Here is a 61,453-nt window from a genome sequence, read left to right as displayed (position 1 = left end):
ACATTTGAGAATCAGTGCTTTATCCCAACTGAGATTTTTATGGTTTTTAAATGCTTTCATTTGTTGAATATTTTAGGTTTCACCTGTTCAACTGTCAACTATACCAAATGGTACATTTAGTATGAACTCTAAGAAGATTTACATGTTTATAGGCAGAGGAGAAACATCTGAAGAAAGAGCAGTGTCTGTGCAGTAGGAATAAGAATGGTTTTTTTTCCCCTTTGTTCTTCTACTTTATTTCTCTTCTTCCTCATTTTCTTTCTTTCTATATTTAAAAAAGACTCTTCCTCTTTCTGAGTTTAGTTTCCCCATCTAAAAGACAGAGTGTTGTAACCAGGTGAACCTCAAGGCCAAGCTCTACTCTGGCGCTCAGTGACTCCATATTACCCTTGTCCTTTTAATGGTGTGAACTACATGGACAACAGTGTTTGGAGAATAATCATGTATTTTTTTTTTAGGTATGACGTTTCGATGCCTAGCAACCGTCTTTACTCCAGCAAAAGTATTGCTTTCTTTCTCTGGGAGTCGGAACTGAAATAATCTCTACCATCTGCAGCCCCCGAAAGTTCATCCCCTCTCCTTAACCTTAGAAAAGGCCGTCCGCGCACTTCTCTTAGGAGCGTAAGAATGAGTGTGAACCAAAAAGCCAGGGCGTGGTCGCCCCGCCCACCGGGCACCGCATCACCACCCCTCTGGCCCCCTTCACGTGCGGAGATTGGCTGAAGGCAAGAAAGAGCCCCGCCCCTGGTCTTATGACCCGCTCTGAAGAGCCGACGAGTCCTCGCTTTTGCAGCGTTGTGGTCGGTGGTCAGCGGCGCTCTTGCCCGGGTTCTGGGAGCCTTTTCCCTGGTGTTGCTGCTCTTGCCGCCGCCGCCGCCTGCTCTGCGGGATCATGGTGTGCTTCCGCCTCTCCCCGGTTCCGGGCTCCGGGCTCCTTATGCTCTGCCTCGTCCTGGGTGAGTTGTCGGGCCCTCCTGCTTAGTCCCTGAGCCTGGGCCGGGGGCGCCTAGTTCAAAGGCCACAGCCTGCAAGACTGGTCCAGGAGGAGCGGTTTGAGAGGCTAGACGACTGACACTGGGCGTTGGCGCTTGGCCCGAGGTGACGAGCAGTGACCTAGAGAAGGCCCGACCGAGGGATGGCGGGGGAGAAGGGCCCACAAGAGTAAGAAGGGGCAAGTAAGGTGGACGCCGAGGTAGTAGGTAGGGAAGAGGGAGGAGTGGAGCAGATCGGGGTGGAACGAGTAACTTGGGGAAGATAACTAAGGAGTGAGGAGCGGAGGAGGGCGGTACTTGCAGATTCTGGGGGTGGCACATACAATTAGGAGAGCCCTGGTTCTAGAATTGGCGAAGAGTTTTGAAGATGGTGGAAAACTATGGGGCGCGAGAGAAAACTGCAGAGGGAAGAGACTGCCTGCGTGGAGGAGATTGGGGGGAGGGCGAGGGCAGACAGGAGCAGATTCTGAGGATAGTGAGAGGTTGGGTTGGAGCGGGTGGGGGTAGGAATTTGAGGCCGTGGAGCAAGGGTAATTAAAGAGATGAGGGATGATGCTGGATTGGCGTCTGGTACTTGGAGTTTTGAGGTGGAAGGAGTCTAAGGTGGCTGGGGCAAATTCCAAGCGAGAAAACTAGGACCCAATAGTCTGGAGTCTAAAGGGATGAGTAGGAACTTGGGTGGGGAGTGAATGTCTGACTTGGAGGTGCTGAGGTCGTTGGTTTTCTACCAGTTTTGTTACTTCCTCCCAGCTAGACTCTGACAAAGAAGTACCCAGATGTTGAGGTTTTAGGGGTGGTGTGGCTGAGTCTTGTATGTACTGCTTTTTTTGCCTTTAGAAGCTCCCTTTCTTCCCCCTCACACAGCTGGTCTCTTACCACATTTTGAGAGGAGGAGGGTAGGTACCTTCCTAGGGGTTGGGTTGTTATCAGGTCCTAAGAATGGTTGGCTGAATGTTGGCTGACGGTGCTGTGCACACCCCACCCCCGCCGGCCCCAAGCATTGGGTCCCCTGAGGCCTTTTATGCCTGAAAGGTGAACTTTGACCAGAATGTCTCTTCCTGTGACCTGATAAATCCAGTGCTGATTGCTACCACTGATTCTTGCTGTTTGTGGCCTAATAAAAGGAGGAACAGACCCAGATGGGAGTGGAGATATATTAGGGGCCTGAGAAGGCAGCGAAAGGTACATGTTTTGGAATTTACATTTCAGTAGAATAAAATGAACACCCTGGAAGAATGGTGGATTCTCAACCAGGGGACTTTTGGCAATATCTGGGTACATTTTTGGTTGTCACAGCTGGGGATTGCTTCTGGCATCTATCTAGTGGGAAGAGGCCAGGAGTGCTTCTAAACATCCCGCAATGCACAGGACAGCACTCCTCCCCCAACAAGAGAATTATCCACCTTAAAATGTCAATAGTGCCAAAGATGGAAAATCTGGCTCCAGAGCTTATAGCTTTGGAAGGGGTCTTGATGATCTAATCTAGTGATTCTCAAGGATCTTTTTGGAGGTTGGGAGAGGGAGGCTCTCTGTCAGCTCAAAACTGTTTCCAGAATAATACTAAAACATCCGTCTTTCTCACTCTCGTCCTCTCATTGGTACAGTGGAGTATTCCAGAGGCTATACAATGTGTGATGACATCACCACTGTGATGGCTCTGGTGTGTTTTACTCACTTCCCGGTTTTAATTTCTAGTACGGCAAATACCAGTAGATGTAACCCACACAAACCAAAGTTCTTTCGAGGTCGTCAGTGGATAGAAAGTAAAGGGGTCCCGATGCCAAAACACTGGGGAGTCCACCTTGGCACACGGTGCTTGCAGGAAACGTCCGTGGCCCTTCTGACCGCCCCCCTCCCGGCCCCCCCAGACCTTGCTGAAACACTCCCCTGTGAAGCACTTACTGAGGGCCAGGCGCCCCTAAGAGAGGATTGTTGACAACGAAAAGCACCTTATCAGTGCCTAGAACACGTCTGACCAAGGCATCTGGTAGTCAGTAGTTCACTGCCAATTGGATCTGCACAAACAACACTGTAATTGTTTAGAGAAAGTGAAAAAAATAATCATTGTCTTGCTGGCTTTCATGTCATTAATTTTTTTAAATGAAAGCTTTTTTTGTTTTGTTTTTACAAAAGCAGTGCTGGCTCATTGCAGAAAATAAACAGGCAAAAAAGAAGCACATGAAAGAACCCATCAGCTCATCTGCTAGTTTGCCATTTATTGATTGGGGACTAACTAGATTCCTTCTCTTGGAAGATTTCCAAGATAGATTCCCTCCTCTTTCAAGTTCAGGATAGGATTTGGAGAAGTAAAAGTTAATAACGTACGCAGGTCAGGTTTTTTCAAAAGTACCAGGATGAAATAGAAAGTACTTTTTCTCTGCAGCTGCTTTTGCTGTCATCTTTTGGTTCAGTGTGGAGCTCAAACTCCTTCCGTATGTGTTTTTTTTTTTTTTTTTCCCTTAAGAATTTAGCAGTTCTTCAGTTCCTTGGTGGGTTTTGCACATTACTTTTATATATCCAAATGAATACCAGGAATAGTTTTTTTTTTGAAAACTCAATAAGTATTTGTGAAGTACCTGCTATGAATTTCATGCAGTTCCTGAGTACTGCAGAGGGTACTGCAGAGGGTACCGAGGGAGGAAGGGGGATCTGTTCCTGAATTTATGGTGTTATTAGCATTAATGCTCCAGCTGGGCAGGTTTCACTTGGTAATTTTATAACTCTCTCCCAGTTCCATCACGTAACTTTAAAAATAGCTGCTTTAAAGTAAGCAAAGAAAAAAAATTCATGGAGACAATGTATTGCTCTATTTCACAGAGATTAAGGTATCTGGTATTTATTTGAATAAATTATACCTGACTAGAAACCTTTCTGAAGAAGAGCTATATAGAGGCTTTATAAGGAGAATAGGGGGTGAAAAACTTTTCCTACCATCATTGCTTATGTTCTGTTTGTGACATCGTAGATTTCAGGATTCTTCTGTGGTTATTGATTCCTGTAAGTAGTCTGACTTCTAGTTTTTTTTAGGGTTGAGGCTTTTCTGGGTGGGAAAAACCAGATATAAGTGTCCTGAGTGTGTCCGTCCCTGGTAGGAGTCCCTCCTTGCCACCGTTGTTTGTGGGATGACTGTTGTGTACCAGGCACTGGGTGGAAGGCGTAGGTAGGGCAGCGGAGCAGGTGAGACGAATAAGGTTTCCAGGTTTCTGCCTCTTGGGGAGCTTACCTTTTAGCGGGGGAAGACAGCCCGATAGCTGCGTGCTGGAATCGGAATTTCAGCTCGTGAAAAGTGCCGAAGAAGATGAAGCAGGTAAAGAGGAAGAAGTTAGAGCCGGTCTTAGCAGTGCTCGGTTGGGGGGATGACCTTCCTTTAGGTTTTGTGGTCAGAGGCCTTCATTGTTGGGTGACATTTGAGCAGAGGCCTGAGTGTTGGAAGGTGGCCAGCCAGGTGACTGACTTGGAGAGGAATAGGAGTAAACCTTGTCTTTCTCAGACTCTGAGGTTATTAGGCTAGCCTGTTTTCCACTCCCCCCCATTAGTCAAGTCTCCCCTGTGGTGTTAGTCTCTGTGAGTGGAGACTGTCTTTTCTGCAGTGTTATTTCCCATTGCCTCCCTAGCACAGGGCCTGGTGCTGCATGGTTAACTCTGTAAATTTTTTTTTTTTTTGTCTTGTTTTGGGCCGCTTCCATGGCATATGGAGGTTCCCAGGCTAGGGGTCTAATCGGAGCTGTAGCCGCCGGCCTGGCCTACACCAGAGCCACAGCAACGCGGGATCCGAGCCCCATCTTTGACCTACATCACAGCTCACGGCAACGCCGGATCCACTGAGCGAGGCCAGGGATCGAACCCGCAACCTTATGGCTCCTAGTCGGATTCGTTTCCACTGAGCCACGACGGGAACTCCATTCAGTAAATTTCTGTTGAGGGTCTTCATTCGTGGGTGCTGGAGATAGGTCGGTGAACTAGACCACCTTGGACTCCTTTTTCTTCTGTGAACCTTAAATTAGGTCTTGCAAGAAGTTTTTTTGTGCTTTCGGATTGAGAACCTTAAGATCAGTGTTAAGCAGTATAGATAAGTATAAACCAATGCATTAAAAGGATAATGCCATGTACTAATGCTAGTATCTTACCTGTACCCCTTCGCATACACTTTACACTGTAGCGAAGGCTCACATGTGGAGCTAGGGAAAGTCCTAGGGGAGAACGTTTTTACAAAGAACCAACCTCTCTCCTTTTGGAGGTGACAGAGAAGCGAGAATAATAAGCACTGAGATTTTTCTGTAGCCTTACCACTGATAACTTTGATTTCAAGAGTCTGCTGAAATTATTCTGGCTTTGAGATACTTGAAAGGACAGGCTTATCATTCATCCATTAGTCTTTTCATTACATCTGCTAGGATTTATAGATATTCCAATATTTCCCATGAGTGCAGCTTTCTTCCCCTATATCCTTGGGTGGAATTTGTGGTCAAGGATTACTTCCCAGCATTCCAGCTGACTTCAGCGGTCTTTGGTGCAGGAAGACCGCTCTTCCTCCTGTAGTGACAAAAGCATTCCAATCATAATTTCAGAGTAAAGTGATCAGAGATCCCCTCAGATCTAAAAGCATACTCTATAAGTCCTTGTTGGTATCCTGCTGTGCCTTGCAAAAGAATTCTGGAGATCTGCCAGACACTATTCAGCAATAAGCACTTTCCATTAGTTGAATGGTGTTGAATCTTATTTCCTTCTCAACTCTCTGACCTTAAAAAAATTTATTTTGTAGTCATTATTACTCTCCTTTTTTAAGAGATTTATTAGAAATCAAGACTATCAGCAACTGAAGGGGTAATTATGCTTATTATATTAGGAGTTGTAAATGAGGAACAATGGTCAATCTGACCTAACAGACCTGTGAGTTGAAAAGAAAGAGTAAATAGATGTGGGATGCCTGTGTCCAGTTTTGTTTCGTTTTGTTTTTTAATGGCCACACCCGCGGCATGTGGAGGTTCCCAGGCTAGGGGTCAGATTGGAGCTGCAGCTGCTGGCCTACACCACAGCCACAGCAACGCCAGTTCCAAGCCTCTCCTGTGACCTACGCCACAGCCACATGGATCGGAGCCACATCTGTGATCTATCCCACAGCTTGTGGCAATGCTGGATCCTTCTTAACCCACTGAGCGAGGCCAGGGATGGAACCTGTATCCTGACAGACACTATGTCGGGTTCTTAACCAAATGAGCTACAATGGGAACTGGTTTTTTGTTGTTTTTTTTTTTTTTAAAGACCTTCTGCTCAACCTCATCCAGAATTGGTGAGTTTGAGGACAAAAATCCATAACTTCATATGATGAAATTAGACATACCTAATATTTGGGAAGGATCCTTTTAGGTCCTGTATTTGCTAGAAGGAAAGAATTTTTTTTTTTTTTTTGGAAGGAAAACTTTTAACCTGGAATCTCTAACTTGCTTGGCAAAGTTCTCTTAGCTCTGAAGGACTTCCATATTTTTGAAGAATGTTTTGGAGAAATACACACCACAATTCTTAGCAAGGTTAACTTGTCCAGAGTCTCACAGCCAGTTAACTGGACTGCCTGATTTGAATTCTAACTCCAGTGATAGGGTTCTTTAATCACCTCATAGTGCCTCTTAGATCAGTGTTTTTTCTTGGATTTATATTACCACTAGTATTATGTTCCCATTCCACCCCCATCTTGTTTCCAAATATATATTTTTCTCTTTTTTTTCCTACAAATGTATATTTTTCAACTCCACTTTGGGTCAAATAGACTTCTAAAAACCTAGCCACTTTTTGCAGTGTGTCTTGCTTAGAGAATAGATTTCGGAGTTCTAAAAGAAACAAGAAATGATCTCTTTGGAAATAAGATTAAGAGGATATTTGAATTTGAGAAAGTTGATTTTGCCTTTTTCTTTTCTTTGGAGAATAAACTCTCAGCTCTATAATTATACACTCTAGGATATATTTAGCTGTGGTTTTTTTTTTTTTTTTAATGCCACAAAGCCCTTTAAACAAAAATGGCTTGGCTATTCTAAAATGAAACACAGCACTAAGATGGAAATGGCTTACTGAAGATATTTTTACCAAAGTCTAAATGTTTCAACTAGAAATTTACCTTCCGGGAAAAGCATAATTCCTTGCTTGAAATCCATGGCAAAATTTATTGAGGAGAAAAAACCGACATGGGAGTTGAGGGAGTATCCAGAAGACTGATAGGTTGGGTTCATGATTTGGAAGAGCTAAAAGCTGGGACTTCCTGTAATTAGATTAAGCTGTGTTCCAAGTCCTTATTGCATGGTGTCTCACCTTGATGTAATCAGTCAAGACTTATTGAGAATCTAATATGTATTCAGCACTACTAGGAACGGCAGGAGATAGAAGGAAGTAATAGACATGGTCTCCCTCACCTTGACACCCGTGATGGATGGCATTCATACAAAAAACACGCTCCTAGGGGCTGTGGCACAGATAAGATCATCTGTCTAAGGGAGCATTTTGGAATTCAAATGAGACCTTATCAAAAGAATCTTGACTCTCTCTATGTATATCATTCATTCATGGACTTTGGTACGTTTTTTATTAGTTCACAAATTACTTGCTGTGGACCATAATTTACGGTGGCATGACAGCGAAGTGATAGTCGAAAGCTTGTTTTTTGGAGTTTATGACAATGAGGGGTACAGAATTTACAGGTGTAAAACAGCTGAATAATTCAGGATCGTATAAAATATACTGAAATGTGGAGATATGCACTGTCGACTGCTCCCCGAGAGCTTTTATATAGTCAGGGAAATGTTTATGAAGAAAATGGCTGCTGAAAAATGAACAGCATATCTAGGTTCTTAATAGTAAGCAACAGAAGTAAAATCTGATTTTTAAGCAGGAAAGGATTTTTATTAAAAAGATACTCGGACATGGCGTGTGTATACCTTTTGACCCTTATAATTACATTCCTAGACATATACCCAATAGGCACACATACATGTGTGTTCACCGAAGTGTTCGTTTGCAATAGAACCAAGCTGGAAACTATCCAAGTGCCCATCAGTAGTAGCGTAGACAAGTAGTGGGGTTATTCACTCAATGATAGAAAGCTATACTTACAGAGCGAGAAATGACAAATTCCAGTTACACACAACAGCGTGGGTGACTCACAGACATAATAGTGAGTGAAAGAAACCAGATACAAAAGAGAGCATAGAGGAGAGTTCCTGCTGTGGCGTAGCGGGCTAAGGATCTGGCGTGGCCGCAGCTGTGGTGGAGGTCGCAGCTGTGGCTTGGATGAGATCCCTGGCCAAGGAACAACATATGCCGTGGGTGCGGCCAAAAAAAATAGAAAAAGCATAGTGAATGATTTCATTTATATCAAGTTGAAAACACAGGCAAAACTAATCCATACTGTTAAAAGTCAGGATGGTGGCTGCCCCAGGAGGAAACTGGTAATTGGAAGGGGGAACAAGGGAATTTGGGGGAATACTTGGAATATTGTTTCCTAACACAAGTGGGTTCAGTTTGTGAAAATTCTTTAAGCAGTATACTTTGTGCACGTTAAATCCTTTCCATATGTATGCTGTGTCCTTTTTCTTTTTTTTTTTTTTTTTTGGTTTTTATGGCTGCACCCCTGGCATATGGAGGTTCCCAGGCCTAGGGGTTGAATCAGAGCTACAGCTGCCAGCCACAGCAACTCGGGATCCGAGCCACACTGGCGACCTACACCACAGCTCACAGCAAAGCTGGATCCTTAACCCACTGAGCAAGGCCGGGGATCAAACCCGAAACCTCATGTTTCCTAGTCGGATTCGTTGCCGCTGTGCCACGATGGGAACTCCCGCTGTGTACTTTTGTGTGTATATGTTACACATCCATAAAATTTTACTTCATAAAAAAATGTACATTAGGTAATTAAGAAGTACTAGACTTCTTGACTGTATATCCCAGAGCCTAGTTCAATACCTAATTCAATACTTGGGATGATGCCTCTGAATTGCACTGCCACTGCCAAGCATTAGACTGCAGCTTGCTCCTCTGGCTGCTGCCACTAGCTCTGGCCTTGTTGCCTGGGAGCCTGATCCTGCTGTAACTACTTCCACCTGAGAGTAACAAGTTCCATTCCTAGCTCCATTTTGCTGCCCTCCTATTCAAAATCTGGAGTGGATGCTGTAGTTAGATGGAGCCTAGTGCAAGTGCCTGTTCTTGCTGCAAGGGAGGCTGGGAAAGCAAGCAACCAACATTTTCAGCTCTTATAGTGGGTGGGGATATCCGCCAGAAATTGTTTAAAAAAAAAAAAAAAGGAGTTCCCATCGTGGCTCAGTGGTTAATGAACCCGACTAGTATCCATGAGGATGTGGGTTTAATCCCTGGCCTCACTTGGTGGGTTAAGGATCTGGCGTTGCCATGAGCTGTGATGTAGGTTGAAGATGCGGCTGGGATCTGGTGTTGCTGTGGTTGTGGTGTAGGCCAGCAGCTACAGCTCCGATTCAGCCGCTAGCCTGGGAACCTCCATGTGCCTCAGGTGCAGCCCTAAAAAGACCAAAAAAAAAAGGCAGGGCGAGGGGTGTTTTAGATTTTGGTGCAGCCAAAAAAGAGTGAATCCCTCCTGAGGTGGTAAACCAGTCGATTTCAAATGTTAGGAACAGTAGAAGTCTGGGGTAGAGGTTGTCTAAGGCATGGCGAGTGGGTTCAGTAGAACAAGTTTAACTGGATTAAAGGGTGTGTTCTGGGAATGTGGCTGAGAGAAGTTGAAGGAATAGGGTGGGACAAGATTAAGGATGACTTTGAACCACCCGCAGAGGACTGAAATATCATATGGGAAATGTGGAGCTGGGTGCGAGGTTGTCAAGTGTCCTGAGAGAAGAAGAGGTAGTTAAGGACTGTTGATCTGGACAGCACTTGTAGGGGCAGTTAGGAGGCATCTGTAAATTGGTGTGGAGGTGAATTGGAAATAGAAATAAAAGGCAAAGATTGGATTTCAGAGGGAATTTGAAGGAAAAAAAATCAATAGATGTTCACACGAAGAGCATGAAGTAGAAGCTAATTCCCAAAAGCTTTTGAACCTGAGTGGCTGTGCCAGGTGCTGCCTCTCCTTTCTCCTAAAAGCCAGTGAGGTTGAGACGGGGATCCGTTTAGAGGACGTGGAGAATGGATTTTTGTTTTGAAATTGTTGAGTTTGAGGTGCTGGGCGCTGAGTCAAAGTGGCCCCTGCGCAGTTGGAGTTGGAGCCCTGGGTGGCCGAGGAAGCTCTGTGTAGAAGTGTAGCTCTCACAGGGAGAAGGGCTGGAAAGGCACAAGAACCCAATGTGCTGGACCCTCGGGCCACTTCTCATTTTTTGAGCTTGGCTGGTGGGCTCTTTTGGCGTTAGTGTGGTGAGTGGTAAATGTGAATCCCAGCCTGTGCCTTCTGTGCCTTCACAGAGCTTGCTCCTCCCAGCCGGGCACATGTTGACACTGTCACTGCTTTACACTGTCCTCTTCCTGTTGCTCTAACATGTTTGGAAAGGAAATGATTATTCCATGTCAGGCTTTTCTTGGTTCTTTCTAATAGTTTTATTTTGTTTGGTTTTGTTTTTTGCTTTTTAGGGCCATGCTTATGGCATATGGAGGTTCCCAGGCTAGGGGTCGAATTTAACTATTCCTATTAGAATAGTTTTGAATACTTTGAATACAAAGAGAGTATATTAAGACTAGGGACTTTATTACCTTTTTTTTTTTTTTGCTTTTTAGGGCCGCATGTGAGGCATGTGGAAGTTCCCAGGCTAGGGGTCCAATCAGAGCTGTGTCTGCGACCTACGCCACAGCCACGCCGGGTCCTTAACCCACTGAGCGGCCAGGGATGGAACCCGCAACCTCATGGTTCCTAGTTGGATTCGATTCTGCTGTGCCACGACGGGAACTCCTCCTGTGGAGCCACAGGGGGAACTCAGTTACTGTTGAGCCACAGCGGGAACTCCTCCTTTTTTTTAACTTTAATTTTTATTTTGTATTGGAGTATAATTGGTTGACAGTGTTGTTTAGTTTCAGGTGTACAGCAAAGTGACTCAGTAAAACTAGGGACTTTAAACAAGACTGAGAAAAGCACTTGGGGAAGAATGGCTGGAAAACTTCTTCAGGCCTCACAAGGTCTTTTGGCGTCTCAGCCGATGCATTTAGGCGCTGTCTGTAACCACCAGCTTTAGCATATCAGATGCAGGCTTGGCCTCTGGCTCCAGAGCGTGACTGGAGTTTTTGTGTATGACTTGAAAGCTGTTGCTGAGGCACGCCTTCTTGGTACTCCTCTTAGGACTAGTCTGTAGCGTGTCCCTGCTTGTAGGTGACGCCAGAGTGCTCAGGTATCCTTCGAGGCTATGCAGCTACCTTAACAGGAAATGGATCACCTTTGGGTATTGCGAGAGACAGAGAGGAAAATCCTTAGATGGTTGCCCATCATTTATGCTGTTGTTGTGTTTGTTTGCTGGCGTTGTCGTGTTTGGAGTCCTTAGGGTCTTCAGTGTGACGGGTGATGTCTCCCTGTTTAACCTAGGGTAGAAGATCAGAGTTGGGTTGGCTGAAGAGTCTCAAGGCTTTTCTGTTCCTGAAATGTTCCTCTGCTGAAAGAGAGGTAGCAGGTTGAGAAGGTGGAAGAGGCTTTGAGTTCATATCAAAAGACTAATGAGCCTTTCTTTCTTCTTTTTTTTTTTTTTTGTCTTTTTTGTTGTTGTTGTTGCTATTTCTTGGGCCGCTCCCATGGCATATGGAGGTTCCCAGGCTAGGGGTCTAATCGGAGCTGCAGCCACCGGCCTACGCCAGAGCCACAGCAATGCGGGATCCGAGCCGCGTCTGCAACCTACATCACAGCTCACGGCAACGCCGGATCGTTAACCCGCTGAGCAAGGGCAGGGACCGAACCCACAACCTCATGGTTCCTAGTCGGATTCGTTAACCACTGCGCCACGACGGGAACTCCTAATGAGCCTTTCTAATCAATGGGATTTTAAAACAAAGGAGCATGAATGTTGCATTTATAAAAACCTTTTGCTTATGGATCGAGCAGCCTTTGCAATACTGTCCCTTTGGTCATATGGTACAGGTGCTTAGACCTATTACATCTTCACATGAGAGTAAAAGAGTTTTGCCAAGACTTCTGAGTGTCCTAGGTCGTGTAGCTTGTGACAGTATTTAAAGCTGTAAGACTTTCCATGCTTCCCCTTAACCTCATTTATCTTAAAAAAAAGTCCTAACAGGTAAACTGGAATTGCCTAAAACAAAACTAGCAAGGCACAGAGTATGTAGAAACAATTATTAGGAGGTAAAAGGCAAATGTCGCCAGTCTGTGCCATTACCTAAGCGTCCTAGGTTGAGTAACCCTTTGGGGAAGTCATCGTGCTAACTTGATCAACAAGATTTTAATGAAAAGATACAAACAATCAAGATACCACATATTTTAAAAGTGTTTTGTTTCATTTTAGAGCTGGTTGAACTTTGGTGGATAGAGCCTGTTTTTATTTAATATATGTTTTTATAGTCCAATTTAAAAATCTTACTCTTTTTAATACATCTAGGAGCTGTCTCGTCTTATGCATTGGAACTTAATTTGACAAATTCAGAAAAAGCCACTTGCCTTTATGCAAAGTGGCAGATGAATTTCACAATACGCTATGAGACTACAAACAACAGTCATGTAAGTATTTTTATTTTCATTTGAGCTTTATAGTAGGATTTTTTTTTTTTTTTAGGGGCTGCACCTGTGGCATAGGGTGTGGGTCCCAGTTCCCAGGCTGGGGGTCAGATCAGAGCTGTAGCTGCCAGCCTGCGCCATAGCCACAACAATATGGGATCCAAGCCAAGTCTTCGACCTACACTGCAGCTCGTGTCAACGCTGGATCCCTGACCCACTGAGCGAAGCCAGGGATCAAACCGCATCCTCATGGATACTAGATGGGTTCTTAACCTGCTGAACCACATTGGGAACTCCCATATAGTAGGGATTTATTTCTACTTTGGGAACTCCTGAGCTATTTTTTTTAATGGTTGCTCCCATGGCATATGGAAGTTCCTGGGCCAGTGATTGAATCCGAGCCGCAGCTGTGGCAACACTGGATCCTTTAACTCGCTGCACAGGCCAGGCCAGGGATTGAGCCTCTATAGTTGGATTCTTAACCCACTGTGCTATGGTGGGAACTCCCTATGGAGCTATTTTAAGATGTACACTTGAAGGTATTCTGTTTAGTGTTGGAATGGATATTTTAATTCATCAGTTCTTCAGAGTTTTTGGATTTTTTTTTTTTTTTTGTCTTTTTAGGGCCGCACCTGTGGCATATGGAAGTTGCCAGGCTAGGGGTCAAATTGGAGCTGTAGCCGCCAGCCTATACCACAGTCACAGCTATACCAGATCCAAGCCACATCTGCGACCTACACCACAGCTCACAGCAACACCGGATTCTTAACCCACTGAGCAAGGCCAGGGATGGAACCCAAGTCCTCATGGATGCTAGTCAGATTCGTTTCTGCTGAGCCACGATGGGAACTCTGGTTCTTCAGTTTTTCTCAGAGTTGGTTAAGGGCAGATTGTTTGATGACTATATGGTGTTTCAGGTCTAACTACTTATGTAGTGTTTTTAACATCACCAACGTCAAAGCTTGCTGTTTCTTTAATAACTTGCTATTAAAATCTCCTTTGAGGGGGTATCCTCTCAATCATTTTTGCTGAATTATTTCTTTTGATTAAGGTCTTGATGGAGTTCCCGTCGTGGCTCAGTGGTTAACAAATCCAACTAAGAACCATGAGGTTTCGGGTTCGATCCCTGGCCTCGCTCAGTGGGTTAAGGATCTGGTGTTGCCGTGAGCTGTGGTGTAGGTTGCAGACGTGGCTCGGATCCCACGTTGCTGTGGCGTAGGCCGGCAGCTTCAGCTCTGATTCGACCCCTAGCCTGGGAACCTCCATATGCTGCGAGTACGACCCCTAGAAAATTAAAAAAGAAAGAAAAAAAAAAAAGATGATCTTGCCTGATTATAACCTGATTTAAAAAAAATCAACTTAATGGAAGTTCAGGCCAGTTTTCCTTTTACTTTTAGATATACATGTTTGTCCAGAGTGACTGGTGTGTAGCTGGAGTCTGACAGGACAAGCTGGCCGTGGGGGGGTGCGAAGGCATCTGAAGCGTCACCCCCTGCAGAAATGCCTGTGTTCATTGCTGCCTGTTTGTGTTTTACCCCCAATTCCTTTTTCTTTTAGAAAACTGTATCCATTTCAGACTTTGGTGCTGCAACGTACAATGGAAGCTTTTGTGGGGATGACCATAACGATCCCCAAATTGTGATGCAGTTTGGATCGGGTTTTTCCTGGATTGTGAATTTTGCAAAGGAATCGTCTAGTTATTTAATCAACAGCATCTCATTTTCCTACAACACTAGTGATACCACAACATTTCCTGATGCTAAAAAAAAAGGTAACCCGAAGAATTGGCTTGTGTTGTGTTCTCTCGCTTTTTATTAATAATAAAAAATGTAAATCATTAAGAAAATTCATCCTTATGCACTCTAAGGGAAATGTCTTCCTAACTAGAAGGGAAATGGCATGGTTTTGTATCCCCTTGCCCAGCATAGTGTTCAACACAGGGTATTTGCTGTCATCACTTAGTGCGCAGTAACTCTGTACCAGGTAGTACCCGGAGTGTGTTGCCAGCAGCATCTCACTTAATCCTTAACCCTGGGAAGTAGATGTTATCAGAAGTTTACTGGTAAAGGGAATAGGCTTGATGAGATTAGATGTCTTTCTCAGAGGTCACACATGTTGGTAAGTGGGTGAGCTACTGGTGTTTGAGCCAAAGTTTGTTGAGCTTAGAGTCCATGCATTTAACTATTATTTTTTTTTTTTTTGTCTTTTTGTCTTTTTGTTGTTGTTGTTGTTGTTGTTGCTATTTCTTGGGCCGCTCCCACGGCATATGGAGGTTCCCAGGCTAGGGGTCGAATCGGAGCTGTAGCTGCTGGCCTACACCAGAGTCACAGCAACGTGGGATCCGAGCCGTGTCTGCAACCTACACCACAGCTCACGGCAACGCCGGATCCTTAACCCACTGAGCAAGGGCAGGGACCGAACCCGCAACCTCATGGTTCCTAGTCGGATTCGTTAACCACTGCGCCACGACGGGAACTCCCTAACTATTATTTTTTTATTTCATTCAATAGAGAGCACCCAAGTGTTGAAGGGATGAGAAAATCCTTACCTATAACTATTTTATTCATTTATTTTTTGTCTTTTTTTTTTTTTTTTTAGTGCTGCACCTGCGGCATATGGAGGTTCTTGGGAGCTGTAACCTCAGGCCTACACCACAGCCACAGCAATGCAGGATCTGAGCCATGTCTATGACCTACAGCACAGCCACAGCCACAGCAATGCGGGATCTGAGCCATGTCCGGCTCGCAGCAACACCGGATCCTTAACCCACTGAGCAAGGCCAGGGATCAAACCCACAACCTCACGGTTACTAGTTGGGTTCGTTAACCACTGAACCACAATGGGAACTCCAATAACTGTTTTATTTTAATTTTTCAATTATTTATTTATCTTATGGCCACACCTGCAGCATATGGAAGTCTTTGGGCTAGGGATTGAATCTGAGCCACAGCCTTTAACACCAGATCCTTTAACCCACTGCACTACAGCGGGAACTCCTAATGACTGTTTTAAATATGGACAAGTTTAGTAACCCTAAGACCAGCAGAAATGCTTCATCTCTGAATCTTTTTACCATTTAGATGGGATTTTTGACTGAAAAGTAAAAAAAAGCAAGTTTAAAAAAAAAAGGTAAAATTAAGTCAACACTTGCTGCTATTCTGAGACAATTTTAGGTCAAAATGAACTTGGGAAAAGCCAAGTTCAGGCCATTCCTGTAACTACTAGAACTGAAATGTGTATTAAAATGTTTTGAAGGCCTGAATTAATGGAGATTTCAGTCTTGTTAGGAATATAATTCCCTGCATCCCACTCCATCAAGACTGGGTTGTTAACTTTGGGGTTGTAGTAGTTTAGCATTTCTCACAGATAATATCTCATTCTGACCCAGAAGCACAGGCAGACGGGCTTTTGTTGCCTGGACTTGGGATGAGTGACTCATTTGCATTTATGGGATATCAAAAGATCATATTAAAGACCCACGAGTGAATGAGCTCATGTAAAACTTGGGAGGTATAATTAACAGACTTGGAAAGGAAATCCTAGTTTTCTTTTTACTGATCTCTTAGTTTGAAAGGATAACTAAGGCAAAGTTGTTATTGGATATCTTGAGTATTTAGCTTTCTGCCCTACATTGTCTTTCAGAACTAGTATTAAGGTCTGTCCCTACTAACTTTCTTTCTTTCTTTCTTTTTTTTTTTTTGGTCTTTTTAGGACCACACCGGCAGCATACGGAGGTTCACAGGCTAGGGATCGAATCAGAGCTACAGCTGCCAGCCTGCGCCACAGCCACGGCAACGCCAGGTCCAAGCCGAGTCTGCAACCTACAACCACAGCTCACAGGAACGCCGGATCCTTAACCCACTGAGCAAGGCCAGGGATGGAACCCAAGTCCTCATGGATACTAGTCAGATTCGTTTCTGCTGAGCCAGGACGGGAACTCCCCTACTAACTTTCAGGGAGCTTAAGAACTAGTTGGAGAGACAAAGCAAAGTTGTTTCCCACAAATTATATGGAAAACATTGGAAAGCAGTGAGATCTGTGTGAATTTGCTGTTTGTGTTTGGGGGCTGGCAGGTTCATAAATCTTTCCTGACAATGTGAGGAGGGCTCTAGATCCTCCCTCGCAGGGTACAGAGTCAACTTTGCATTTGGTTTTAAGTCCCTGAGCCCATCTGTGGAGGCCTGGGGATAAGTGGTCCTAATGAGGAGCAGAGGTCAGCATGCTTTGGAGGAACGAGAAAGCTTGTTGTGGAGAAGGAGGACTCGATCCGCATCTCGGCCTGATGATAGCATTTGAATAAGCGAAGAGTTCTGAGCAGGATATTTACAGCAGGGGGAAGCATAGTATGTGGAGCAGTAATTGGAGAGCTTTCTGCCTAAGGTAGAGGCTGTGTGCGTAGTAGGAGGAAAATCAAGCTGGCGAGGTGCTGCGGGTCTGAATTACAGGGGGCCTTAGACGCCAAGGAAAGGCATTTAGCTTGAGGGGATAGGCACTGGGGAACAATTTTAAGTTTTTAAGCAGGAGAATGATGTAACAAAAGCAGAGACAGTAGTTTATAAAGAGTGTTCTGCAGAATTAATTGGAAGTGAGGAGACTACAGGCAGAGATGCCAGCTTAAGAGGCTTGTTATAGGAATCGGGATGATGTAATGAGCACTGGACCAAGGGGGGTGGTGGTAAAAACATATGGGGTTCAATTCGATAGATTTGATGGAAAAACCGTGGACTCTAAAATGTTAACACCTATCTCGGCCCCTTTTACTTAAGGAAAGAGGCAATTTTTTCTTACTAGCTTCTGTGTAATATTGAAAACTGTTTAAGATTTTAAATGGCTTCCTTGTATGGACTGTTGATGCTAGGTTGTTTTGGTTTTTTGCCGCACCCGAGGCATGTAGAAGTCCTAGGCCAGGGATTAAACCGGTTCCATAGCAGCTACCCGAGCCTGTGCAGTGACAATGCCAGATCCTTAAACCTGCTGCACCACAAGAGAACTTGTGATGATGTTTTTTGCAGTAATTTAGTGCTGTAGTTTTAGGCATCTGAGAATTAAAGTGACTTTGAAGCTGCCATTTCCTTTTTAAAAATTTTTTCATGGTTAAAATAGAGAAAAGTATTGGAGTCCCCTTGAAGCGCAGCAGGTTGAGGATCTGGTGTTGTCACTGCAGGAGCTCGGGTTATTGCTGTGGTGCAGGTTCAGTCCCTGGCCTGGGAACTTCCACATGCCGAGTGTGTGGGGCAAAAAACAAATACAGGAAAGTATAGAGAATAATATAATAGACCTCACATATACCCTTTACCCATGACTATTAAGTGTCATTTTCCCCATATTTGCCTTATCTTTTAATTTAAAGAAATAAAACCTCACGTGTACACTTGAGGATTCCTCTGAACCCACTCCCCAGAGCCATTTTCCTCCCTGCCTCCAGAGAGGCAACCACTCTTGGGAATTTTGGGTGTAGCCTTCCTATCTGTGTCTTTATATTAGACTAATATATATATGTCATTATATTTCATAAACAATACATCATTTTAAAAACATGACAGTTTTATAGTGTAACTCCAGTATATTTATATCTCATTTTTGCACCTTTTTTTTTTTTCTTTTTTTAGGGCCGCTCCCGCGGCATATGGAAGTTCTCAGGTTGTGGGTCAAATAGGATCTGTAGCTACCGGCCTACACACCACAGCTACAGCCACAACCACGCAGGATCTGAGCCGTGTCTGTGACCTACACTGCAGCTCGTGGTAACACCAGCTCCTTAACCCAAGGAACAAGGCCAGGGATGGAACCTGAGTCCTCATGGATCTTAGGTTGGTTAACCAGTGAGCCACATTGGGAACTCCTGCACTCGTTTTTGAGGTCTGTCTCTAAATAGTCAGTTCGCACATCTATGCACTTATGTTAATGGTGAGGAACAGCTTTGGAGAAAAATGTTCTGGTTCATTGGTTAAAATTCTTTTTTTTTCTTTGGCCGTTAGGGGGTGCCAAGGCAGCGTAAGTTTTCTGCATTGCTTAGATGATGGAGAGGCACAGAAGGCAGCCTGTGTTAAGGACCTTAAATACCTTCTTCCTTGTTGCTTTTCCAAAGAAGCTAAGCCATTTGGGTGGACATGTGTGGTCCTAGTCTTTTGCAGTTTCACTGTAGGCATTAAAACAACTCTGCAGAATGGCAGTAACTTACTGCTTTCACAATCTGAAGCTTTCCTGAAATAGAAGTCTTTAAATTCTAACCAGGAAGAAGTTCCAAAAACTCATTTTAATTGCTTTAACTTAACTTTGGGATAGTAGCACAAAAATAAGTATTCGCTATAAAATCCCGGATTATTCCATCTCTCTTCATTGTTTTGTCACTAAGTCCTATTGCTTCTATGATAGTTATGTATCTTCGATTTGGCCTCTTTGCTGTCTTCCTTAAAATGAATGATATGTGTGTCATTTACAGCTTTAAATTTGTTAACAAAATCCAACCTGTCCTTAGATGGTAGATGATGCTTCAAAGCGCGAACACCTGCAACTTTCCTTGCTAATCCCTGTCACATCTTTCCTCATATGCTCTGTGTTTCAGCCCCAGTGAATTTGTCAGTCCTTATGTCACTTCAGGGATGGTGTGGGGCGCACAGACAGAAGAGATAAAAGTATAATGTATCTTTATATGGTCACTCCTGCCTTCTTGGAAACAGCTGTTGTTAATCTTGTTTTATAGGAGTTTTAACTGTGAATGACTCTGTGGGATTCCAAGTTCCATTGAATGACATCTTTAGATGCAATAGTTTATCAACTTTAGAAAAGGATAATGTTGTCCAGCATTATTGGGATGTTCATGTACAAGCTTTTGTTCAAAACGGCACAGTGAGCACAAAAGGTGAGTACTTAAGTATATATTTCTATACTTGGATCCTAATTTAAGATTAGAGTATATATACCAGGTAGCTTTAGTTGAAGTCTTTATGGGAAAGTATTTATATGTTAAGACTCACAGCTTATAGTGGACTGTAAAGTTTTTATAAATGGCAGCAATTCTTACTTTTTTTTGGGGGGGAGGGGGGGCTGCACCCTTGGCATATGGAGGTTCTCAGACTAGGGTGTCAAATCGGAGCTGCAGCTGCCAACCTACACCACAGCCACAGCAATGCCAGACCTGAGCCACGTCTGTGACCTACACCACAGCTCATGGCAACGCCAGATCCTTAACCCACTGAGCGAGGCCAGGGATCGAACCTGCGTCCTCATGGATACTAGTCAGATTCATTAACTGCTGAGCCATGATGGGAACTCTAAATGATAACAATTCTTATTCTTGTGGAACTTGGCAGTTTTAAAGTTTCTGCTGTAAGTGTCGTGCAATGGTCTTTTAAAATGCTCTACCTGTAGTGTTTTTTGCTGATAAAACCTAGTCTTTGAACAAATCCTCAAATAGCATTTGATCCTCAGCCCTTTGGCTTTTGAAGATCCAAAACAAAGACTGAAAAATTGGATTTCTGGGTTCTAATTTTTTTGTTGTTGTTTTTTTGTCTTTTGAAGGCCACACCTTCGTCATATGGAGATTCCCAGGCTAGGGGTCTAACCGGAGCTGTTGCTGCCGGCCTACGCCAGAGCCACAGCAACGCCAGATCCGAGCCGCATCTGTGACCTACACCACAGCTCACAGCAATGGATCCTTAACACTCTGAGCGAGGCCAGAGATCAAACCCGCAACCTCATGGTTCCTAGTCAGATTCATCTCCACTGAGCCATGACGGGATTTCTGGGTTCTAATCTTGATTTTCATAAATTGATTTTGTAACTTTATATTACTTTTTTGGAAATACAGTAATTTCTCATTCATCAGTTCTGGAAAACTACCAATACTTCCTAAGAAGAGGTTGAAATGCCTATGATTTATTGTAGGGATAATACAAATTAAAAGTTCATTTGTATTTAAGTCCTTCAATGACTTTAAAACTTTTTTCAGTTACAGGATTTTTTTTTTTTTTTGGCCACATGTACAGCATGCAGAAGTTCCCTGGCCAGGATTGAACTTGAGCCATAGCAGTGACAATGCCAGGTCTTTAACCCACTGAGCCACCAGGAAACTCCCACTATTCTTCCTTATAGTGATTGTATGTGGGGAAGAAGAGGTCAGGCCTAGGTAGGGGTGAACTGTTCTAAAACTTTTTTTTTTCCCTTTTCTTTTTGGCCGCCCTGAAGCCCATGGAGTTCCTAGGCCAGGGATCAGACCCAAGCCACAGTTGCCTATACCACAGCTGTGGCAACACCAGATCCTTTAACCTGCTGTGCCGGGCCAGGGGATCAAACCTGTGTCCTGATGCTGCAGACACAGAGGGAACTCCTGTTTTCCAACTTAAATCTCTGATTTTTACGTCAGAGACAGGTTAAGTTTTTAGGATCTGAAAAGATGAGTATGTGGCCACCTGTGAGTAAATAAAGCGTGTGTGTGTATCTGGAGCCTGTCTGCCGTGTCATAACTCTTAACACTGTCTGCATATGAAGTAGCAGTTTGAGAACCTCTGCTTCATTTAGTTCAAAATAATACTATCAAGATATTTCCTACCCTGAATAGAACCTTTTTGGACTTTTGTTTTAAAAATCTGACTTTTGTTTTAGAGTTTTTGTGTGATAAAGATAAGACTTTAACTACAACGGTGCCCGTCATTCCCACCTCTGTGCCATCTCCTACTACAACACCCACTCCAAAGGAAAAACCGGAGACTGGATCCTATTCAGTTACAAGTAGCAATGGTACATGTCTTCTGGCAAACATGGGGCTGCAACTGAACATTACTCAAGATAAGGTATAGTTGCCTGTTTTAATTTAATTTATTTATTTACTGTCTTTTTAGGGCCGCACCTGCGGCATATGGAGGTTCCCAGGCTAGGGGTCAAACAGGAGCTGTAGCCGCCGGCCTACACCACAGCCACAGCAATGAGGGATCCAAGCCGCGTCTGTGACCTACACCACAGCGCACGGCAACACCAGATCCTTAACCCACTGAGCAAGGCCAGGGACCGAACCCGCAACCTCATGGTTCTTAGTCGGATTCGTTAACCACTGCGCCATGACGGGAACTCCAGGATGATGCAGTTTTGAATAGAGATTAGATGTTGACTTTGTACCTGTGTCCTCATGGATGCTAGTCAGATTCTTTTCCGCTGAGCCATGACGGGAACTCCTTGGCCATCAGTTTAAAGGACTCTTTGGAGTTTAGATTCTGTTTGCCATCAGTAGGTCAGAATGCGAACAGTTGTTCTTTATTTCAGTTAGTGTAAGATATAACTCCTTCACACTTTTGTCTGAACCACACTGTAGGTGTGGAACAGTGCAGCTGTTTCTCCAGCTATTTGATGACTGGTGTAGGTAGACAGGTAAAGAGTACTTGACAGAGGGAGTTCCCGTCCTGGCACAGCGGAAACAAATCCGACTAGGAACCATGAGGCTGTGGGTTCGATCCCTGGCCTTGCTCAGTAGATTAAGGATCCGGCGTTGCTGTGTCTGTGGCTTAGGCCGGCAGCTGTAGCCCCGATTCGACCCCCAGCCTGGGAATCTCCATATGCTGTGGGTGCGGCCCTAAAAAGACAAAAAGACCCCCAAAAAAAAAAAGAGTACAGGAGGGCACCTCTGGTTGCAATGCTCCACTGAGGCTACAGAGGGCATTCCAGCAAACATATCCCATTTCCATAAAACTGCAACTTCAGCTAGACAGATAGCTTTTGTGCTCCATAAAAAATGTGTTTTCATTTGGCTCATTATTTGAGGAAGCTTCCTTCTTGTTTTCCTTTTTTTTTAAAAAAAAAAGTCTTCTGAGTCATAGCTTGAGAGCCTGTGCCAACTTTGCTTGAAAGTAAGATGTCATAAACTTAAGTACCCACATCCAGAAAAGGATTTTTTTGTTCACCATAACTTGGTCTTATTAGAGTATAAGGTTTTGCTACAGATTTTTATGGTTCATCCATACCTTTCCTCCTCTTCCCCTAAAGGTTGCTTCAGTTATTAATATCAATCCCAACACAACCAACGCCACTGGCAACTGCCATAGTAAAACTGCTCTACTCAGGCTGAGCGGCAGCAACATCAAATATCTTGACTTCGTCTTTGCTGTGGTGAGTAACAGATTTCTCTAAAATTAGGTTCATTCTCTTAGAAACACATCTGAAGGTCTGGAGAGGTATGTGCTGTGTGTTTGTGTTGAGGGGGCTATTTACCTCTATTTTCCATTTCAACACCACTATAAAGTGTAGTCCATTGATTTCTGTTGATCCCTCAGGATGATCTTGATGTTCTGTGGGCTGGACTCTTATATTCATATTCACCAAAAGCAGTTACTCTGCTTAGGGTAGGAGCAAGAATTTACCTACCTCCAAAAAATAATCCAATCTATCCATATAGATGTAGGTAATAATAAAGTCTATTTATAAGAATACAAGGTATTCTTCTCTATTATTGGTTAGAAAACTCTCATGTTTGTCTGTTTTAGGCATTTTTGAGGCTATACGATTTTTTTTTGAGGCTATACGATTTGTAATAGTACCAGCAATAGTGATAGCTAACATTTATTGAGTGCTTGCTATGTACAAGGCTCTGTGTAAGTACTTGACATGCATTAAGTCAGGATAGTTTATAATGGCAGCATTTGGGGTTTTGTTTTTCATGCTCGTTTTAAGGACTGAACCCCAAAGAGAAATTTCCAGGTTAAGCATGAATGTTCTACTTCTAGCTAGCATGAATTAATCTTTTTTTCCTTTCTTTTTTTTTTATTTTATGGTTGCATTCATGGTTTATGGAAGTTTCCAGGCCAGGGACTGAATCTGAGTTGTAGCTGACCTACACCTCAGCTGTGGCAATACTGGATCCTTAACCTGCTGTACCACAGCGGAAGCTCCAGTCATTGGGAAATCTTGATTTCCACCTGCAAGACTTTTTTTTTGCCTTTTTGTGGCCCTACATGTGGCATATGGTTCCCAGGCTAGGGGTTGAATCAGAGCTGCAGTCACTGGCCTACGCCACAGCCACAGCCACAGCAACACCAGATCCTTAACCCACTGAGCAAGGCCATGGATCAAATCTGGGTCCTCATGCATGCTAGTCTGATTAGTTTCTGCATAGCCATGACAGGAACTCCAGAAGCAAGACTTTTTTTTGTCTTTTTTTTTGGGGGGGTGGGCTGCACTCGTGGTATATGGAGGTTCCCAGGCTAGGGGTTGAATCGGAGCTACAGCTGCTGGCCTACACCACAGCCACAGCAACGCCAGATCTGAGCCACGTCTGCAACCTCCCCCACAGCTCACGACAACACCGGATCCTTAACCCACTGAGCAAGGCCAGGGATCGAACCCACAACCTCATGGTTCCTAGTCAGATTCGTTTCCGTTGCATTGCAACGGGAACTCCAGCAAGACTTTTTTTGAAGAGTGAGTGTGAGAGTGTGTGTGTGTGTGTAACACATGTTACAGTAAATGGGAATGGGGAAGAGGGGCTAGCTAGCAATGAGGGAAAATGTTGAACTAGGAATAGTTCTCAAACTTAAGAGTTATTATATGAGGGGATAAAAAGCAGTTTTGCTTTTAAATATTACTCTCTCTAGGAATGGGGAAACATTCTCAACATTTGATATATAAAAAGTTAGGTATGTCTTTGTTTCATGTCTAAACTTAATATCTTGAGTCTGAAGCCTTTTTTCTCTCTGGAGTATATGTCAAGATTATATATATTGAGGATTATACTTTTGAAAAGTTATAAAAATCTTCCTTTTCCCCAGCATGGAGATAATTCTTCTGTTATAGTACATGTGTGACCAGTGAATTACTATTAAAAGTGTCTGGGAGTTCCCTCAGTGGGTTAAGGATCCAGTGTTGTCACTCCTGTGGCTCGGGTCGCTGCTATGGCTTAAGTTTGATCCCTGGCCTGGGAACTTCTGCATGCCGAGGATGTGGCCCAAAAACCCCCCCAAAACAAACAAAAAGGTTGTTGTGATCTAGGCTAGAGGTGGTGAGGGCTCAGAAAGTGACAGGAGGAGCAGAATGGAGAGTGAATTGTTAAGTGTCTACGAGCCATATGAGTGCACCTCTGGTGCAAAAATTGGAAGCAAAATGCAGAGGAAAAGGGTTAGGGTCACATTTTGATCTCCCTTTACCTAGTTGCAGTTTATTCTACTAGCCCTGGTCTAATCCATGGTTTTTATCTTCTGGGTAATAGTATTAGCTCGCTTTCCTTTGGTAGATATTAACCATACTGTAGACAGCTGTGCTGTGTTGATTTTAACTGGAAGCTCTTTTTCACACAGAAAAACGACAACCGATTCTATCTGAAGGAGGTGAATGTCAGCGTGTATTTGGTTAATGGTTCTGGTAAGCAAAACGTTGGCCTTGGGGAAAAGAGTATGGGTTGCACTGAAGGAATAGAAACTGTAATCTCTTGTGACCAAATAGTGCCTTATTTAATGGAGAGAAGATTCTATGTGAAAATTGTACTTAAAAACAGTAACTTAGAACTATCGTGTTCAATATTTGCAGTATCCCGTATTGTCAAAGCACGGTAGATAATAGGGATGTGACTGAGTTTTGGGCTATAGAAACATCCATAGAAAGATAGGGAACCAGTGATCTTAACAAGGGCTTTTTTTGTGGGTACAGCCTATACCCCAAGCTCCCATATTTCACAGAAAAATCCTGAGGACTGTCCCATTTTTTATGTTGACAGGATAAGAATGTACTAACCTTTTTTTTCCCTTTAAAGTTTTCAGCATTGCGAATAACAATCTCAGCTACTGGGATGCCCCCCTGGGAAGTTCTTATATGTGTAACAAAGAGCAGACTGTTTCAGTGTCTGGAGCATTTCAGATAAATACCTTTAATCTAAGAGTTCAGCCCTTCAGTGTGATGGAAGGAAAGTATTCAACAGGTAAGAATCAAGCAAGTTTTGTTAATAATTTATGTTCTTAGGTTGACTAGCTAGGTAGCTTATCCTTTGAGTCATAGAAACTTGAGAAGTGAAATGGAGAAATATGACTTCACCTCTCGACTCTGTTGTAGAGTCTTGAGCAAGTTGTGTATCTGGCTCATCATTTTGCTCAGACTTTTTTTTGTGTGTGGTCTGAAAACCATTTGCAACAAAGTTCTTAAAGCCAAAAACTGATAGGAGGAGTTCCTGTTGTGGTGCAGGGGAAATGAGTCCGACTAGTATCCATGAGGACGCAGGTTCGATCCCTGGCCTCACTCAGTAGATTAAGGATCCGGCATTGCTGTGAGCTGTGGAGTAGGCTGGCGGCTGCAGCTCCAATTTGACCCCTAGCCTGAAAACCTCCATATGCTGTGAGTGCAGCCCTAAAAAGCAAAAAAATAAAAATAAAAAAATAAAAACTGGTAGAAGCTTTAACTGAGCTTTACTTAAGATGTAGAGACTCCTCCACAGGTTTTAGTTTGTGGGAAGGATGGCACTTGAGGGCAGCAGTTTTTGAACATCTGCCTCTGCCTTCTTGGGGCCATCTTCTCGCTGAAGACATTTTCCTACCCAAATTAGAGCAGTTTGGTCTCACTTTGTTAAGACCAAAAGTGGCGGTAGGAAAGCCTCCGCTATCGTGACCTGTGTTTTGGCCAGCCAGAATGATCTGGAGAGGTTTAAAAGCATGTGCCAGTGTGAGTGAGGCTTTTTAGAAGGTCTACTCAGGGCTAATGGTGGTATTTATCAGATTTTTAGTGGAACCTTTGTGAAGAGCTCATTACAGTGTGTTTATACCAATATGAGAGATGCATTGGACATTACAAGATTAAAATTTACATGAAGAGGAAAAAAAGTACATAAAATTCCTTAATTGACTTGTCCTTTAAAACTGGTTACTTAACAATTGAGCGGAGGCATTCTAGTCATCCACATCCTTTTTAACAGTCAATTCCTTCTAGGGTTTAGAAAGAAATGTGGAAGATGTGTTTAAAAGTGAATATGCTGTGAGCTGTTCAGTGGTTTTGCATTAGGGCTGAATACCTAGCCTGACTTGGCTAGGCCAAAATAAATTGAGCTCGTCACCCTACCATTCTTGTGATTAAAGAGGTTAATCACAATTTAAAAATACTTGCAAGAATTCATTTTCCCTTTTGTCAGTTTCGCTTGTGTACTTCAATTATTTTGGTGCCGTAATGATTTGACTTTTAAGTCTTTATCTAGCTCCCCTACATTATTGCCCTCATTTTGGGTCCAGATTTGTGTTTAGAATTTGAAATCATTTTCCCTGTAAAATCAGCTCAAGCCTGTTTATCTAGTCAGCTGTAATAGAGACGAGCTGTGTTTTTTCTCTAATTTGAAACTTTGGCTTTTATGTACGTAGAATTTAAAAATGTCTCTCAAAGGCGTATGTATACAACATTTAGAACTGATAATGAATGCATAATCTATTTGTGGAGCTAGGTTCTTGACTGTGGGTACCTATAAATGCAACACACTGGTACTACTTCACTGTATAGGAGGAGGAAATAGACTTTCAGTAAGGTAAGAGTGTTGATTGGATTTTGCTGAATCAGACTACGCTCTAGAAATCGAAAAAAAGAGCCCCTGTGGGCTGCCAGCCCTGACCAGATTGATAAGTGTAGTAAACACACTGGAATTAGTAAGAGGTCCCAGTTTCTTGACTTTTGCAGCCACTAAAAGCATATACGCAGAGTCAGGCATCTCCACTTTTTTCCTGTAAAGGCTTACACGGTAAATGTTTCAAGTTTGGAGGCCATATGGTCTCTGTCACAACAGCTCTGCTGTTGTAGCATGAAAACAGCCATAGGCAATAAACGAATGTGGCTATGTTCCAATAAGATTTTATTTGTGGATGCTGAAACTTGAATTTCATGTAATTCTCCTGAGTCACAAAATCATCTTCTTTTGTTTTTTTCCAATCATTTAAAATTATTTGGCCAGATTTGGCTCACAGGCTGTATAATTTGCCCGATCTCCACTCTAAATTAGAGGAATCCAGAGCCAGCAGAGCTATTCTAATCCCATGATAAACCCTCCTGATCTGCTCCGTTTCCCAAAAGACATTCATTCTACCACTGAGAGTCTAATCTGACTGTGCAGAAATCTGGCTAGATTAGCTCTCTTCCTTTCTGATAACACAAGTACTCCTATTTTGGAGAAGCACTTGAGATGTAAACAAAGAAACAGATACACATGTATGTGGTTTACTCATGAATGTAAATAAGTATATATTCATATATACGACTGTCTCTTTACAAAGACATACACGTGTGAAGGGACAAATAAGATTTAGGATTTTAATTCTAGAACAACTCATAATTTTATTAAAATTTTTTTATTATAGTTGATTTACAGTGTTGTGTCAAACAACAATCCATAATTTTATGTAGCTTTATCGTTGAAATATACGTGTCTTAATTACTTAAAGTTGATCTTATAAGCATTTCTGACTTTTTAATCAACATCTTTTACTTTTGGACACCATTTAAAAGTTATACTCATTATTTGTTACACACTTTTTCTCACCCACAGCCCAAGAGTGTTCGCTGGATGATGACACCATTCTAATACCAATTATAGTTGGTGCTGGTCTTTCAGGCTTGATTATCGTTATAGTGATTGCTTACCTAATTGGCAGAAGAAAAAGTTATGCTGGATATCAGACTCTGTAACACTCATCCACACGTGACTCTGTTACAAAACAATAAAGCAAGTACAAGTTCCAACATGTAATACCCTTCAATTTAAGGTATATAGAGTTGCAGTTCTGATCTTAGAAGAGGTTGTATGGGGGATTTCAAACTTAAATAGATAAAAAAATACCCCTGAAACTATAAACTTCCAATTAGTCACATGATTTTGGTTTTCCCAACTAAGGAATTTAAAACTGTTATTTCTATACCAAGAAACACATGCAAAATCATGTTGATTTTAGATTCTATTTTATTGTCTTGAATTAGTATTGCAGTGTTCTCACTTTAGATCTTCTGATTACAAATAAACAGTTTAGGAGAAAGAGTTTTTAAAAATGAGACTTTTTTCCCTCTGCACGTGTGTTGTCAAATTGAGACAACACATCCTACAGTGGATTTGTACTTGCTCCCTTTGCATTTTTTGGTGATTTTGTTTGCAGGTTAACTTAGCTGCTTTGGCATTGCTGCATATTTGACTATGAGAGATATGCCAGTAGTTTTGAACAGGGTCTCGTAGTACTATGTTCTTAGCAATGAATGCTTTTCTGATGCCTTTTGAATACATTTGTATTTAACGTGGCTGTAGTGACAAAAGCTTTTTCAATTTTAGAATAGGTGTTAATCTTTTTTTAAAAGAAACCCTGGATATTTCAATCTTTTAAATTGCAAGCCACAAGACTATTACAACTGGGCATTTCAATCCATTTTCTAGATGCTTTAGAGCTAATTGCTAGGCAGTGCCAATTTGGGGCATTATTAGTCCTTTGTACCTGTAAACTGGCCTCTACATGCAGTGCTAAAATTAGCCTTCTAGCATTCTTGCTGGTAGTGGATTGTTTTATTCTTTTCCTTAAAGAAGAAATGCCAGTATGTCCTAGAACCTAGATAAAGAAGTGCACTTAAACTTATAATTTGCATCTAATCCAAAAGTCTTGGTCTTTTCTTGGTTCATGAAAAAGCTGTTCTTCGTTTCCAGCTTGCATTGATTGCTGTAACATTTACTAATTTGGCTTTCACATTTATATAGTTCTATACTAATCAAAACTTACATTATTGTTCGTTATAGTAGAGTCTTTAATTCATGTGCTTTGTGTTCAGTCTTGTGCTTTAGGGAGATGCACCAATTGTCCATTTACCCTGCCTGCATCACCTAATGTTTATGTGAGAAAGCAAAACATTTCGGCTTGATAGTTAACACATCAAGTATTTCTTGCTGCTTCTAGGATGTCTTTTTTGTTTTTGTTTTTTTGTATTGGGATGGCTGAGTAAATATTAATTTTCAGCCATATATGGGAGAAAATTGTTAATTTGCAGCCATAGATGGAAGAATCCTTGTTTCACGGGGGTGGGCACCCCTCTTTCACTAGAAAATGAGATATCTGTGTTCCAAAATATTATTTATGTTGTATTAATTTGGTAGTCTAGCAATACACGGAGGCAATTGCATGTTAGCTTGTGTATGTCTATAACTACCTTTCGAGTTACATTGGCATGATAAATACTTTGTCCCGCTTGAATTTGCTCTCTGTTTAGAGTAGCCTGAAAAATCTTACTGGCTCAGAATCAGATTCCTGACTAGCCCCTCTCTTAAAGCTACGTCGAGCTGCATTGCCAGCTTAAGGCACTTTGTAAAGGCTAAAGATAAATCTGACTTTAAGAAATTATTTTTTATTTAAATAATGTTTTAGTGTAAGGTTATTAACCTTATAAGAATGCTTACAAGAATGTGAGCCTTAGATATTTCTCATGAGTCAAAGCAGCTTTTTAAAAAAATAAGAATTGGAAGCACAAATGGGTGGCACTGGCTTAACGCTGTTAATGTTTCTAAAAGTTTCTACATTTAGATTATATACCTTATCCATATTAAAATACCTCTAATGAGCACTGTTTTATAGAAAATCTGACTTAATCGAATATTTTTGTATTTTACATGGGCCAGTTTATATCCTATTATGTACGCTATTATTTCCTATAGCCACGTATTCTTTGTACCTTTTGTAGTTTTGTTTTACTGTGTTTACACCTTAATGGTCTAACACTCTATTTGGTTCTGAGTGTTTTTCATGTATTACCATTTGTATAAGGAAACTGGTCCATGAGTTTCCTGGTGGCTCAGCAGGTTAAGGATCCAGCATTTGTCACTGCTGTGGCCTGGGTTTGATTCCTGGCCTGGGAATTTCTGCATGCCTCAGGTGTGCCCACCTCCCCAAAAAAAATTAACAAAAAAAAAAAATTAAAAGAAACTGGTCCATGTAAATACTTTCCATGTTTTTTCTTCAAATGTTTAAACCACTAGTCGATGTATGGTATTTCTTTTTAGATATTTGCCTGTCCATTTGCTCAACATATTGCTTCTAAAACAAACAATAAAGATTCTTTTATTTCTTAAGGGAATTTGCTCACATTTTTTTCCTATTGGTTAAAGTCTAGATTTTATATACTACATAATGGCAATTTCTTCCAAAAGGAAAAACTTAAAGAAATACTTAGAAATAGAACTAAATTATTTCCACAATGCTCTATGTATTACTATTGGAAGAGCAATCCAATTATAGAGTAAGAATCAGGTCTTGGATGAGGTGTGGGTGTGTGTGTGTGTGTGTGTGTGTGTGTGTGTGTGTGTGTGTGAGAGAGAGAGAGAGAGAGAGAATCTGATGTGTAGCCAATTAGGGGACCAATAATCTAGAATATTTATTTCATAGTAAAAGTAACCAGGTGTGTTTGCACACATTTCTTTCTCTCAGAGCACCTTAAAAGGTTTGAGCCTTCCAATTCCCAGATAGCTTCCCAGTCCACTTTATACTATCACACACAAAAAATGAGCAGCCTGGCTAGTAACTTTCCTCTGGATTACTTAGTTAAGCCATGCAACTGCCAGTTACTTAATTATCACAGCTCCCAACTCTGTTAGCTACCATATGACTTTGGTCAAGCTACTACTCAACTGAGGTCTCTCAATTTATCTGGGGCCTGAGGGCTTTCAAGTCTTGTTACACATATTTCTTTGAGTGAGAGTTTTCATTTCAATGAAGAAAAATATACATTTGAGTACTTATAGAAGGAATCTGATAAGAAGCTACTTAGGAATTCTTATAGATTCACTTTTTTTCTCTTAAAATTATTGAAGCATTGTTGAGTTACACTGTTGTGTCAATTTCTGCTGTACATCAAAGTGATTCAGTTATATATTCTTTCTCATATTCTTTTCCATTATGGTTTATCACAAGATAATGAATATAGTTTCCTGTTCTATAGAGTAGGACCTCATCATTTATCCCTTCTGTATGTAATAGTTTGCATCTACTCACCCCAGACTCCCAGTCCTTTCCTCCCCATCCCCTCTTGGCAACCACAGGTCTGTGAAGGCTCAGATATCTTTAAGATTATAGCATTTTATTTCTGTTTATTTAGGTAGATAATGTTAAATTGTCTTGGGCTCTTGTGTCTCTCTCCTACCTTTCTCCTGATCTTTTACCCCAGGAGCTAACTTTCTGCATCAATAATTACCATATCTTCTTTTTGAAACTAGTATAGACATGTTTGAAAAATAGCATAGAGTAGCTTCAGTTATCTTTTCAGATTCATATAATATACTTCAAACAGTTTGACTATAGATCTTAAAAAGTATATGATAAATAAGATGTCATATATAAGAATGTGCTTTTTTTTTTTAATGGCCACACCCATGGCATATGGAAGTTCTTGGGCCAGGGTTCAAATCTAAGCTGCAGCTACGACCTGCGCCTCAGCTGCAGCAACAATGGATCCTTAACCCAGTGTGCCAGCCAGCGATGGAACCCCATGCCTCTGCCGCAACCCAAGCCACTGCAGTAAGATTTGTCACCCATATCGCCACAGTGGGAATTCCCAAAAATGAGCTTCCTTTTCTTTTTTAAATCGGAGGGTGTTTTTTTCTTTATTTTTTGATCACACCCATGGCATATGGAGCTCCTGGGACAGGGATCAGATCCCAGCTGCAGTTGTGACCTATGTCACAGCTGCAGCAATGCCAGATTCTTAACCCACTGTGCTGGGCTGGGGATCGAACCTGCATCCCAGTGCTCTAGAGACGCTGCTGATCTCGTGCCACAGCAGGAACTCTGAATGTGCTTCTTAAGGCTAATTCTTCCAAGGAGAAATTTTGACAAGTTGATTTTGTAGAGTTCCTTTTGTGGCTCAGTGGTAAGGAACCTGACTAGTATCCATGAAGATATGGGTTCAATCCCTGGTCCCGCTCAGTGGGTTAAAGATCCAGTGTTGCTGTAAGCTGCGGTGTAGGTCGCAGATGCGGCTCGGGTCTGGCATTGTGGCTGTGTTGTAGGCCAGCAGCTATAGCTCTGCTTCAGCCCCTAGCCTGGGAACTTCCATGTGCCTCGGGTGTGGCCCTAAAAAGACAAAAAAAAAAAAAGATGTTTGATGTATATTTCATTATAAATGTATATCTTGGCTTTTCAAACTTCACACTTAAAATTATAGTTGGAAAATTTCTGAGCTAACAGAAAAATGACGATTAAGTGTTTTTTTTAAATCTACATGAACCTTTTTATTGAAATTTCAGTGGCTGTGAAAGTTTATCTTTAAAACTCTTCACTGGTTCTGTGACTGTTAAATTCTTCCACAAATAGACTTTTCCTTTTCCCAGAATTATTTTCAGTGTGGTCTCAAGTATACATTAGGCAAATAGATCAGGTCAAAATGACTTACAGAATGAAGTTTTCTTTTCTTCAGGATGTGGTCCTGTTAAAATGACTGTTTTTATCAAAATTTATTTCCGTTACCTAAAAATTTTTTTTTTTTTTGGTCTTTTTGCCTTTTCTAGGGCCGCTCCCTCGGCATATGGAGGTCCCCAGGCTAGGGGTTGTATCAAAGCTGCAGCTGCCAGCCTACGCCAGAGCCACAGCAACATGGGATCCAAGCTGTGTCTGCGACCTACACCACAGCTCACAGCAACACCGGATCCTTAATCCACTGAGCAAGGCCAGGGATCGAACCTGCAACCTCATGGTTCCTAGTCAGATTTGTTAACCACTGCACCATGACGGGAACTCCCCTAAAGAATTTTTAAAGGTTGAATTCATAAAATCAAGTTATTATAAATTCTTTACATATTAATTGAGAGCATTTTAAGTAAATGACAACATCTAGAAAGATCTTCGTATTAGCAGAATTGCCTTTTTGATCTACTCTGGGAATATTGGTCTTATGTGAAAGCCTTATTGGCAGTATTTATGAAAGTCATTTCAGTACTAGGTCAAATACCCAATTTGGGGAAAAGAGGACTATGAATTCATTGCCAGAATAAGAAATTAATCTACTAATGAATTTTTTAAAAACCAAGTTATATTAAATGCAAGGCATAGTACTTTATAGTATATGTCACCTAATAGTTTATAAGCTGGGTGGTAATTTGGGAAATTAAAGGGAGGGCAGCTAACTGGGTACTCTTAATATCATATATTCACAAGTCACATCTGGCACACGCTACTCTCTGAATTTTTGACATAACCAAGAAGCAAGTAAAAAAGATCATTGAGCTGACAGCCAAAGTCAGTGTCATCAAATGCAATAGATTCTAGGATTGCGTCTTTTTTAAAAAATAAATTTTGGGGAGTTCCCGTCGTGGTACGGTGGTTAACGAATCCAACTAGGAACCATGAGGTTGCGGGTTCGGTCCCTGCCCTTGTTCAGTGGGTTAACGATCCGGCGTTGCCATGAGCTGTGGTGTAGGTTGCAGATGCAGCTCGGATCCCGCGTTGCTGTGGCTCTGGCGTAGGCCGGTGGCTACAGCTCCGATTCAACCCCTAGCCTGGGAACCTCCATATGCCGCGGGAGCGGCCCAAGAAATAGCAACAACAACAAAAAGACCAAAAAAATAAATAAATAAAATAAATTTTGGAGTTCCCGTTGTGGCACAGTGGAAATGAATCCGACTAGGAACCATGAGGTTTCGGGTTCGATCCCTGGCCTCGATCAGTGGGTTAAGGATCTGGCATTGCCATGAGCTGTGGTGTAAGTCACAGACATGGCTCGGATCCCACATTGCTGTGGCTGTGGCATAGGGCCGGCAGGTACAGCTCCGATTCGACCCCTAGCCTGGGAACCTTCATGTGCCGCGGGTGTGGCCCTAAAATGACAAAAAAATTTTAAAAATTTAAAAAATTAAATTTTACCAGTGTGTAGTTGACTTAGAAAGTTGTGTTTAGGATTGCATCTTGTTCCCAGTTAATTGCCCCAGAGGATAGCAAAGGCTGGCACATTTCTTACACTGAAGCACAATCAGATTTGCCTTGCAGCTATTCATTTTTATTTTTGGCACAATTCTAAGAAGCTTAATTATCTGATTTATCAATCCCTGGTAAATTGCAGGCTAGGAGGAGAACTAGGGCAATAAGAGGCAAGGAAATAGAAAATAATGAGAAGTGGAATAGAAAATGACAAGCCTCCTCCTCACTCTGCAAACATATCTCCACTTTCCTTCTCTGGTCACACTCAAGTCTCTTCCGCCCTAAAGATATCCTTTCTTGACCCTCTGTCCCCCTTCTAACTACCTTTCTTTTGTCCTTTCTTCTAAACGTCTGTATGTTCCCCATCTCAAGTTCTTGATCTCCTAACCAGTCACTTCCCATTCGCTCCTAAACCTGCAACAATTTGACTCCTAACCCCCTCCCTCCATATTGCTAGATCCAAAGGACATTTCTCAGGTGTATTTTACACTATCCCCCACGCCAGTTGAAACTATTTCCTTCCCTGGCTTCTGTGGAACCATTTTTCAACCTGCCTTTCCTATTTTTCCCTGCTCTTTTTTTCTTCAAATATTGATGTCCCCAAGTGTTTTGTCTCAGGTCCCTTAGTCTGTCTGCCCTTGCTGAGAAATGTCTTTGTCCCTGGTTTGAACTATCACTTAGGTACATCAGCCACTTGGTTGGGACCTAGGTCTCTTAAACTCAGCAGAGCCAAAATGGAATGTCTCTCTCTTCCACATATTCCTCTCTCCATCCTCCCCCCACACAAATTTTTAAAATTAAAAAACTAACCCACAAACATAAATTCAAGCAAGACTGAAATACATGTATTCCTGTGAATGGTACCAGCATCTACATAATCACTCAGGCATGGGATTGGAAGCCATTCTGTTATCTCTTACCACACTCACTACCTCCATTTGGTCAATTCTGTCTTCTAATTGGATCTCCAATCTGTCCCTTCTGCATCTGCACTTCATTAACTGAGTTCAGACCATATTATTGGTCATCTGGCGTCTAGTAATAGAGTTGCTTCCTAACTTAATACCTCCAGTCTTCCATCTGCCATAACTTCTGAAACAAATATTCTGCTTAAGATTCTGCTGCATTTTTTTTTGGAGGGGGGGAGGTATCACTATAAGGCCAAACTTCCTGGGGCCTGTAGTGCCTTTGTGAGCTGGTCCTTGTACCCTTTTCCTGCCTCTTTTCCAAGATGACCTCTTAATCCACTCTTCGCTATGCTAACCTGCTTGCCTTTCACCCAAAGTGCTGTGTTCTCTTAACCCTCCATATTTTTGTCTCTGCTATTTTCTGTACCTGGAAAGCCCTTCACCCATTACCTGCATGGTTACTTCCTACTTATTCTTAAAAACTAAGCTCTAGTGTCACCTCTTTCAAACTATGTCTTGTGTAACAAGGCTGAGTTGAGTGTGCTTTGAAATAACTTCTATGACACTGTGTGTTGCCTGCCCCTATTATCACATATTTTGAAATTCTAATCGCTGATTGTCTCGACTCAAAGACTAGACCAAACATCTTGAGGCAGACGGTTACATAATCAGGGCTTTGTATCTTTTCCTATTACGAAATGACCCCATAATGCTGTGCATAGTTGCTCATTTGGTCCATTTCATTAATATTTACCAATCTGCAGTGTTCCGGGTACTGTGCTTCAACATCATAGCAATTGGCCTCTGAAAGCTCACAGCCTGATAGCAGGGCAAGACTAATTATATTTATCTATTATCTTCTGTTTAAGAAATCTGGGAAGTATGTGATTATTTTATACATCTTTCATCCAAAATGACTGCATTTTTTGAGTCACTTGAAAGCGTATGATTTGGTTATTTGGAAAAATCACTTATGGAACGTCTCATTTTGCTGGTAGTGGCTGCCGACGACTTGTTGCCTTGGTGTAAAACACGAATTACGTGTATTGGAAAGTACTGTCATTGTAACTTAAAAAATTAACAGATTTGAAATTGTGTCACTGTTTTTGTTCTCAATTGTCCTTTCTCCACATCTAGCTCAAGACTGCAGTGCAGATGACGACAACTTCATTGTGCCCATAGCGGTGGGAGCAGCCTTGGCAGGAGTGCTTATTCTAGTGTTGCTGGCTTACTTTATTGGTCTCAAGCGCCATCATGCTGGATATGAGCAATTTTAGAAGCTCAGTCTAATTGATTTTATCAAAATACATGCACATAACAAGATTTCCTTACCTTTTAGATTTGAAACACTTTGTTAAGATTGATATATTGAAACTTTAATTCTTAAATCAGTCCCAGCACTTTGAGATAATTCTTTATTAATATAAACTGTTAATAGAACAGCTTAAAATTTTAAAAAATGTTGTGTTTACTGGTCCTGAAGACAAATTTGTTATAAAGAACATTGGTGTACAGTGTTCTAAGGTCTATCTTAAGAAGAGTTGGCCAAATTTTGATTCTAACCTACGATGCCTTAAACTTATTAACCTGGCCATTACAAGGACAAAAAAATGTTGTTGTCTCTTAGTGGAATTAATAAATACTCTTTGACTATTGGTGTTCTGTTTCAATGTATAAGAGCTATTCTGCTTTAAACTCATCACAGTTGCTTTGCATATAGTTCATTAAATAGATACCGATGTGGCACAAATGCCCATCAGATATGCTTAAACTTGGTTTTCAGTTGAATGTCCTCAGGACCATTATTATTTTTTTAGATTATGTGACTTTTGTAGATTTCTTTGAGTTCACGTTAAGGATATAGTCAATATCTTAGGCTTGTGATTTTTCCCTAGATAAAAAACAGACCCAGTAGGCCACAGCAGAACTTAAACTGGCTTCAGAATTTAAAGAGTGTTTCTTTTTTGGCAATGTAGACTGAAAAGATTCAAGCATATTTAACCACTTGCCTTTTTTTTTTCCCTTCCTGTTTTTCTCTTCCTTGGATGCCTGATTAGCATTGAAAGATAGAAATATTCTATGAACTAATTAGGAGAGATTGTGTTGTGTTTCTCTACCTCAGCTTGTTGATCTCTAGAGCATTAAAATCTATTTAGTGTTGTCATCAGACTGGTACTTATGAAATGTAAGCTAACAGCAATCTCAGAAGGGAGGCAGTGAAGCATAGCAACTAGGCTCTTGCTTTTTCCAAGACGGCCCCTGTGGGGCAGAGCATAGGTGAGGGTGTGGAGAGAAGCTGTTGACATTAAGATGAGCTGGATAATCAGCCCCTATTGAAGCATGCTCCATGTTCTAAGTGCAGCACAGATGTTGGATGTATAGACAAATAAGAAGGAAGCTTAATCAATACACTCGGATTTCACAGTGAAGTGATTATTTTATTAATTCACACTGTATATATTGGCTTGTTCAGAATATTTGTAACTCACTGATTACAGTATTTTGGTACACAGCTATCCCTCTCTAAAGGCTTTTAGTAAAATATAGTAATCCTTTCGATGAAAGCTGATGTCATTATTGAAATTCGTATTATACACTCAAAACCTTAGCAACTTTTTTTTTTAATGAAAACTGCAAGAGGAGGAAAAGATAAAATTAGAGGGAAAATGCAAGTTGTTATTCAATTGCAAATCACACCAAATACCACATTTTGTTAATTGCATTAGACTTAAACTCAAAGGGACCTTAGGAATTATTTAGTCTAACCCCATAATTTTACAGAAAGGGGAGTGGCTTTATTGCATATCTAGTGAGCAACAAAACCATTATTAGCATTTTGATAAAAATTGTCCTAATGAAATCTATTCACTCAGTAGTAAGACTAGTTTAAACTTGAAACTATGAGATGAGGAGTTCCTGCTGGCTTATTGGGTTAAGTATTCGGCACTGTCACTGCTGTGGCTCGGGCCACTGCTGTGATGTGAGTTTGATCCCTGGCCTGGGAACTTCCACCTGCCACTGGGTATGCCCCCCCCCAAAAAAAAAGAAAAGAAAAAGAAAAACTATGAAATCAGAATTGCACACTTTAGTTTCTGTACTATTTATTTTCAATAAATGACACATGATACCAATTTTGCTTAAGTTTGTTTGTGGTGAGCAGTGGCTTGATGTGGGATCTCAGTTCCCAGACTAGGGATTGAACCTGGGTTGCAGTGGTGAAATGCACTGAGTCCTTAACTACTAGGCCACCAGGCAGCTCCCTGCTTAAGTTTTTTTTTTTCTTCTTTTTCTTTTTAGGGCCATACCCAAGGCATATGGAGGTTCCCAGGCTAGGGGTCGAATTGGAGCTGTAGCTGCCTGCCTACACCACAGCCACAGCAATGTGGGATCTGAGCTGCGTCTGTGACCTACACCACAGCTCGTGGCAACGCCAGATCCTTAACCCACTGAGCAAGGCCAGGGATCGAACCCTTGTCCTCATGGATACTAGTGGGGTTTGTTAACCACTGAGCCATGACAGAAACTCCTGAAGCCCAGTTTGAATTACTTGACCAAGGTCCTCTAGCTAATAATTGAAGGAATCAAGATTCAAATTCAGTTCTGTATGAATCTAGAGCTCAGAATCTACATTGCACGTGCACACTGCCTTGGTAGCCCACTGGATTCTGCTATTCGTTCAGGTCACTGCTCAGCTGAAAATTATCTATAACTTGATCGCTACCTAATGTTTGTGTGAAAACAACTATACTGCATTTTCTTGATCCTAAGTCCTTTTTAACTTAGATTTTATTACTCATTCAGAATTCTTATTTATATTTTCATGAGGGAGTTGTGGCAAGGGAGAAAGGGAGTGGGGAAATATGCAGGCAGTGGTATTAGTTGAAGATGATAGCTCTTCCTCCAGTGCCATTAGACAATTCAACATAAATTCTTTCCATATTAGGCAAGCAAAATTCTGTTTTGGATCCTTTCTCGTTCTTCGACCTTTTTTGTACTGAGGAATTAGATGTGATTGAGATGAAGTGACAGAGTTAAAGGAGGATCAGTTGCTTGGAAATATTTGTGTTCACTTAGCAAAAATAAAATAGGGGTAATGCTCTCAAAGACTGACCTGTGTACACTTTCAAAATGCTTGTTTCTTGTTTGCTTGTTTCTGCTTAATTGCATTCTTACTAACTTCCTTTCCTTGCTTTCTGTCTGTTCTTTTCTAACAGCTGAAGAATGTTCTGCTGACTCTGACCTCAACTTTCTTATTCCTGTTGCAGTGGGTGTGGCCTTGGGCTTCCTTATTATTGTTGTCTTTATCTCTTATATGATTGGAAGAAGGAAAAGTCGTACTGGTTATCAGTCTGTATAGTCAGATCTAGTGCTTTTTGTTTTTTGCCATCAGGAGTTATGTTTTCCATTGGCTAAAAGCCAGGAAGCGCTGTGCAATCGATTGTTTAAGATACACAGATTAACCTCAGTGAGTTGCTAACTAACTTGGGCATGAGTAGCACTATTTAAGCAAAAATGTATTACGACCAATTTCTTTTTTTTCTGTTTTTTTTCTTCCTTTGTAAAAGTGTAATTGAAAGAAAAATTGTGGCTTTGAATAGTGGGGTTTCTTTTTAAAATAAATAATGGTTTTAAGCTTCTGGATACAATTATGAAAGCATTTCTTTTGAAGTATAATTTTGTATGTTGCAATTACTTGTATTTTACGACTTTGATGTTATTTGCAAAATCAAGGCTGTTAAAGAATTTAACTCGCTTCAGGAAATAAATTCAAGAACATAATGATTTCATTTTCATTGGTGGCAAACATAATATTTGGTTTGGAGTAAGACTTAGTTTTTCCACCACCTAATCAAAATTATTTTGTGGCACAGTCGGTTAAGGATCTGGCATTGTCACTGCAGTGGCCTGGGTTGCAGCTGTGGCGTGGGTTCAATCCCTGGTTTGGGAACTTCCATGAGCCGAGGGTGTGGCCAAAAAGAATTATTTAAATCTTGATTTAATTTTTCTGCTAGTTGAAAGAAATGTCTTTACAATATCGTATTTAATAACAAAAGTCTGGCTGTTTTCTTCTTTAGTGTTAGTGGCTACTATATTTTAACAAGGATTTTTTTTTCCTACTGGAGTTTGGAATATATTGATTATTTCAGACTTGCCATTTATGCTAAAGGATGAAGTAAGATCTACAGCTCTTTTTTTAAGGTGTTGACATAATTTTTTTTAGCGTTATGATTTAGAATGTTTTTTTTCCTTAGAGCCTTAATTTGTTCAGAAAGTTCATTCATCCTCCACTAAAAAAACAAAGTTTCTCTATTTTGTGTGCCTCCTGTATGCTCTTATCCTCTGTATGAATAAGTTCTAATTGATATTTTTATAATTTTTTTGTCTTTTTAGGGCCTCACCCACAGCATATAGAAGTTTTCAGGCTAGGGGTGGAATCAGAGCTGCAGCTGCCCACCTATGCCAAAGCAATGCAGGATCCCAGCTGCATCCTTGACCTACGCTGCAGTTTGCAACAATGCTGGATCCTTAACCCACTGAGCAAAGCCAGGGTTTGTTGTTGTCGCTGAGCCACAGCGGAACTCCTAATTGATATTTTTAATGTATTGGTTTCTTTTTTCTCACAGCAGCAAGTGCGTAACTCTAGAGGCTAGTGAGCCCTGAAGTGTCATCAGTCAGATGGCTGGCTGGCCCAAGCTGGACCAGGATTATTCTGCCAATTTGTTGATGTAGACTTATATCTCTGTAGGGACCTCTAAATGGCTCTGGCTGCTGGAGTAAGGTACTAAAGACCACTCATCCCAGTGTCTGCTTGACTGGCTAGGCTATAGAATTTGTTCTTTGATTCGGAAGCACAGTGTTGTATTTCTCTAATGTCCAAATGGCTGCTTTGCACACCTGTTATTAGCATAAGGCAGATGTTTATTTTATCAAGCTGTTTCATCTCTATATAACTAAAAAACAGAAGTTTCCAAAGATCTGCCTTCACTTTAAAAATAGTCCTTAGATTAAGAAATTAGGAGTTCCCGTCGTGGCGCAGTGGTTAACGAATCCCACTAGGAACCATGAGGTTGCGGGTTCGGTCCCTGCCCTTGCTCAGTGGGTTAACGATCCAGTCCAGCGTTGCCGTGAGCTGTGGTGTAGGTTGCAGACGTGGCTCGGATCCTGCGTTGCTGTGGCAGTGGCGTAGGCTGGTGGCTACAGCTCTGATTCGACCCCTAGCCTGGGAATTTCCATATGCCGCGGAAGCGGCCCAAGAAATAGCTAAAAAGACAAAAAAAAAAAAAAAAAGAAATTAAGCTTAAACCTTAATTTATTAAATCCAAGGATTAAGTCCCCGTCTACCTCTCAGTGAAATGCAGATGCTCACCACTGTATTGCTGCCATTAACTCATGTCAGAGCTCCTTGCCAATAATCGGAATTGGAAAATTTTCTCTTAAAAAAAAAGAAAATTCAGCAACATTTTTCTTTACTGTCTTTATATGTGCATCTCAAAAGCATATATTCCAAACTGGAGCAGAAAGTCAGATTTCTCAATTGCACTTTCCTTAGAACTCTCTGATTTGCAGACTTAAGCTCTCCTCTATTTGCTTGTGAATAAGAATATTTTCTTTTTAAAGTGTTCTACTTTGAAAACAATTGTTTATTTGTTATTTGGTCAAAATAATGGCACTATAAAGAAACAGTGGTTTCGTTTCAGTAAGTATTTTTGAGATGATGGTCTGAAAGCCAGATTATTTAAGTCAGTTTGTGACCTTGCTACAAGGCGTATGGATTGGAAAATTCAGATACATTCAAAATTATGGGTTCATTTAAAAGTTTTCTACCTTTTGGGTAGGAGACTAATTCTTCACTGAGTATCATGGTTTTATCTTAGGTAATTAGCAAACATATGTTTGATTCTTTTTTAAGAATTAAGATTAATTAAAATATGAAACATTAACAGAGGGTTAAAACAAAAGCTACTTCAACTGCAATAAAATACAGGAAGCCCAAAATCTATGAACTGAGTGTTCAGTTAGCTTTGCCCACTGAGTTCATTTTTATGTCAATAGAACAATGGATCAGATGGACTTTGAACTCATGAATATAAAGAATTGTTTTCACATAAACTGCTTTGGAAGAACTGATGCTTGCCGCTACCTAAAGTTTTGGATATATCAATATAGTGAACTAATTAATACCTACGAAATAAAGCATACTATGATTACTCCAGTTTGATCTGATATGTGTGATTTTTTTTAGATTGGTGAATCAAAATATAATAAAGACTATACAATCTGTATCACTATGGATAACTTCATTTTTATTCCATGTTCTCAGTCTTAAGAGCTTGGATTGATTTGTATAGTCTAAGTTCCTCAAATTCCTGTTTCTTGGAGTTCCCGTCGTGGCACAGTGGAAGCGAATACGACTAGGAACCATGAGGTTGCAGATTCCATCCCTGCCCTTGCTCAGTGGGTTAAGGATCCGGAGTTGCTGTGAGCTGTGGTGTAGGTCACAGACACAGCTCAGATCTGATGTTGCTGTGGCTGTGGTGTAGGCCGGCAGCTGTAGCTCAAATTGGACCCCTAGCCTGGGAACCTCCATATACCGCAGGTGCGGCCCTAAAAAGCAAAAAAATTTAAAAAACTAAAAAAAAAATTCTTGTTTCTTGAATTATCAATGGGACTCATTATCTCATAGGTCTGCAAATTAACCAAGTGCCCTATTAAGAAAGCATTAGAAAATTTAAAGCAGACACTTCAAATACGAGGAGCTATGTGGTTATGAAAATTCAAGAAAACACTGAAAATATGGAAATCGAATATAAGAGCTTCATAATAAATGTACTTTTGGCATATGTCTGTCTGCACTGATAAACTTAATGTTGAAGTTGATTCCATTCTGAGCAAATTATACCTCAAGGATATGGGCCAAGGAAAAGATATCCATTGTCTGCAAATTCCTTTAAATTCCTTATAATTCAACTTAATTCGCAAATGTTATGTGATTGGATTAAATGACAGTACATTCCTTTTTACATAACAGACATTTTGGGTGGGAGAAGGACTTGAACTTTGGATCTCTCCATAGTTCCTGAGTAACAGGGTTTCATTTTCTGATTGTTAAATGTGCAATGGCTTTCAGAGTTCCCATTGTGGCACAGTGGAAACGAATCCACTAGGAACCACGAGGTTGCGGGTTCCATCTCTGGCCTTACTCAGTGGGTTAAGGATCTGGCATTGCAGTGAGCTGTGGTGTAGGCCGGCAGCTGTAGCTCCAATTCAACCCCTAGCCTGGAAACTTCCACATGCCATGGGTGCAGCCCTAAAAAGCAAAAAAAAAAAAAAGTTAATGGTTTTGATTCAGTCAAAATATGGCCTTACCTTGAACTTGTGGGACTGGGGAAGGGGTTTTCAATAGAACCTGTCTTGTCTTCTTTGCTGAATATATTCCACAACTCTACCTCATAGAGCCTCTGAGAGAGGCACTTCAAGATTACTAATAGAGTGGGGTTCCTGCTGTGGTGCAGTGGGTTCAGGAGTGGCATTGTCTCTGCAATGGCTCACATCACTGCTGAGGTGCCAGTTTGATTTCTGACCCACCCAGCTCAGTGGATTAAGGATCTGGCATTGCTGCAGCTGTGGTATAGGTTGCAGCTCTGGCTTGAATTTGATCCCTAGCCCTGGGAACTTCCACATGCTGTGGGTGTGTCTAAAAAATGTTTTTTTTAATTTAAAAAAAATTATGGGTAGCAAGTAGTGTGGTTCTATACATGTTGCCATGTATCAACGAATCCGACTAGGAACCATGAAATTGCAAGCTCGATCCCTGGCCTCGCTCAGTGGGTTAAGGATCCGGTGTTGCCGTGAGCTGTGGTGTAGGTCGCAGACGTGGCTGGGATCTGGCATGGCTGTGGCTGTGGCGTAGGCCGGCCGATTGGACCCCTAGCCTGGGAACTTCCGTATGATATGCCGCGGGTGTGGCCCTAAAAAGACGAAAGGCAAATAAATAAATAAATAAAAATTCAACTTGGAGGTCCATCCTTTTAAGTTCAATGTGTATATTGTAAATGTTAGAATTTACAGCCTTTAGAATTCTAAGGAAACGTTTTGCTTTCTCTTTGATTTTATTTTGATGGCAGTGTAAATTTGAGTCCCTCTGTTTTAAGAGATGACAGGAGATACCTTGGTATACAAGGCATTTTTATTAGGAAAATGCAGCTGTTTTATTGAGTAGTTACAGTGCTGTGCATTTTACACACATTTCATTTAATCCTCCCAGCGACTCTGAGATTGGACGCTATCATTCCCTGTTTACAGAGGAGGTAACTGAGGCTTGGTTACTTAACAAAGGTTAAGTGACAAAACTGACATTTGAGCCCAGCTCTTTCTTCCTTCAAAGACTGTGCTCTTAACCACTGTGTATCCTGGCTTCTAAGAAACAATAGATTTTTTTTTCTTTTTTCTTTTTTGTCTTTTCTAGGGCCACACCCGCGGCATATGGAAGTTCCCAGGCTAGGGGTCGAATGGGAGCTGTAGCCACCAGCCTACACCACAGCCACAGCATCGCGGGATCCGAGCCGCATCTGCGACCTACACCACAGCTCACGGCAACGCCGGATCCTTAACCCACTGAGCGAGGCCAGGGATCGAACCCGCATCCTCATGGATACTAGTCTGGTTCATTAACCAGGGAGCCACAACGGGAACTCCAAGAAACCATGGATTTTGTAAAAAACTGTATGCTTGATATTGAATGGTTACAGAAATCTGACATCTGTACTCTTCTGTCCTGCAAATAGTCACCCCATAAGTGTTCTTTAGTATCCTTCAAATAACTTGAGTTTTGTCCAGCCTACTTGAAGCGAGGATGTATGTTGTGGCAGCGTGCCTTTTGAAAGATCAAACCAAGGCCAGTTTATGCTGTACCTCATTTGTAATGTTAAGCCCTGAATATCACATTTTTTTTCCAGAGTAGCTTCATCTAGTTATTCTGATCACGTATCATTATCATTCTGCCCTCAAACTGTTCTGCCCCATGAATCATTTTGACTGTGCATTAGTGTGTTTGAGACTAAATGGAACTGTCTCTCTCCTCCCTTTACCTAAATTAATGCCATCCCTACCCCCAAGCTGTTCCCCCACTTTAAGTGCACTGTAGCCTTGACACTCAGCAATCCTTGCTAGGTGGTTCTGAGCCCAGTACGCAGTTCCTACTCTTAGATTTAGAGCCTTTTTGAGAGGATTTCAAGAAGTCCTTATCCATGTACTTAGCGTCCAACCATAATCCTCAACACTCCCTCCTTACCTCATCCGCTCTCCGATACTTCCTCGGCTCTAGCCATGCTGGCCCTCATGTTATCCTCAAAGACCCTAAGGGTGCCCTCACTTCAAGGCCCTTGTACTTGCTCTTCCACCTGTAAAGATCCTGCCCAGCTATCCTCGCGGCTCACCCTCTGGTCCCATTGAGGTCTCTTTTCAAGTGTAACTGTATCCCCTGACAACGCTGACACGGCGCCCCCTGCCCCCACCACTTCCATTCCCCTTAACTCTCTCACTTACTACTTACCACCTGTTACCATCTCACATCCTATGTATTTCACTTGTTAATCTGTATTTCCTGTATGTCTCCCACTAGAAGGTAAACTTCATGAAAGCAGGAATTACTGTTTACTACTCTGTCCCAGTCCTTCGAAGAATGCCTGGCACGTAGTTTACACTGAATAAATAACTGCTGATTGGAGTTCCCATCGTGACTTAGTGGTTAACGAATCCGATTAGGAACCATGAGGTTGCGGGTTAGATCCCTGGCCTTGCTCAGTGGGTTAAGGATCCAGTGTTGCCGTGAGCTGTGGTGTAGGTTGCAGATGCGGCTCCGATCCCGCGTTGCTGTGGCTCTGGTGTAGGCCGGTGGCTACAGCTCCGATTAGATCCCTAGTGGGGGAACCTCCATGTGCCGCGGGAGCGGCCCAAGAAATAGCAAAAAGACCAAAAAAATAAATAAATAAAAATAAACAACTGCTGCTGGATGAGTGGTCATCATGTATAATAGCTAAACAGTTAAGTGCTTAATACCTTATTTCATCAAATCTAAGACGCCATCAATTGTAAGATAAATACTGCCAATTAAATTATGAGGCCTCGGGAGTTCCCACTGTGGCGCAGCAGAAACAAATCCGACTAGGAGCCATGAGGTTGTGGGTTTGATCCCTGGCCTCGCTCAGTGGGTTAAGGATGCGGCGTTGCCGTGAGCTGGGGTGTAGGTCGAAGACACGGGATCCCGTGTCGCTGTGGCTGTGGTGTAGGCCAGCAGCTATAGCTCCAGTTGGACCCCTAGCCTGGGAATCTCCTCCATATGCCACAGGTGAGTCCTCTACTGGTTTCAAAGATGTGGAAGAAGTGTTTATCTTAGAGCACATGGTACTCCAGGCACTGTGGAGTGTGCTGTACGTGAATTACAACACCTACCATTAATCTATTGAATGCATCTGGGGTTCAGAGCCAGTACCTTTAAGCACTCTATCATTACAACCTACCTTTTAGTATGACATGCTGCTTCCTGTGTCATTTCAATTACCAAAACAGAAGTTTTTATCTGTGGTTGCTATAATTTTCAATTTCTTCTTTTTTTGTCTTTTTACCTTTTCTAGGGCCGTTCCCACGGCATATGGAGTTCCCAGGCAAGGGGTCTAATCGGAGCTGTAGCCACCGGTCTACACCAGAGCCACAGCAACGTGGGATCCGAGCCGCGACTGCGACCTACACCACAGCTCACGGCAACACTGGATCTTTAACCCACTGAACAAGGCCAGGGATCGAACTCGTGTCCTCATGGATACTAGCCGGTTCATTAACCAGGGAGCCACAATGGGAACTCCATAATTTTCAATTTTAAAACAGAAAATTTAATATTTGTGTTTCCTTTTTTTTTTTCTGGCCACCTTATGGCATAAGGAGTTCCCCAGGCAAGCAGCTGCTGAAATGCTTGGTCCCTAACCCACTGGGCTGCACCGGGAATTGAACCTGCATCCCAGCACTCCCAAGAGGCCCCCAATACTGTTGTGCCACAGCAGGAACTCCTTGTGTTTCCTTCTTTTAAATGTTACATAGCATGGCATAGCAGGTATATCAGAAAAGGATTTGAATCCTGGCTCTTCCTACACACAGTAGCGCTCTGATCTTGGACAAGTTACTTAGCCTCTCAAAGCCTAGGCTTCTCCATCTGTAGGATGGAGGTGGTACTACTACCTATCTTGTAGTGTTTTAAAGGGAATTAAATAAGAATGCCAGCAAACATACATAGTAAGCAATAAACGTGAGGTGTTTTTTCTTTTTCTTTTTTAGGGCTGTACCTGCAGCATATGAAAGTTCCCAGGCTAGGGGTCAAATCAGAGCTGCAGCTGCTGGTCTATGCCACAGCCACAGCAATGCCAGATATAGGCTGTATGCAGTCTATGCCATAGCTTATGGCCTTCACCCACTGATGGAGGCCAGGGATTGAACCTGCATCCTCATGGATACTAGTCAGGTTCTTAACCCACTGATCCACAGTAGGAACTCCCAATGTGAACTTTTAAAAAAATAATACAGATTGGTATCTGCTTCCTAAAGATGATAAATGTCAAATGTTTAGACAAGATCATGGGAGGAGGAAGTGAAAAGAGAGAATAGGGCTGAGATTAAGACTTAAGGAATAGCACTCCACTCAAACTAGTTTAAAAATAGAGGAATGAATTATGTAGTAATTGAATAAGTTGCAAAGAATCCAATTGAAGGAAGTACGTTTGAGACTCAAAGGGGTAGAGTTAAATTATAAAGCTTCGACTGAGAGTAAACATGATAACTACCAAGAAAGTTTAGAAAAAAATGAGTGATAACTTGTACTGTATTTATTAAGATGTGTTATAAAGCTAGGATCAAATATTATATCTAATAGACCATCAATTTAATGGACAACACACATACTTTGTGTATTTGGCATTTGATACAGATGTTCTTTTCAGACCAATAGGGAAAGAATAGAACATTGAAAATGATGCTGAGGCGTTCCATGGTGGCTCAGTTGGTTAAGGATCCAGCATTGTCACTGCTGTGGCTCTGGCTGGCTACAACTGTGGTATGGGTTTTATCCCTGGCCCAGGAACTAATGCATGCCTGGCCCAGGAACTAATGCATGCCACGGGCTCAGCCAAATTTTTTTTTTTTTAATGAAGGAAAAAATGACCCTGAGATATTAGGTTAATTATTTTGTGGAAAAAATACATTGAGAACCACCTCGCGATAAGTGCCAAAATAAACTCAAGGATGATTAGAGTCACATTTTTAAAAATTGTAATCAAATGTAGATTGTTGTATCTTATCTCAAAATAAAAGCCTTCCTAAGAATAAGAGAAAAATGATGGTGGAGAAGATTTTAATACATAAAAATTTAATACTTCTGACTATCAAAATGCCATCACACCCAAATTAAACTACAAACAAGGGAAAATACTTGAAATTTTAAGTATGACAAAGGGTTAGGTTAATATCTTTACTATCAAATAAATACAAAACAAGATGGATATTCCATGAGTACATGTGTATGAATAGCTAAATCATGACAGAAGAAATGCAAATGGATAAGTAATTTGAAAAAATACCATCTTTCTAATGAGCAAAGAAATACAAATCAAGAGTTCCTGTGTGGCTCAGTGGGTTAAGAACTCGACTAGTATCCATGAGGATCCAGGTTCAATACCTGGCCTCACTCAGTGGGTTAAGGATCTGGCATGCTGTGCCACAAGCTGTGGTGAAGGTCACAGATGTGGCTCAGATCCTGCATTGCTATGGCTTTGGCTGGCAGCTGTAACTCCATTTCACCCTCTAGCCGGGGAACTTCCTTATGTGGCAGATGCGGCCCTAAAAAGAAACGTGTGTGTGTGTGTATAAATAAAAAACAGGTTATCTTTCAAACTTTTTTTTCCCATATTTCGTGGCATGTGGAGGTTCCTGGGCCAGGGGTTGAACCCTTGCCACAGTAGTGGCCCAAGCTGCTGCTGTGACAACGCCAAATCCCCAATCTGATGAGCCACTGGAGAACTCTCAAACTGGTTATGTTTTTAATGATTACATTCACTCTTAGGCATGGTCCAGAAAACTCTGCACAGTAACATAGTGTTGAGAGTGAAATGAAAATTTGGAAACAATCTAAATTCCCAATAAGATAGAACTGGTTAAGTAAATTGAAACACTGACATAAAAATCACATTCTCAGAGTTCCCTGGTGGCTCAGTGGATTAAGGATCCAGTGTTGTCACAGCTCTGGTTACTGCTATGGCATGGATTAGATCCCTGGCCCGGGAATTTCCATGTGTCTTGGGCATGGCCAAAAAAAAATCGCATTCTCAAATAATTCAAATATGAGACAGTGTGCATTTCTTACTGTTAAGTGAAAAACAAATGTCAAAAAGAAATAGGTACCATTATTCTGTTTTGGTGAACAAATCTAATTCTCTGTTACCTATAACTGCTCCTCTGCCATCCAAGAAGTACTTTTCCCAATCCTTATACCTCCCCCCATGCTGGGCACAGAGCCCACCACAAAGAGGTCCATATTGGAGCCACTACTTTTAGAGTCGAGGAGGCTGCAAAAAAAGTATGTACCATATATCCTTTGTGTGTGTGTGTGTGTGTGTGTGTGTGTGTGTGTGTGTATTAAAATATAAACAGCCGTCACCTCCAGGTTTCAGGATTGTGCATAGTTTTAATTGCTTTTCCTACTTCTGTTTTGGTGAATCTGGTTTACTTTGATGATCAGAAAGGGCCTCAGGAAAATGATTTCCCAAGAGAGTGGGTTTTGAATCTGCTTGGTTCATTCTTACATCCTGCTCATAAGAGCTGGTTCTGTGAGAGGACAAAGTCTCCATGCCTACCAAATATGCGGGCTCTGCTCTCATTTAAAACTTGTTTTTATCAAAGAAACCTTGGTTTATTTGACATTGTTCACTAGATGTTCTTTGCCAGGCATCAGGCACAGCTCTCTCACCTGCAGAGAGATGCAGAAGCACCTCTCAGCGATTGGTCTTTTCTTGCCTCCTGTGATACCTGAGAGGCGCTTCTCCACTTCCTTACACTTTGCACTTGCTGCCTGAAGAGGCCCCCACAGGAAGGGTGGGGCCGGAGCCACTGCTTCTGCAGCGGAGCGTGACGAATGGGAGTGGACATGTTGATGGCGAAGGGCTCTGTGGAGGTAGGGCGGGGAATGCGTCAACCACAGAACACTGCCCTGCCTTCTGCATCTCTGTTTCTGCAGCTTTCACCAGGATGACGCCCCTAGGAGCCACATCCACACTCTTCTTCCAGCACCTCCTTTTCTGTTTTTTCTTTTTTCTTTTTCTTTTTAGGGCTACACCTGTGGCTATGGAAGTTCCCAGGTTAGGGTTTTTTTTGTTTGTTTGTTTTTGCCTTTTTTTGCGATTTCTTGGGCAGCTCCCATGGCATATGGAGGTTCCCAGGCTAGGGCTCTAATCGGAGCTGTAGCCACCAGCTTACACCAGAGCCACAGCAACGCCGGATCTGAGCCTTGTCTGCAACCTACACCACAGCTCACAGCAACGCCAGGGACCGAACCTGCAACCTCATGGTTCCTAGTCGGATTCGTTAACCACTGAGCCACGATGGAAACTCCGGCTAGGGTTTGAATAGGAGCCCCAGTACAGCCACAGCAACGCAGGATCTGAGCTGCATCTGCGACTTATGCCACAGCCTGTGGCAATGCCGGATCCTTAACCCAGCGAGCAAGGCCTGGGATTGAACCCACATCCTCACGGACACTATGTCTGCTTCTTAACTGGCCACAACGGGAACTCCCAGCACCTTCTTTTAAGTCTGACTCTTGCTATCTCCACTCATTAGCCTCCATCAGACTGCCTCTATGACTCAGAGTCCTTCCATTATAGTCAGTTATATCCATCAAGTTATTGACTAAAACTTTATAGTTTTTTAAACACAGCATATTATTAAAAAAACATATGCAGCCTAAGGAAAAGATTACATCTTAATTGTATGAATTTTTGTTAGTGATCTTATTTACTACAAATCTCCATTTTTGCATTTTAAAAACTTAAGTTGTAAATAGAAGTAATCAATGCGTTACTTGGGGATAGCAGTATCAATTAATTACTGCTATTAATTGATAAAGGCAAAGGTTGAGGCTCTGTGATAGAGTAGAAAGGGCATGGAGTTTGGTGTCAGGCAGACTGGGGTTAGAACCCAGGCTTCACCAACTCCAAGCTGAATGATTTTAGGTAACTTATTGAGTTGCCACATTTATAAAAATAGGAGTAAAATATCCTTGAAAAACTATTAATAGAGGTATCTATTATACCTAACTTTACGGAGCTGTGACAGTCACTGATAGGATAAATGGCCATACAGTATCACATAGTAGGCACTCAGTGAGTGGTATGAGAAGACACACAGTGGGTATCCTTTATACCCATTTCCCCATCATATGGCAGAACCCTAAGGGCAGGGGAAGGGAGCCAACACTTTTTGGGGATCAGAGAAATTCAGTAGCTTGTTTGAGGTCACACAGCCAGTGGATGGCAGAGCAGCGGTATGAACCCAGGTCTCTTTGGCTCCAAAGCCCGGGCTCTTGCTGCTTGACCTGCGTGTGCCCAGCCTAGAATGAAGGGATAATTGACGGCCAACCTCAATGATTCCGGCCAAAGATTCATGCAGGGTGCTATGAAAAATTCAACCCTGAAATAGGTGATGGCGTTGAGCTATGGAAGAGTCATGCCCAGGCAGCCTGCTTTCACACAGATCTATAGTCATTCCAGAGCACATCAGAGTGTGTTGTGAAGCCCTAAATGAACCATTAGGAGATCCATGTGTTCTCCATGTAAAGTGTTCACATTACACTATGGATTACAAAGGTTCTCAAACTTCAGTAAGCACCAGAAACTCCTATTAGGTGCTATCGCACCCCCAGCCTACCCCAACAACCTCTGGAGTCAGGAGGTCTGAGGTGGAGCTTGAGAATTTGCCTTTGTAGTAAATTCCCAGGTGATCCTGATGCTGCTGATTCAGAAACCATGCATTAAGGACCACAAGATTAAAATGTATTCTAGGGAGCTCCCACCGTGGCTTAGAAGGTTAAGACCCCGATGCTGTCTCTCTCAGGGTGTGGGTTCGATCCCTGACCTCACTCAGCGGGTCAAGTATCTGGCGTTGCTGCAAGCTGCAGTGTAGCTCAGATCCACTGTTGCTGTGGCTGTGGCGTAGGCCTCAGCTGCTGCTCAGAACTTCCACATGCTACAGGTTTGACCATGAAAAAAAAAAGTGCTGTAACATTCCTGTCCCATCCTCCCAAAATTCCAGGGAGCTATCAGCAATACACAAGAGTATCACAAAACCAGCCTCCAACCCAGAAAACCTAGCTTTGGGTTGATGTCTCTGGTGGTCCCTTTCCTCCCCAGCGCCCTTCCAAGGAGCCAAGGCCTCCCGGTAGTCAGGACTTTGAAGGGAGAATGCTGGTGGGGCAGGTTCCCTTCTGTTCTCTGTCCCATCCCTGTCTCTTAGCCAAGCAGGTAGCCAGACTCTACCCCTCTTTGCCTCAGGGAACATTTGTCTTAATAGCCTGGCTCTTTTCCAGGATCCTGAGCATCTTGATGGGATTCTGCACAGGAGGGAGGGGACAGTGCCTTGTAGGACAGAAAGGCAGGAGGGAAATTTCTGCTGGAGATAAAGGGCCTCGGGGAAATGATTTCTTTCTTAAATTAATTTAAATGCCCGCATCTGTGGTATATGGAAGCTCCCAGGCTAGGGATTGAATCAGAGCTGCAGCTGCCGGCCTATGCCATAGCCACAGCAACACCGGATCTGAGCTGCATCTGCCACCTATACCGCAGGTCAAGGCAATGCCGGATCCTTAACCCATTGAGTGGGGCCAAGGATCGAACCCACATCCTTGTGGATACTAGTTGGGTTCATTACCACGGAGCCACAATGGGAACTCTGGAACTGGCTTCTTGGTGCCTATAACGAGGCTGGACACCAGGCATTAGAGCCTCCAGGCTGGGCAGAAACCCTCTCCTCACCTCACCTCTCGTGCCCCCAGGACTAGCAGAGAAGCCCACCTTCATGGGACCATGTGGACTTGGACAGTGAGGGGAGCAGGGACAAGGAATATAAGACCCGGTAGAGTACATTCTGCCCTCCCATTCTTGCGAGTTACCCAACTCGCAGGAAGAGGAGGGGCCCCTGAATCGTGAATGAGACTGAACTTTCTGTCACCTCAGTGGGATGGGGGAAGATGCCCATTTAAACTGCCGCTTCTGAGCGAACCTGCCCTGAGAGACACACCACACAGAAGACACAGCAGGTAAGTGCACACGCTTTATTACTCGTTAGAATTAGAAAACCTCTGACAAAGGTTGAGCTTGGTGAGCTGGGATCTTCTGGGGGAACTCAAGGACACCTTTCGTTCAGACTGGAGGCTGATCTGACTTCCCACCCCCTGGGCTCCCCCCTGGCTCCCCCTGGCTTGCAGCAGCTGCCTCGGGGGAGCAGACAGGCTGCAGAGAACACATCAAGTGGAGGAGAATGGGCCCAGGGGTGATCTCAAGAGTGCTTGTCCTAGTCCAGTTGTACTTTTAATCCAGTAGGTCCTTCCAAGGGAAGCACCATCCATAGCACTATGCCTGTTCTTGGAAATCCACTTTATTCTTCATCTGCTCTTGACTGGAAGGGGGCTTGGGATGGGGGCAGCCTGAGGCTGAGGGCTTGAGTGTGCAGCCAACACTCTCCCAGGAAATGTCTTTCTTAAAGACAATCCAGTGGTCTTTCAGACAACCAGGAAAACAGCTGTCCCTCTCAAGGGGGGGATCAGCAGGAGTACAGAAAAAGTCCTGCCTGTACTTTTGTGAGGCTACTTTGCCAATACATGCCCCCGCCCATTCATTTCCACTGGGATTAACGGGATGAGCAGTTCAGTCATTCAAGCCCTTCCAAGAAAATCTTAGACATACCCCCAGAATCATAGACATGGATCTTGACTTTATTTCAGTTGGGTTTGTCCAAAAGCCACACTATGTGCAAGGCAAAGAAGTCACACCTGATATAATCGGTGTCTCAAATTAGGTTCTCTCCTGTCATCTAACCAAACTCATCCAATGACTTATGCATGCACCAGATAATAACACAGAATAGCAGTTCTTAGAGCATACTAGACAATAACTATTCAATGAATTAATGAATACAATTTGACAAACTTGTTATAACCCCCCAAATTTAATACTACCCTCCCAACCCCGTTTGAAACTCTGCTATGTCAATCTATTTTCCCCAACAGAAGCACTAAGTTTAACACAATCTGTCTGCCCTCCCTTTCCCAAGATGTATGCCAGAATATCTCCTTTCCTCTGATTCCTTCATATTCTTTTCAGCTCCAGCCAGTTGAGATCTCACTGAGGTGAAGGTTGCTGAGAGCCAGAAGGATATTTCATGATGATTCACACACTGGGAGCTGAACCTTCAGCTTCACACGAAGGTCCTGGAGCTTAGAGACACAAAGAACAGGCCTTCACCAATGAATGTCATAAAAACAAATTGGGATAAATATGGACATTGCTGTAGTATATAGCTTAACAGTACCATTCTCAAGGAAAAGCAGTGTTCCTAGAATAAAACGTATCTTTTAAAAGCATGGTTATCGGGAGTTCCCGTCGTGGCTCAGTGGTTAATGAATCCAACTAGGAACCATGAAGTTGTGGGTTCGATCCCTGGCCTTGCTCAGTGGCTGTGGTGTAGGTTGCAGACGAGGCTTGGATCTGGCATTGCTGTGGTTGTGGTGTAGGCCAGCGGCAATAGCTCTGATTTGACCCCTAGCCTGAGAACCTCCGTATGCCGCGGGTGTGGCTCTAAAGAGACAAAAGACAAAAATAAATAAATAAAGCATGGTTATCCTCAGCCAAAGAACTGGTGTTATGGGAGAGAGGAGGTTAGGAGAATACAGAAAGGAGAAAAAGAACGTTTGGTCACATCAGCCTCTCCTGGGTGGCAACCAATCCGTAGCAGCCACCGAGCTCCCATTTGTGAACCTAAATGCAATTGGAGAAATTTTCCTTTTAAAGATTAACATATTCTTGGAGTTCCCGTGGTGGCTCAGTGGTTAACAGATCCAACTAGGAACCATGAGGTTGTGGGTTTGATCCCTGGCCTCGCTCAGTGGGTTAAAGGATCCGGCATTGCCGTGAGCTGTGGTGTAGGTCGCAGACTCGGCTCGGATCCCACGTTGCTGAGGCTGTGGTGTAGGCCGGCAGCTACAGCTCCGATTAGACCCCTAGCCTGGGAATCTCCATATGTCTCGGGTGCAGCCATAGAAAAGACAAAAAGACAAAAAAAATATAAAAGATTAACATATTCTTCATAGAATTTCATCTTTAAAACAATATATACTATATACACACATATACAAGTATAACATTAAACTTGGGGGAAAGAGATCCACATGTAGAAACATATATTAATGTGTTAAAAATGGTAATTGCAAAGTTATCGTGGCTTAGTGGGTTAAGAACCTGACAGGTATCCATGAGGATTCAGGTTTGACCCCTGGCCTCACTCAGTGGGTTAAAGATCTGGTGTTGCTGCAAGCTGTGGTCATGGATACGGCTTGGATCTGGTGTTGCCATCGCTGTGGTGTGGCTGTGGCTCTGATTCAACCCCTAGCCTGGGAACTTCCATATGCTGAGAGTTCGGCCCTAAAAATAAAAAAAAAAAAAAAAGGTAATTGCTTCATGGTAGGATAATGAAAATTTTTGTTTGATGGATTTTCAAATTTTCTCTCTATAAAGTAAATAAAAGAGTTAGTTTTTGATCAGAAAGGGGGCTCCAGAAATTGATTTCTCTTTGGAGTATGTCTCCATTCTTTATCCCTGAATTCAGTGAGGAGCTTATTTTGGGTCAAGTCTTCCCACCCCACTTAGTATCTAGATTTTCTTACATTTCTCAAAAGCCTGGTGTCGGGAAAAATTAATCACATTCTACACCACAGGCAGACCCAATCCCTCCTCCTGAGGCCTGGGGCAGGCTTCTCCTCTTGCTGGGGTTTAAAGGCTTTCTTACCTTTTGCTGGCCTGGGCATCAGTTCCTGAGGTTGCGGCTTCATTGGGTCTTCCTGGTTCCAGATGTACCCTGAGGGGCTGATGAAGTGGGGTCTCACAGGAGCTTCCTCTTGGCCTTGGATCCTCGGGTCCCACGGCAGGGCTACCTCCTCCTGGGACGCTGCAGGCCACACGCCAGATGGGTAGATCCCCCCAACAGGCATCTGGGGTGGGAATGCTGCTGCAGCTGTGGTTGTGGCTGCAGCTGCTGCTGCTGCTTCTGCCTCTGAGACTACCCTAGGTGGGGGAGGCCGTGAGTATGGGAATGGCAGGGGGAATGGCAGGGGCAATGGCATGGGTAATGGCATTGGCAGAGGGGGTTGAACAACCTGGGCCCAGGGACTCGGGGGGCCCGGCATGTAAAGCATGCCGCCTGCTGGGGCATTCTGGGACTCCTCCCTCTGGGCCTCCACCATCTGCCTACGCTGAGATGTCGCGATCAGCAACTTGTTTCGCTCCTCTGCGGTCAAGGGCCACACATCAGCCGCGAACTGCTGGGATCGGGACCGGGGAGCGGCCTCAAGGGGCTGCCTCTCAGCCCGGAGCAGCTGCCCGCGCAGCACCTCGCGCTCGTTCAGCGCCTGCTGCAGGTCACTGCGCGTGCTACGCAACTGCTTGATCATCTCCTCACGCTCCTCGCGCAGGCGCTGCAGCTGCGACGCCAGAGCCCACGCGGCCGTCTCGCGCTCCCCGACCTGCTCCTGCAGCCGCCGAACCCGGCGCGCCTGCTGCTCCCGCTGCCTCGTGGCCACACGCACGCTCAAGGCCAGCGCGCTCCAGACGCAGGCCCTCTTGACCGTGCGCGGTACCTGCAGGTCGGCCAGGATGGACTGCAGCTCGTCCTCGATCTCGTTCCAGGGCCGCGAGCGGAAGGTCAGGTAGAAGTTTGGGCCGCCGCCGTTAGTGAGCACCTCTTCGTTGATGAACATGACTACCTCGCTGTGGCGAAAACCGCTTCTGGGGTCACTGAAATCCACGGCCATGGCCGCCGCGGCCTAGTTGGCAGCAGAGTCGCCGCCGCGGCTGTGCTAAGAAGTGGCCGCCAGCCGATCTGCCTCTCCCCTCCTCCTAGCTCAGTCCTCCTGCAGCCCTTTCTCAGTCCTGGCCTCCTCTTCGGCCTCCTCCCCCTCTCACCCACGAGTTCTCCCCACAAAGAGTAGAGCGACCGGCTCACCACCGCGACCCGCTAGCAGGTTGGAGATGGGGGCTCGGAGTCACGCCGCAAGGCATGTTGGGAGCAACCTTGCTGGCTGAGCGCCCCCTGTTTGGCGGGCAAGTTGGGCGACTCCTCCCGGGTCTGCTGGGACCTACTTTTCTTGGCACAACGCCTCCTACAGGGCGGGCTGGCTGGGTGACTGCTTTGCGCCAGCCAAATGACTCCTCTCTAAGAGCTTTAGAAGGACGGCACCTGGATACGCCAAACACATTTCGAACCGAATTTCGAACCTGGGAGTCGGGTGAGTGGGCGTATGGGGTGGGGGGCTTTGGAGGTTCAGCCCTTCTCGCGTAACTCTCAGCTACTATATCCCACTTTCTAGACGGTCTCAGGCTGTCTGTCTTCCCTCCGCATCCTAAGCACAGGACCTTGGTGTTCGTCTCACCAAGAATATCAAGTGGGGGGGGGGGAGAAAATCAAATGAGTGAACCATGAAGCCCCTCAGTTTTCCTTGCTAACCTGTATCTATCCAAGTCCCTCCTATTCCATTTCCTCCTGGATGTCACTACATCCTATTCCCCTGCACCTCTGCCCTCCGCCCCGGCTCCTGTACTACTGGGTATAAACCTGTTCAAGTTCCCTCTCTCTGTGCTGGGAATAGTTTCCTCCCTCTAACCTATGTCTTGGCTTTTCTCTCTTTTCGTTAGGGAGTAATCTACACTATGCCTACGTCAGTGTGCTCCCTTCACCCATCAACTTGCTGCACTTTGGTTTTCACCCCCCAAATCTTTAGTGAAAATTCTCTGATAACGTTACCAGCAGTCCCTACCTCAGTACAACAGCGAATGGATATTTTGAAAGTTAGTTTTCACATGATTTTTCAAGAGTTTGATTCTCCTGACCGTTCCCTCCTTGACACTCCATCCTGTCTTGCTTTCTGTGACATCAGTTTCTACCGATGTTCTGTTTCTTTGCCTATTTGTTCTCATTCTGCCCACAGCCCCCAAATTACTATTTGCCCAGTTTTGTCTTCAGGCCCCTTCACTTTTATTTCTGTATGTAGATCCTCCTTGGATGAGCTTTTTCACTCCTATAATTTTAATTAATTTATTTTTTCGCTGGGCTTCAATTCCATCAGCTGTAAAATGAGGATAAAGATAGGACCTACCTTCTAGAGTTGTGAAGGTTAAATATAGTAACATATACAAAATGTTTGGAATATATTAATTCTTATTACAATGATTATTTAATTGCTGCTCTAATAGAAGTCATTATAGTGGTGGTGGTGGATGATAGTTTTAACAGTCTATATGCCCAATGACAGCCCAGGTCCTATCTGGTTATATATTTACAATATTATATTAGTTTCAGGTGTACAATACAGTGATTCAAGATTTTTATAGATTTTGCTCCATTTGTAGTTATAAAATATTGCCTAGATTCCCTGTGCTATACCATATATCCTTGTAGCTTATTTAAAAATAGTAGTCTGTACCTCTTAATCCCCTACTCCTATCTTGCCCCTTCCCCTTCCCTCTCCTTACTGATAATCACTAGTTTGTTCTCTTTATCTGTGAATCTGTTTCTGTTTTGTTATAGTCACTAGTTTGTCTTATGTTTTAGCTTCCACATGTAAGTGATAGTACATAGTATTTAGCTTTCTCTGACTTATTTCACTAAGTATGATACCCTTCAGGTCCACCCATGTTGTTGCAAATGACAAAATTTCATTCTTTTTATGGCTAGGTAGTATTTGCTTGTGTGTATGTGTGTGTATACACCATATCTTCCTATATCTTTGTCGATGGACACTTAGGTTGCTTCCATATCTTGGCTATTGTAAATAATGCTGCTGTGAATACTGGGTTGCAGGTATATTTTCTAATTAGCATTTTCTTCAGAAATATGCCCAGGAATGGGATTGCGGGATCATATAGTAACTCTATATTTTTTTTATTTTTTGTCTTTTTAGGCCCACCCCAATGGCATGTGGAGGTTCCCAGGCTAGGGGTCGAATTAGAGCTGCAGCTGCCGGCCTATGCCACAGCCACAGCAATGGGGGATCTGAGCCACGTCTGCAACCTATACCACAGCTCTCAGCAACACTGGATCCTTAACCCACTGAGCGAGGCCAGGGATCGAACCTGCGTCCTCATGGATGCCAGTCAGATTCATTTCCACTGAGCCATGATGGGAACTCCCTGTGTTTTGTTTTTTAAGAAACCACCATACTGTTTTCCACAGTGGTTACACCAGTTTACATTCCCACTAACAGTGTAGGAGAGTTCCTTTTTCTCCACACTCTCTCTAGCATTTATTATTTGTAGACTTTTTGACGATAGCCATTCTTTTTTTTTTTTTTTTTTTTTTTTTTTGCTTCTTAGGGCTGCACCTGCAGCATATGGAAGTTCCCAGGCTCGGGGTCGAATTGGAGCTGTAGCCACTGGCCTACACCACAGCCACAGCAATGCCAGATCCGAGCCAAGTCTGCAACCCATACCACAGCTCATGGCAATGCTGGATCCTTAACCCACTGAGCAGGGCCAGGGATCGAACCCACATCCTCATGGATACTAATCGGGTTCGTTACCACTGAGCCACAAGGGGAACTCCTTTTTTTTCTTTTAAGGGCTGCACCTGCAACATATGGAAGTTCCTGGGCTAAGGTCAAATTGGAGCTGCAGCTACTGGCCCACGCCACAGCCACAGCAACACCCACAGCCACATCTGCGAACTACACCACAGCTTGCAGCAGCACCAGATCCTTAATCCACTGAGTGAAGCCAGGGGATCAAACCCACATCCTTATGTCAGGTTCTTAACTCTGTGAGCCACAATGGGAACTCTGATGATGGCCGTTTCGACCTGAGTGAGGTGATATCTCATTGTAGTTTTGATTTACATTTCTCTAATAATTAGTGATGTTGAGCATTTTTTCTTTTTTCTTTTTTTGGTCTTTTTGCTATTTCTTTGGGCCGCTCCCGCGGCATATGGAGGTTCCCAGGCTAGGGGTCTAATCGGAGCTTAGCCACCGGCCTACGCCAGAGCCACAGCAACTCGGGATCCGAGCCGCGTCTGCAACCTACACCACAGCTCACGGCAACGCTGGATCGTTAACCCACTGAGCAAGGGCAGGGACCGAACCCGCAACCTCATGGTTCCTAGTCGGATTCGTTAACCACTGCGCCACGGCGGGAACTCCGTTGAGCATTTTTTCATGTGCCTGCTTGCCATCTGTGTACCTTCTTTGGAAAAATGTCTATTCAAATCTTCTGCCTATTTTTTAATCATGTTGTTTTTTGATATTGAGTTGTTGAACTGTGTATATATTTTGGATATTAATCCCTTGTCGGTCATATCATTTGCAAATATTTTCTCATATTCCATAGGTTGTCTTTTCATTTTGTCAGTGATTTCCTTTGCTGTGCAAAAGCTTTTAAGTTTAATTGGGTCCCATTTGTTTATTTTTGCTTTTGTTTCCTTTGCATTAGGAGACAGATCCAAAAAAAAAATATTGCTATGATTTATGTCAAAGAATGTTCTGCCTATGTTTTCTTCTCAGAGTTTATGGTTTTAGGGGTTGTAAAGATTGAAAGGAAGGAGAGAAGGATGACTCCTACTTTTTAGGCTTGAGCAGTTGGGCATATGGTGGTATCATCTCTGAGATAGAGAAGTCTGACAGAAGAAAGGAAAAAAACAAGAGTACTGTTTCAGAGATGTGATTTGTGATGTCTCTTAGTGACCAGAGTG

General features: G+C 42.8%; 2 protein-coding genes and 1 further gene across 4 annotated transcripts; 2 read left to right on the top strand and 1 right to left on the bottom strand.

Moving 5' to 3' along the window:
- On the top strand, positions 749-37,970 carry LAMP2 (lysosomal associated membrane protein 2). 2 transcript variants are annotated; one of them, NM_001244255.1, is given in 9 exon segments: positions 749-956; positions 12,521-12,639; positions 14,194-14,407; positions 19,340-19,498; positions 21,241-21,428; positions 22,612-22,734; positions 24,915-24,978; positions 25,367-25,531; positions 36,554-37,970. In NM_001244255.1, coding segments are annotated over 9 exon segments (1,236 nt in total). In that variant the 5' UTR covers positions 749-892; the 3' UTR covers positions 36,694-37,970.
- ADH4 (alcohol dehydrogenase 4) lies at positions 41,686-42,686 on the top strand (the record flags this gene model as incomplete). The annotated part of the gene is given in 1 exon segment (NM_001315670.1): positions 41,686-42,686. The product of NM_001315670.1 is annotated as an alcohol dehydrogenase 4 (class II), pi polypeptide (mRNA).
- LOC100154946 (testis-expressed protein 13C-like) lies at positions 54,422-59,212 on the bottom strand. Its single transcript, XM_001925205.5, has 2 exons — positions 56,510-59,212; positions 54,422-54,941 (listed from the first exon to the last, which is right to left on the bottom strand). The coding sequence occupies exons 1-2, from the start codon at positions 57,528-57,530 to the stop codon at positions 54,895-54,897; spliced, it is 1,068 nt and encodes a 355-aa protein (XP_001925240.2). The 5' UTR covers positions 57,531-59,212; the 3' UTR covers positions 54,422-54,894.

The sequence above is a fragment of the Sus scrofa genome, chromosome X, assembly GCF_000003025.6.
Source record: "Sus scrofa isolate TJ Tabasco breed Duroc chromosome X, Sscrofa11.1, whole genome shotgun sequence".
NCBI classification, from domain to species: domain Eukaryota; kingdom Metazoa; phylum Chordata; class Mammalia; order Artiodactyla; family Suidae; genus Sus; species Sus scrofa.
Note: the sequence above shows the minus strand (reverse complement) of the source record. Positions and strands in the feature narration are given on the sequence as shown.

What these genes read in the sequence shown, in the direction of transcription:
- LOC100154946 (XM_001925205.5), bottom strand. Translation starts at nt 57,530, where the DNA reads ATGGCCGTGGATTTCAGTGACCCCAGAAGCGGTTTTCGCCACAGCGAG. An exon ending in GATGCCCAGGCCAGCAAAAG is followed by an intron (nt 54,942 to 56,509) that starts GTAAGAAAGCCT and finishes TGTGTCTCTAAG; the next exon opens with CTCCAGGACCTTCGTGTGAA.